General features: G+C 42.0%; 1 protein-coding gene across 1 annotated transcript; it reads left to right on the top strand.

Moving 5' to 3' along the window:
- Positions 1 to 23,875: 23,875 nt before the first annotated feature.
- Positions 23,876 to 62,251, top strand: Tes (testin LIM domain protein). The gene is made up of 7 exons (XM_021164774.2): positions 23,876 to 24,003; positions 43,816 to 43,901; positions 52,632 to 52,884; positions 53,788 to 54,117; positions 56,225 to 56,440; positions 56,790 to 56,948; positions 61,039 to 62,251. The coding sequence occupies exons 1-7, from the start codon at positions 23,977 to 23,979 to the stop codon at positions 61,225 to 61,227; spliced, it is 1,260 nt and encodes a 419-aa protein (XP_021020433.1). The 5' UTR covers positions 23,876 to 23,976; the 3' UTR covers positions 61,228 to 62,251.
- The last annotated feature ends 9,838 nt before the right edge of the window (positions 62,252 to 72,089 follow it).

Genomic DNA, 72,089 nt, shown 5'->3' with positions numbered 1-72,089 from the left:
TACCCTCATCAGTTAATATTGGATATTAAAATCATGTAAGTAACATTCTCACCATATTTTCTCACCACACTCATCCCTCCTTCATCCTCAGGCTTCAAATCCTGATTCAGTGAAGGTGGAGTGGTCCTAGCTTATGTATATTTGTTTAGAAAGCACCACACAGGATTCTGAAGAACAGCTGCCTCAACAATATGTTGATAGAATGCTATGTCAGCTAACAGAAGAGGTCCTGGGAACACAACAATAAATAGGCCACTTAAAACCACTCATTTCCTGGATTTGCAACTTATCATAATGTAAGAATTAACATCACTTTGTTCATAAGAGAATCAAATATGAAAATGTAGGAGATGGTAGAGAGGGAAAAGATGGATTAGTCCATCTTAAATATTAAGAAATTTACAGTCATTAAAGGGAATTAAATAGGAGGCTGGAAAGATGATTCAGTGGCTAAAAGACTACTTGGTGCTCTTGCAAAGGACCTGAGTTTGGTTTCCAGCGCCCACGTGGAGCCTGATAACCATTGTAACTGTTGTCCCAGAGGACCTGCCACTCTGTTCTGGCCTCTATCAGCACTGCACACATGTGGTCAGCAGACACAAATACCGGTGAAACACCCACACATAAAATAGAGATGTCAGTTTTTAAAGAACCAAAAAGGGTCATCTCAGACCCTTCCCTTGTTCCTTCTCTACACTCAGCACAGGACCCTCTTTGTATAAGATACTTGAAGTTGTATTAAAGTATATCTTGGCTATCTTGTGAAAATATGTTTGTGTGGTAGGAAAGTCAGGATTATCAAGTTTGGATACCCATTTTCATTTGAGCAAACTGAGTTCAAAAGCAGAGCATTGGAAATATTGGCAGAAGACACAAGAGAAAGCCATGGTGAAGAGTTGCTTTGGTGAATGGATACGAACATTTATAATGTGTATAATAAGAGTGCTTGCTGTGAAGAGAGGATAACCTTTAAGGAAATGTTACTGGAGAATTTGGGGTCCCCTGTCTGCACTCTCACTAGTATAAGAAGGAAGCTAGAGGAAAATTTTATTAGCTGTAAATCCTGGCAGCTGCCAGAAGGAGGGAGATGGAGAAAATAAGGAGAAAACTCCACAGCTCCGAGTTATGTATAGATGTTTGACAATCAGCCAGATGGCCAAAAAGATGCAGCTTCAGATAAAGATTGAAAAAGCCCGATGTACTAAAGAAAGCAGGCTTAGATTCTGCTAGCATCCAAAACAAGGAGACAGAAAAATGAAAAGTTATAGTTTTTTTTTTTTTTCTGTTTGGTTGGGATTTTTGTTTGTTTGGTTGGTTGGTTTGTTTTGTTCTATTTTGTTTTGTTTTGTTTTGGTTTTGTTTTTATGTCAGGATATTCCTATCTGATCTGATTTCCAGTGATCCTGGACCGACACAGGTCTCATGGCCAATTCTGTAAAGACTGACAGAGGGTTGGAAATCTGGGAAGGAAATGCACATTACCTTATTAAGGGAATAATCATTTTTCCCATCTCTCTAGCTGGCTTTAGGGAAATCAGCTTTTATGAGGCCCTTTGGCCAAGTGATTAGCAGGTCTTGCTGGGTTAACTCTTAATGATTTGAGTCGTTTGGAATACTAGGTCTCCACTGAAAGGTAGGGGTAAACTCCATTTTCGTGACCAGGAGAAAATTATGGGACTACATAGCCCTGATGAAATGTACTAAAACATTCCTCCTTTGAAAAGGTAGCTGTAACATCACTAAGGAGACGGGATGATAAACGGAGAGTTAACACAATCTGTTTCCATTGGAAAGACCCAGAAATCCAGTTCCAAGGCTGTTCACCAGAAGAGATTAGTGACTGGACCTCAAAATCTGATGCCACCTTGGAATGTTCATTTACGAGGGGGAAAAGACGCCAGAGCTCCCTCTGAACCTTTGGAACTGAGACAATCTGTATTCTTAGAACCGCTGAGCTCAGGGTCCTTACACTAGCTGCCCCTACAGTCTCTATCTCTTGTCCTCACCAGAAGGAAGATGTTTCCAAAGACAGAAAACAAACAAACAAACAAACAGAAAGAATTGTTGTGAACGGGCCTAGTGCTGTTTGTATGTTTGTATCCCTCTTGGGAGGGGTTTCAGACATGGAGGGAGTCACATTCAGGTGACTTCTGGTGAACCAATCCCCTAATAAAGAAAGGAACCAATCACTGGGAGAATAGGAGGGACTTCCGGGTTGGACAGCGGAAGAGAGGAGGCCGGAGAGAGTGAGGCCCTTTTGGACAGGGTTAGCTTGAGGAAAAGATGGAATAAAGAATATCTCCTAGTTTCAATGGTGGATCATTAGGGCTTGCCACCAGAGGATTTAGATTTAATAAGGCTTACAAGCTAGGATTTTAGTTGTTGTGCCTAGTGACTGAATTACTATTGTTTCTGAACTATATGTTGCATTTTCCTTCACACTGTGGCTGGTCTGGGTTCAAGAGAGAAAGGTATAGTGGGAAAGCCAGGGTTTGCCTGAGGTGCTCCACAAACACCGTGGGGGATTTGAAGCATGGGGCTGGTGTGGTAGTGACCCACAAGTCACTTAGCGAGCTGGGTGGAGAGATTTTGAAGCACTGAGTCAGAGTCTCCCTGAGATAAAAACAGGTCAGCTATTTCCCACCAGTGCATGGTCAACCAGTCCACCGGGGCATAACCCAGGAATGTGCCGTTCTTTTTCCCCCCCGAAACAAAGAATAGGATAGGAAGGTCAGAAGTGTAAGCAGAGGAGGGAGGATACTCTTCCATTTTCATCAGTGTGATGGTTGTCTTTCCATCACCTCTTCACCAGGGCTCTTCAACCACTACCCATTAGGCAGCACCCCTTTCCAGCTATGACATCTGTTGAGCACAAGAGAGACCAGGTACTGCATGACAGCAAACGTTAATTGTCTCTCTGAGAATGCATTGAGGTTTAGATAAGTGACATATATTTCAAGTAATTCATCTTGTGCCTTTTACTGACCTCCACGTAGTGTTCTCCTTTGGAAAAGCTAGCACAGGAAGAAATGCTTCCTTTTCAATTTAAGAAGTACCCATCTGTTTGGTTGTTTTCTGTTGTGGCCCGACCAGCAGTCCACAACGTGAACGGTTCAACTGAGGATGGCAGCTCGAGCTGAAAAGAGAGGAAGCTAGAAGAAACGAGGCCAAGGCAAGATCATCCGGTTCAAAGCCCAATTTTACTAGTTTCGACATCCAGTTATAAAGGAAGGGGGAGGGAACCCGATTTCCCACCAAACAATCTCGGGATCAAGTAACAGGGTGAACACGTGTGTGTATCTCCAAGCAGCGGCATGGTCCAGCAGTAGGCGTGGCAGAACAAATGAGCAGGAAGCTCCACCCCTGAGCAGACAGGTTCCAGGCTGGGTGAGGGGGAGGCTACATCTCCTCCCTTTTGTAAACAAAAATAAAATAAAATTAAAAAAAAAAGGAAAAGGGAAGGGCTGGCCTGAGGCAAAAAAAAAAAATTATCTATGCTTGATAGTTCTGCCTGAGTTCTTAGAGCTAAAGAAAAAAACCTGTTTCTGTGGGATTCCCTAACTTTTCATATGGTAAACTGTATCTGGCTAAGACTGTCCTTATTGTCCAAGTAAACCACTAACAGAATAGCGCTGAGCTGTAGGCTCTGACTTTATAATGCTAATTAGTGCTGAATAGGTAACTTCCTGGTTGCATTTTAAGTAGGGTGTTGGAACCCTGGCTAAGTTTGAACAAATTTGAAATATGCTTTATTAAGAATAACACTGAGTTGATATTCCTCCGCAATTTTGGATGACAGGCGGGGAAACAGGGAGAAGGGGTATGACGACCGGCTCCGTAGTACAAGGCCAATTGGCTTTTTTATTTGGGTGGGAGGCAGTGAAGGGCTTGCCCTTTCAACAGTACGGTCTAGTGCTGGAAATAAATCCAGGGACTTTCTCATGTTAAGCAAAGCCCTGTCTTAGTCAGGGTTTCTATTCCTGCACAAACATCATGACCAAAGAGCAAGTTGGGGAGGAAAGGGTTTATTCAGCTTACTCTTCCACACTGCTGTTCATCACCAAAGGAAGTCAGGACTGGAATTCAAGCAGGTAAGGAAACAGAAGCTGATGCAGAGGCCATGGAGGGATGTTCTTTACTGGCTTGATTCCCCTTGTTTGCTCAGCTTACTCTCTTATAGAACCTAAGACTACCAGCCCAGGGATGGCACCACCCACAAGGGGTCCTTCCCCTTTGATCACTAATTGAGAAAATGCCCCACAGCTATATCTCATGGAGGCACTTCCCCATCTGAAGCTCCTTTCTCTGTGATAACTCCAGCTTGTGTCAAGTTGACATACAAAACCAACCAGTACAGCCCCTTACATGGATCCTCACCTCTAATCTACCACACAACAATGAAAAGACAAACTTTTGTCTCAGGAATCGAACGGAGACAAACCATTTGAAATTAAACCATGCATTTGAGTCCCTAAAGGATTTACCTGCCTAGAGTCAAGCTAGCTGATCTTTTAGAGCACTTAGGTGAGCTTGACTCCTAGAACCAATACTGACCACAATCTAGGAAGAGCTGTTGTGCTAAAGTCTCAGGTACTTTAAAATCTATCCTTGTGTGCAGGCTGTTTTCCTTGTCAACTTGATGCAGGCTAGCGTTGTCTGGAAAAAGTGAACCTGAACTGAGAAACTGCCTCCATAAGATCAGATTAAAGTCAAGCCTGTGGAAGATTTTCTTGGTTGATGATTGATATGGGAGGACCCAGCTCACCATGACCACAGCCATTCCTGGGAAGGTGGTCCTGAGGTATTCAAGAAAGCAAATTTAGCAAGCCATGGAGAGCAAGCCAGTGTGCAGCACGCCTCCATAGTGGTTCCTGCCTCCAAGGCACGTCCAAATTGTTTTTCAAAAAGAATCTACTATTTTCTAATCTGATGGCTATAGTTGAAGAAAAAAATGTGAAAATCACCGTAGCTTAATTTGTAAATCTTTTGTTGTAAAGGATACCATGGCTGTACTACAAACCAGCTTTTCATGTCTTTGTGCATTGTTTTTCTTGGATTAATAATACTTTTAAAGATGGCCTCCGATGTAATTTGCTTGTCTTCTGACTTTCCTCATGCTAGTTTCATCACAAGGATTTTAAATGTGATCAATTTCGTCAGCTTGGGAATGACTCCTGCATTTTTGAAGGAAGTTAGAAGTTTCCCAATCTAATTTTAAAAGGAGATGCTCTTATTTTTTCTTCACCCGGTACTTAAAGGATTTCATTTAAATTGATGAGTTTAAATCGGTGTATGGTTGAAGAAGAAGATTGAATTGCATCATTTTCTAAATGGAGCTATCTGGCTACTCTACAGTATGTATGTGTGCTACTTTGCTTTTTGTTGTTGAGATAAACACCATAAACAAAAGGAACTGGGAGAGAAAAGGCTTTATGTCATCTACATTTCCAAGTCACCAAGCATCTTCGAGGGAAGCCAGAGCGGGAGTCTTAGGCAGGCTCCTGGGAGCAGGATCTGAAGCAGAGATCATGGAGAATCACTGCTTACTGGCTTGCTCTTCGTGGCCCTGCCCAGATGGGACCACCCTCAGAGCCTGGTCCTTTCCACATCAATAATTAAGAAAATGCCTTGCCCCGAGACTTTACTATGGGCCGCTCTGATGGAGGCCTTTCTCAAAGATTTCTACACAAGGATGTAGCCAATCATTTTAAATGAATTCTAATGTAAGAATCAACTATGTATTTATCCTCTTATAACAAGTAGAACTGGTATCCATATGCCTTCACATACTTTATTTTAATGGCCGTGGCACCTGCTGTTTACCACTTAATTGAGTAACCTAATTACTATTTAACTATTTCCTCCTTCTTACTTATTCTGTTCCCTGTAAGTCAGTGGTCTCAACCTTTCTAACACTGTAACCCTTTAATACAATTTCCTATGGTGTGGTGACTCCCAGCCATAAAATTATTTTCATTGCTACTTTATAACTGTAACTATGCTACAGTTATGAATTATAATGTAACTTTCTGCTATTCAGAATATCTGATATACAGCCCGTGTTTACAAATAGATTATGACCCTTTGGGTCATAGAACCAGTGTTCTAAGTCATCAGAGAAAGAAGACAATGTGGCATCTTTGGATCTTATGACATATTGACTTGCAAAGGAATAACCTCGCAGTAGAAAATGACATGATGTACATAAAAGTTAATTTTAAAGTGATTGGCATATTGCTATGGGCCAACAAATATAATATGAAATTAATGATGTATTTTTTATTAATCCAGCAAAAGTAGAACCAAGAAAATAAAATAAACTGAAGACATATTTTTTATTATCTGCCAAGTTTTTTTTGTTTTTAAGATCACAGAGACACCTAAACCTTAACCACCACCTCTCCCCACAAAAATCAGCCAAATCAATTAAACTCACTTGCCTTTGATATTTTGGAGTGTCAGGTATGTACAAACAGTGATACACTTCTGTAATAAATCAAAACATGCCATATGATGAGAAATTTGTGGGCCTTATTCAACTTATCTTTCACATCACTATTTTGACTAATCCATATGTTTAAATAACAGAGCCATACAAGTGGCTACATCCTTGTATGGTAGAGGCAACTGTTGTACCTTCCAAAGTGCATTCTCATCAATACTTTTATCCAAAGATTAAAAGCCTGAGCTGTAAGTGGATGGTGTGCATATCTCTTTCTGAACTATAATTAATTTTCCCTCTTTTCCAACTATAACATTAAGAACTACACTAAAATAGTCACCAGCAGGCTAGAGAAGTCCTTCTTTAGGGATGATGAAACTCAAGAAAAATAAATCGGCAACTTTTGCTCACACTGAGGCTTCCCAGAGACTCATATTTATATTAGCGTTAAGAGGCCATCCTAAAAGTATATTTCTGTTAACCATAACATACTGTGCTCTCAGGAAGTGGTATACTCATGGAAAGGCCGACATCTTTTTAAAGTAAGACAATTTATTACATAATAATTGCATAGATGGGAGAATATTCTGTCACAAAATAAAATTACTATTTTTGTATAAGTTGTACACACAGTTAAGGAAAGGTTTTGTGTTACAATTAATATAGTATTGAAATATTCATGAGTTTTGAGTCTTGAAGTAGCACAATCCAGCACGGATGTACTACATTCAAGCCAGATTTTATTTTTCTATGTTGACTCCCTGTACTTAATGTTTTCCTACAGGAAGAATTATAATTACATTATCCAGAAAATAAGTTTTTAGAGTAGTTAAGAGAATGTAAGACTTGGTGACATTTGTTTAAATTTGCATACTTTTTTATTCAGAATATTTCCACAGCTACTTTGATTACTGAATAAAACTTTCAGAAGCCCTCATTCCTTATTTATAAAAGACATCATTCCACCCAGGGAGCATGATGCTGTCGACAGTAATTTCACAAATGTTACTAGGCACGCACCCCACTTGCCCACAAGGAAATATTTGTTTTAAAAATAATGAGAACTTAAGGACACACAGGGATTTCCTAGCCAATTACTTCAGAAAGCCCCAAAGTATGTCTCATATTTTGTTTTATAATTGTATTTCTCACACTGTTTACTAAAAAAATGAGCACATACTTAGCATTGTTGTTAATATTTAATATTAACTTGCAAGAGAAAATAGACCTTATTCCCCTTTGCTTTTTTCTTTAATATCACTTTTAATCTAACCCAACAATTCAAAAGGAATTACTCCTTGCTCTAGGTTCATATTAAAAATATATCTTAGCATATTTGCGGGCAGTAGTATGGCATCTTACAATCAAAACAAACAGAAAAATTGTTGTTAGAGTAGAAAATAGGTACTCTATGCACCGTTTGCCTCAAGTTTATAAAGGACATAAATAACTCAGCACTGGTGGCCTCTCAGCATGCTGAGAAACCGTGGTGGATCTCAGGCCATAACACAGATGTGAACGTGTGACAACGCTTCTTCTATCTCCTTAGGGAAGACATGACCCAGAGCTGTCTGTAGCCATTTTTCTAGTGACATGGGGCTTCTGGGCTAAGAGAAGAGTGCTGGAGTGCAGGACATAGTAGGTAGGGATTGAGGGAATGACACTGTGAACTCTAATGGAGTTCAAGTCTCCTGGTATCTACAACTGCTTTCATGTGCAGCCAGTAGCACCTCTGCTAGTTTAAGTCAGTGCAAACTGTGTCCTTGCCACATACAGGGTGATAATGAGATCATCAGAAATTAAAGTGGAGACTGTGACATGGGGAAGAGGTGGGCTGCTTCCCTGAGATAATAACCTGTTGAAAAGATTATGATAGTGAGTTGAATCTCTTTCCAGGGTTCTTTTAGGACACAGGCCATGTGTCCAAAGCTGTGATTCACGAGCATTCTATGACTGGGGTCCAGGTATTAGAGTGTCTTGGGGACTTCTTACAGCCATGCACGCGTTACAGTAGCAAAAGAGCTATGATCCAAGCAGGCTTATTAGGAAGAAACGTCATTCAGGTGATCAACAGCTTCGTTAAGAGAAGTGTTCTCCACCTGTGGCCGTTTAAAGAATGAAGAGTCATGCATCCCGGTGAATGACAAAGGCTGAACACTGTGCTAACTCGGTGTGCGGGTTTGAATTGCTTCTTCAGTATGTGAGTCATTGAATCCTACCCAGTTCCTTTTCCAAAATCCTTATTTCCAAAAAACGATGATGGGTCAGCCAAGGGACATGGTGAAGCTTTCATTATCTCAGTCTGTGACAGTGACTTCAGCTTTGAAAGTATTTAAAGTGAAGGTAGAATAAGATCACAAACGTGCTCCTGTAAATCTGAGTTTAGTAATGCAAACATTCTACTTAACAAAAGTAGAATAAAATAGCTACCGGAATCTCTCCCATCTTGCATTTCTTTTACCTTATGATATGGATGCTTCTCCAGTTGCATACTGTGGTCTGTTCTCCCTTTGATTCTAAGTGGTGCTTTAAGAAGCCAGTTCAGAAAATGGTCTGTCCTTCTTCCTTGCTTTCTTGGAAGGTTGAATGTCTTGGGACCGAGGCACCATGATATCGGAATGTTTAAAGCATCTCAGGTAGAAAGAACCCACAGTAAGTATCATGCACCCGCAGACAATTCTTTCTCAACTGGCGAATGAGTGGCCTTTCTCTGTTAGGTTTCAAGCCATTCATCTAAAACTCACGATGCCATGGAACCAAAGATTCCCAATGGAATGAGATTCCCTTGAAATCCACAAGAGCCAAAGGATGATTCAGTAGTTGGAGTAACAACTCGCAGAAATGCTTCTACAGTCCTGGTTATGGCTTTTATATTGAAGGGCATGGGTTAAAAACAGCAAAGGAAAGTCCATACTGGAGTCAAGGAGAGAGCAGGCATGAGCATCCCACTGTCGGCCCTGATAGAGCTATGTACACAGCATTCAGTTCTCTCAGTCACAGTGTGCGGCAATCTGATAATATGTTGCTGATGAGAAAAGCCCCTGTGAGCATTGCTGGCCAGGATTCCCATTCATAAAGCCATAGAATGAAAGCCTCTATGACCAGTCTTATTCAGCTCTTCCTCCCACTCAGGATGCCAAGATATCTTATTTTCACACTATCAGTATACACTCTGGTATGGCATAAAGCTCTTGACAGCGAGAGTATCCTGAGAGTTTAGAGGCCTTCCAGAAGCCAGTCAAGAGGTTATGTTTTGTTTGCGATATACAGGGTTTAAATACCCAAAGACTGTATATTAACCTTCTGTGGCAAACAACCTTCCACAAACTTCCACCCTGCTCTCTAGAATTTGTACTCTTAAACCATCATCAGACACCATACTGCGAGGAGGTCCAAATGCGTTCGCAAAATCACAACAGGTATAGAGACCATAGTCATAGTTTCTTGCCAATAGTCCTGATCAATACCCATCATCAAGCAGATATGTAAAGCCATCTCTCGCTTATTTTAGCCAGCCGCCAGATGACTGAGCCATTCTCAGCCCTTAAGTCCTCCAGCTGAAGCTCCATGAGTCTGAGAACATTGCTTTCTATTGTGCTCTGCCCTAATTCCTGGCCCACACATTTCTAAGCCTTCTCACATGGCTGTTTTATACCACTGGTCTGAGGGCAGTTTGTCAGAAAGAATTAGACCAGCAGTTCTCCACCTGTGAGTCTTGACTCTTTTGAGAGTTTTTATATCAGATATCATGCATAGCCAATATTTACATTACAATTCACTTATGAAGTAGCCACAAAGTAGTTTTATGGTTGGGAGTCATGACAACCTGGGGAACTGTATTAAAGAGCCACAGCTCTAGGAATGTTGAGAACCACTGCATTAGAAGGCTAACTACATTTAGGGGACTAGAAGTAGTACCCTGCCAAGAAAACCAACACAGCAGCAACTGAGCAGAACCCCAGAGTGTCTCAAGAATGCTATAGAGAAGGCTAAACAATTTTTAGAGCAAAGGTGTCTGCAGAGAAAATCTCAAGAAGCTTGACAGTGGGAGTTTAAAGTCTGGAAAACATTACAAGGATCTGAGAAGTAAAAGACTGTAGGACAGTGGCACTTAATGTGCAGTGGTTGTTGTCTACAGTCATGGTAAACAATATACCTGGAATGGGGCTATCCCACATATCCACATGACGTGTCCCCTGTTTACTCTCACCACCTGTGATGAGATGAGAAAAGAGAGAAGTTAATGACTTGTTTAAAGTGGAGTACTGCTTTCTGTTTCTTTTGTTTAGTTGTTTGCTGTTGTTGTTGTTTTGTTTTGTTTTCCAGACAGGTTTTCCCTGTGTAGCCCTGTGTGCTCTAGAACTCGCTATGTAGACCAGGCTGGCCTCAAACTGTGACATCAGTCTGCCTCTGCCTCCTGAGTGCTGGGATTAAACAAGGCAAGCGCCACTGTTGGGTTTCAGACCTGTGACAAACAGCTGAGATGCATATTTTACATACAAAAGTGGACCTGGTCTCCAGGTCCTCCCAGTACCCTCAGTCCCTACCCTGCATTCCCTATCCTCTACCTTGAACTTTCCAGCCTGAGAGTTGCACTTCCTCTCCCCGTCAGAAACTCTTCCTGTATAATACAGACATCGAGGTTTCTTCTCCCCATATATGAGCTTGTTCTCTTTCTCTTCCCCTTCCCCCTGTTTCCCTCCCCAGGAGCATGCCCCTGGTCTCCTTCACTGGGACTAGTGAACTTGCCTGAGAGCAGCTTCCCAATAAACCTACTTTTATATATTCTAATCTGGCTTGAAGCCACTCATCTCACTGGAAGACAAATAAGTTATTAGCCACCACACTGAGTTTTTTGTTTGTTTGTTTGTCTGTTTGTTGTTTGCTGTTGTTTTAGACTTTGGTACTGTTTCTTATGCTCAGTAGTTCCTTATGGCAGATGCCTTTAAGTGTGGAATTAAACAAATGACTTCAGGCTCTGAATAGCAAGGCCGAGGGGAGAGGAGACTAGGGCGGTGGGACCCTTTCTGCCTCCTTCCGTCTTTTTGCCCCTCACAGAGCTTCCAGCAGTGCCATGATGAGCCAGAGTATGAGGAGGTTGGAGCCCTCTGTGCTCCTTCCCCGCAGGCACTGTGAGGACTGAGCAGGGAAGAGTTTGCCATTTTCAGGGGAAGATGAGTAATAGTTAGTGGCTGTGGTGACAGTGTGCTTTGGAGCTGGATTTGCTGCGCCTTCTTTTGTAGTAAGGGACCATCTACTTAAAGATGGGGATATTCAGCTCATGCCTTTAGCAGAATGGACAATGGTTAAGAAATGCAATCTGAAGATTGGATTAAACTCCAGAACTCTAGATAAAATTGTAAATAAACGAATGAGATTAAAACAAACAAACAAACAAAAAAAAAACCAATGACTTCAGAGAAAAACAAAATAAATTTAAGATGTTAGTTGAAGGCCGTCATTAAAAAGTGACTAAACCGGGCTGGTGAGATGGCTCAGTGGTTAAGAGCACTGGCAGCTCTTTCAGAGGTCCTGAGTTCAATTCCCAACAGCCATATGGTGGCTCACAACCATCTGTAATGGGATCTGATGCCCTCTTCTGGTGTGTGTGAAGACAGCTACAGTGTACTCACATATAATAAAAATAAATAAATAAATAAATGAATAAATAAATAGAAGTGACTAACCCAATATTGACACAATGTAACTCAGAGAGAAGGTATCCCAAGGATACTGAGTGTGCTTCACAGAGAATTTGTGTTGCAAAGAAAGGGTTTCTAAGAGTACTAAATGTGCTAGTTCACCAAAGCCTCACGCTGGACACACAGCTAGGAAAGAATAATCTAGAAAAGACTTGTGACTGTGACTTGGACGCAGTAGAATTATATGGGAACACACAGGAAGTTCACAAGGTTTCTGAAGTAATTATAACAGCAAGGACTGAAAGGGACTGAGTCACTATGAGAACACAGGGGACTTTGAACCCCTGACCATTCCCTGGTCAGGAAATAAGGGAATGACAATTGGAGTACTTTTGATAGACAAAGAATGACTCAGACAGGAGGTGGAGAGATTGCAAGAGCCGGAGGGAATGGACGGCACCAAGCAAACAGTGTCTTCCAGACACAGCAGGTCTGATGCACATTAGAGCTCGCAGAAACTGCGGCAGCCTGCACTGGGCCTACAACGGGTTAATCCAGACTGGACCCAGTGCTGACATGGGAAGCAGACAACAGTTCCCATCCCTAACCAAGGAGCTATCTCCAGTTGACAACTGCCTGCAAAGGAATGATTAGTTATCTCCACTGGACACCCATGCCCAGTAGTGAATGTCCAACACAAAGTAAGCTCAGTGCCACTTTTGCAGAGGTTGTTTTTGGCGTATTCCTTTGTCTGGACACTAGTATTGTTTTGTTTGTCAAACTGGTCTTTTGCTTGTATATTGCGATTTATGATGCTGGGTTTTATGGGTTTTATTTTATGTGTGCCTTTCTTGTGGCTTTTGGGTTTTGCCTGTTTTATGTTGTAGAGAAAGAGAAAAGTTCTGGAGTTGGGCAGGGGAAGAGGGGAGTATTGAGGAGGAGTTTGGGAAGGTGAAACCATGTTTAAGATATATTATATAATTTTTCCAATTAAAGAAAAATGCCCAGTAGGTTGAACCAATACCCTGAAGAACACTATCTAAATTGCAGAAGAGGTGCTAATTAAGAAAGAAGCATATTGCTTGCTGGATTTCAGAATTGTAGCAGAGCAGTGATTGCTGCATACACTTTTCCAAGCAAATTATGGAATAGTGTCGTGTGTGTGTGTGTGTGTGTGTGTGTGTGTGTGTGCGTGTGTGTGGGAGGGAGGGAGAGAGAGAGAGAGAGAGAGAGAGAGAGAGAGAGAGAGAGAGAGAGAGAGATGATTTTCCCTTTTAGTCTAGAGCCTATCAGATCAAGAATAACCATATTCCAATAGCCACAGCTAATTAGCCACACTGGAGAAGATCATCTATATCCAGACTTGACTTAGATGTTACATATTTAGAATTTGAGATATGGAAATGTAAGTAACTTAGAACATAAATGTCACTGTATTTGACATTCGGGACATTCGGGAACAATGGAAGCTCCTGTGTTTACAGTTGAGGTGGTAGAAGGTCACATCTCTCCCATTCCTCACAGTCTTCTCTCTTGTCCAGTCATCACACTGAGGCCGGGGACTTAGTCTTCTCCCTTTAGATGTGGGCAGTTCTTTATGATCATGTCAAACAATAAAGCATGAGAGATGAGGCAATATGGGGAGGGGGAAGCAGATCATAAGTATATCTTGAAGTCCATTTTGAAACCCAGCCAGCAAGATGTGAAGAAACCCCAGCAGCCCTCAGGAACCTCACTAGAGAGTCACAGACATTCAGGCATCCCTTGCCAGACAAGCAGAGTCCTTATGCAGGTTCTCAATAGAGCCATCATCAGCTAATGCTGCATACAGACAAGCCATTCTTTCCACTTACTGAAGGTCTGTGAACAAAACAGATGTTTTCGGCTGTTGGAATTTGCTGCTTGATGGTAATTGGTAACACAAAAGTAGAGACAAGATTTTGGTCTCCTGTAAAACAATGTTTCTCAAAAGGAAATTATTTTATGTCACAGAGGTATTTGGCAGTATCTGAAGACATATTTAGCTGTCATAATTAGGGTATGATGTTACTGGCATCTCGTAAGTTGACGTCAAATATTCTGTTACACATTCTTCTATACAAAGGACAGTCCTCTACAATAAATGTCAACTGTTTCAAAGCATACTGATTAATGTTTTCTCTGAAATAATACTACTAATAAAAAGACAGGTACTTATGTAGGCTTCGATTCCAGCCAAAGACAAAAATAAATCATTTCCTTATGGCATCCCAAATATTTCATCCTCCAAATAAATTGCTTTTTCCTAAAGAAAAACTCAAATGATTCCTCAAAGGAAGATTGTTATAGATAACAACGCATACAGAAAAACCAACCAACCAACCACTGACACAAAACTTCAGGGAAAGAGAATTCATTGTATCTGGAATGTAAGACCAAGAAATCAGCTCTCCTGGAGCTTAAATTAGCTCTGATGGGAAAAAAATGGGAATTCTTCCAGGGTGTAATTATGCTGTAGGACAAAAGCAAAACCGATCATTTTTGTTTTGTATATTGAGCTTTGTTTTGTCTGGCCTGCATATTGTTCTACCAAATAGCAGCCAGTTCATTTGCAGTAGGTCAAATAACAATCTCCAAAGTTCCTAACCAGCCAGAACTTCAGAATGTGACCTTATCTGGAAATAGCCTTCTCAGATAGACTTAGTTATGATGAGGTCATACACATGTGGGTGGGCCTTAAGGCTGATGACTCGTCTGTTTATAAAGAGAGGAAAAAAAGATTTGACCATGAGCATACACAAGGAGAAGATGACCACATGATGGGGGAGGGACAAACTGGAGGGAAGCCAGAGAACGACAGGGAATCCCAGCAGATAGCCATAACCAGGAAGCTTAAGGGACAGCTTCTTCCTGGAGCTATCAGAGAAAGGACAGTTCTCCTTACCACTTTGATATTTGCATTGCCAGTTGGTTTACAGAACTAGAAAAAATACATCTCTGTTGTTTTAAGCTACCTGATTTATAGTCATTTATTCTGGCAATCTTAGTATAAACGAACACAATCCATTCTGTATTATTTGAGTTTTGCATATATACTTAATCATTTAGTGAATTATTAGGCCCTAGAGAGATTGCTCATCGTGTGCTTGCCACCGAACCAGATGACCTGAGTTTAACCTCCAAAAGAGAACAGATTCCTGGAAATTGCCCTTTGGCCTCCACAAGCACACAGTGGCACACACACCCATACACCCCCTCCCCCCAAAAAAAACCCCAAAGCTCAAACATGTAATAAAAACAATGTTTTTGTTTTGTCTTGGTTAGTTGTCTGTTGTTTCTTGTTTTTTTGAGATGGTGTTTCTCTGTCTAGCTGGGGCTGTCCTACAACTCAATCTATGGACCAGGCTGGCCTTATACTCAGTGATCCACATGTCTCTGCCTTCTGAGTGCTAGGATTAAAGGTATGTGACATCAAAAGAATGAGTCACACATGGATCAAATGAATTTTATCACCTAGACAGCTTGGATTCAGAGTTAGATGCAGGAGTTTTACTTGATCATAAGATGGATACATTTTGAAAAAGTAGACTAGAGACACTTTAGAAATGTATGCATTGAATCATCAAGTGTGTGATGCATCAAGCAAAGGGTATATCAGGGTAAATCAGTGAATAGACATAACTGGCACTTGTTATTATTTTCTGTTTCAGTGGTTCCCCCTGCTCACCGCCATCTCTCTGGGAAGTACAGCAGGTACCAAAGGAATCCTATTGCTGTACTTGAACCCATTCCTCACCAACTCTTGCTCTCACAAACAACTGTGACCCTCTCTTCATGGCAATGGGAACATGCATTTTCTTTAGAGTTTCAGAGCTCACACGTGTGTTCCCACATAGTATAGCCATCTTAGGATAATCCATCACAAATAAGTGAAGTTCTGTCTTAAGTTTTTTAATCTATAGGTTCGCTCGTCTTTCTTTTTTTTTTTTTTCCCTTTGTAATTGTTTTCATTGTAACCTTGGGTTATCTGATCAAGATTTTGCTGGTTTGAGATTTGCTACTCAGGACAGTATCATCTTGTTCACAAGTTATTTACTACCAAATGGAAGCTGTAAAGGAAGGCTAGAGCAGATTTAGATTTAGGAGTTAGCCTTCTGGGAGCCCTTAGGGGATGTGTTTCTCTCTTTTGTGGTGATGGCCGTCAGTGATGACACACTGGACTAGCTACATCTTATGAGATGATGATGTGTTAGCTCAGATGCTTCGGATACACTTTTTAAGTTTTGTAGAAAGACTGGATAAATCTTGAACTTCTTGTCTTTACTTGTTTCTTTAAATGATTATTGGGTTCCCTAGCTTTCTCTTAAGGTAGTTCATCTAGATTTTATATATATATATATATATATACATGTGCGTGTGTGTGTAGAGTTGATCTCCTTCCGGATTTACACTGTCCTACGGATTGAACTCAGGTCACCAGGCTTATGAGGCACTTGCCTCTACGGCTGATTCACCACCCAGGTCTAGCTTCTTTATGCTAGAAAGTTCATAGCCATGCTGAACCCACATGATCTTGCTTGAATATCTTTGTATTTTCTTCTGCTCTCAAGGGTTGTTGCAGAATAGAGTGATCATAGTTTCCATTTGCCTATAAATCAAATGCTTTTTCAAACGATCCAGATATTCAAAAGATTTATTTTCCCCACGGTTCAAAGATACATTTCCATTGGATGGATCTTTGTGCTGGCTTTTCTGAGTTGATATTTTCAGTTATTTATTGCATTAGTCCAACATCTAGTTTCAAAATACATTATTTATTATTATTATTATTATTATTATTATTATTATTATTCAGTCAGGTTTTCTTGATTTGCAGTTTGGGGCATTTGTTCTTTAGGTTTGTGTTTCCTCTCCTGGGATTCGGATTACTACCAACCCGCTTTAGCTTGTCTTTTTTCAGTGTCTCTTACTTTCTCTAGAATACTCTAGCCTTTTAAAAATTTATTTTTTTTATATACATACGTATTTTTGGCCTGGGCTTGGTGCCACAGATCTGTAACTCCAACAATGTCAGCTTCCTGGGAGACAGGAGCAGGAGAATAACAAATCTGAGGATTTTCCAGCCTACAGAACAAGTTGAAGGACACCCTGAGCAAGATCCTGTCTCCTCGCAACAATAGAGAAAGAGCTGCGACCCCAGCTCAGAAGTGCAGTGCTTGCTTTAGATCTGAGTGTTCTGCATTCCAATGTCTCTTCACAGTTTTTAGATATGCTTTTTACATTATTGTAATCTTTTCACATTATCCTTCACTTATATAGCATTATTTATCTTTAACTCTTTCCTGAGTCTTATCACTCAGGCTTTATAATCATAATTCATATATATCATAATTATCAAGCTTTTAATTGCTTAGATCTTATTTACAACAACAGGTCACTGGCTGGGAAGATGGCTCGGCAGGAAATGACACCTACTGCCAAGCCTCATGGCCTAAGCTCAGTCCCAGGCACATAGGAGACTGACACCAAGAGGTCATCTTCTGACTCCACATTTATACGATGCATCATTATCCATCTTATCACCACAAGCTAAATACGCAAGTAAACGTAAAAACTCTTTTAAATTAAAACATACTGTCTTGTTCTAGCTCATGGACACAATTTTTTGATCTTCCCTCATTATCTGTAGGAATTTCCTGATCTCCTCTTCCTCTTCTTCCTCTTCTTCTTCCTTCTCTTCTTCCTCTTCCTGTGCTGATACGTCTGTATGGTTTCTGCCTTCTGAATTTACCGCCACTCATTTTCATGAATTACTCATTTTGTGCTTGCAATCAGGCAAGGTTTAGATCTTTCTCCGACTTCATAGAAGCTAGTTTTAGTTTTTATGAAGCCTTGAGAAGTTGAGCTGTGTTTGGGGGATTTCCCACATGCAGTATGATTGGTATTACCAAGAGGGTAAGATATAAATTCATTAACATTTTAAAAATATTTTAATTAAAAGTTAAATAGCCACATGCAGTTAGCAGCCACCAAACAGTGTTTTCTTCGTTTGTCACCTTTCTGTACTCATCGTTGACCTCTTAGGAAGCAATTTATTATGGATCTTTAAACAGAAAAAATAAGTAAAGAAAAGGAGTTCTGGGTCCTGGCCATCTGCTTTGAGACAGTGTATGGGCTAGATGCCTCCAATCCTTCAAATCTTCATTTGCCTGGAAAACAAACAAACCAAAACAAACTGGCTTGAAATTCTTCATAGTAATTAAGCAGAGAACCTTCCGGTTAGCCTGGCTACCAGCACTGCTCCACCATGCCCCTCCCTTCCCTACAGCAGACATGCTCACATGTGTTCTGTGCTTCCTGGTTCTTTGGCCTCATCTCTGGAGTTTTGTTGTTTATGAACTAATCTCTTCCCTGTTTTTCCTGTAGATTGCCCTGGACTTTTGTCAGCTAGTTCATCTGTTTTGACACTAGGTTTCAAATGGATTAACACTTCCCCCACTACTGGCTTGTCTTACTCAAATGCTTTAGATCATATATTATTAAGGCAAGGTTTTACATTAAGGAGTATATCATGAACATCCCGGACCATGTTTTTAAATGAAGAAAGAATCATCTTAGAGGCTCCAGCCAAAGACAAATCACGCTGGCACCTCCCATAGCTCTCTCAGGACCCTCTCAATGCAGGGTGATTTATTTTTCATGATTGTGACAATACTGGATGTACAGCTCCATGTTCTCTCTTTAACTATGATGTAACTGTTACAAAAATTGCTGAATATCATAGTTTTGCAGTTGTGCTAAACTCTAGATGTGGCTCGTTCATCCCTCACTAGTCAAGGTCAAGTGTTTGGGCAGTTTAAAAAGCAGTCTACATGATGCATACACTGGTGCCGGTTTTCTATTGGAGAATGTCTCCTATAGGACAGTCTGTAGTGTTATCCAGGCTTCTAATGAGTCATAATAGCCCCGTAAGCATTCCTGTGACAAGTGTTAAGAAATGATTATCTTCTCTGAGGAGACTTACAGAGTCCACATTAACAATTGAAGACAAAGATGTAGTCATATTTACCTTGAAATCTCACCTCATCTAATACAGAAAACTTTCCAATGATACCTTTTAATATTTATGGTGTGTTTGACACATAGTTTATTATATGTATACATGAACGGAGTAGTTGTGCACAGCTGTTGGATCCAAATCCAGGTCAAAAGCAGCAAGGGCTCTGAATCACTGTTCTGTCTCTCCAGCCCTATATGTATGTATTCATGTGCATGTAGGCCTGTGTACATATCTTTTGTATCTCCAGCCCCAGCCCTTCCCATTGGTTAATAGACCCAGATTCTATTTGCCTTGCAAATTCACTACAAATAAAACTGAACCGACTGCCTATGTCAAGCTCTGCCTTACCCTCTTTCATTTAGTACAGAAGGAAGGTAGAAGATCTATACAGCTGCAGTACAGCACAGTCCAACAATGCGAGTAGGAGTCCTAACAGATTCTAACAGATTTCTTTGATCCTCAGTCCAAATCACCTTCCCTTTAGCATCACTGGCAGGTCCTTCTAACACTCCAACCCCATCCCTGCCTCATTTGGCCCTCAATATAGTTCATGTGGATTCAGCTCAGGTGACTTATTCAACCTTCCCTTCCACTGGTTTGCCTTGGGAGGTGTTTGGAAGCTTCTCGGTCCTTCCTTTTTGTGATATCTGCTCTATCACTCCCTCTGAGCTTCAGTTTGTGTGTCCTGCAGAGGCCTTTGTGCTGGCATCAGCCCAAGTGGATTGGATCAGAGGTCCAAACTCCCCCAAGTTGAATCTTTCTATTACCTGGTTTGAAAGCCCATTTCTGGGTCTTTTGTTTGAACAGAGAAAATATCAACATACGGACTGGGAGTGCCTTCTGAGATGTCAGGAGGCGTAGAAGGCAGTTGTAGGAGGAAAAGCACCAAGTCTGGTGTAGGGAAAGCAGTGAAATGAGGGTCTCTGTGTCCCCAGAGAGGAGCAGCGCTTTTGATTTCTGGGGTTATGTAGTGCCTGTGTCTTCTCCCAGATACATTTTAGCTGTTGAGTTTTGCAGAACACTTGTCTCCTGATCATATATTGACATCTTGTTATTAATTTATCAAACTAGCCCACCTAGGTTTCTGTTACTTGCAATCAAAAGGGGCTTAATTACAACACCAGGTTTAGTTAGACGAAACCCCAGCATGGGAGGGTGGTAGGTGGGTATACATCCCACCACTAGCTGAGGAGCTGCTGGCATCCAACAGCTTCTGGGAGAGGGGCATTCAATTTTCTTTAAGGATGTTGATCCTTGGTCGGTTTACCACAGGCCAGAGCTCGATTCCGGAGACTAGCTGGAAAGCCCAAATCAGACTCTATGGAGAGGGCTGGCAGTGACAGTAATAGGAAGGGTCGAAGAAAGAAGCATGGATATTTAATATTTTTAATACATTACATGAGCGTTTTGAACTATTAACAAAAATATTGTTAAACAGCACTTATTAATCTTCAGCCAGGGAATATTCTTTTTTTTCTTTAAAAAAAATTATTTATTATATATAAGTACACTGTAGCTGTCTTCAGACACACCAGAAGAGGGCGCCAGATCTCATTATGGATGGTTGTGAGCCACCATGTGGTTGCTAGGATTTGAACTCAGGACCTTTGGGAGAGCAGTCAGTGCTCTTACCCGCTAAGCCATCTCTCCAGCCCAGGGAATATTCTTCTGAGAAGTTTTGGGAAACACTTATACTACCCCCTTCCCTGACCTTGCTTCTACTCCCTCTCTCTTTAGAATGTCATTGTTCCTGCAGGTCTACCTCTCTCTGTGTAAACAGCATCTATACACAACTTAAGAGCAAACAAAACTCCCTAGGCCTGTCTACATTGCTCAGTGTCCGTGACAGCCCAGAGGTCCAGGGAGGGCTCAATCACTTCACTGATCATAGATTGTAATTAGATTACCCACTGCCTATTTTTAAGTGCAAAAAATTACATATTATTATTGTAATACATATCGGTCTACATAAAGACCTTTTTAGTGTGTTTGTGTAAAATCTAGTATATTTGCTTATTTTTCTAAGAATAAAGACACTCAAAACAAAACACGTCTCTCTTTGATTGATTTCTCCTCTGCCAGAGAAGGTCATGTGTTTGGCTGATTTTCCACGAGTTTTGGGGTGGAGCCAAGTTAAACATTAACCACAGAACTCCAGTAGGCACAAAAGAAGCTCCAATTCTTAGGTAGTATGTGCCCCACAATTCACCAACCATGCACTCTCCAAAAGTATCAATGACTTCTGCTAAGTGCACCTCACACCCGATCCTTCTCTCTTATTTCAGGCTGTGGCTAACCGTTCCTCCCCAAAGTTCCTTTCTTTGATACATGGCTTTGATTCTTTCACCCTGGTCTTCTCTCCTCCTTTGACTGGCTTTTCAGTTCCCTTCTGTGCTGGTCCTGTTCAGCCTGGCTTACTGGTTGTCATTCAGATCTTCTAGTTTAACATCTAAGCTGTTCTTGATGCCACTCATGACTTTTGATTACTCCAGGTGGGAAGCTAACTTCCCCATGTCACCATTCCAACATAGGCCTAACCTCTAAATGTGTTTCAACATCCCAGTTTCAAGTCCAATATATTCAAAACCATACCTTTTACCTGTCCATGTCTGCAGTGACAAATGCACAGCTATATAAAACTCTGCCCTGTCCCATAGATTCCTTTTCCCCCTAAATCTACCAGAGATGATCACGCCAGAAATGCCTGCATCTGTCTACTCATCTACCATTGACTCCAGTCATCAAACCGGGCACGTTCTAGCTCCTGACACCTCTGCTGTCTAACACTTAACCACTTGATAAAAGATTTCGGTCCAGTTCTCCTAACATTGATCTACCCTGTTTCAATTTCTATAAATTATCCACAAATGGTTGGCAATAATCTATAATTGGCAAGATGGAAACTCCAGTTAGAAACCACTGAATTCCAATATTGGGAAGGCTTGCAAGGAAGAAAAGGAGGAAGACAAAATTTGATGGAAAAACAAAACAAAACACACAAAAACTCAAACACTAACACTTCCATATCATTTTTCTTGGTGTCATCTTTTCTCTTTCACAAACAAAGGGCCATGTCACAACATTTGCTTTGTGGCTATTTTAGACAGATTTCCTGGACATCTTTCTGTTAAGCTTTCTGGAAAAGCAGAAATGTTACCAGATCTCATCAGAGTGCATTAACACCTACACCAGGCAGACTCTGTAGACGCAAGTCTGTTGGGTGATTTGGGAAAATGCCTTAGAATACTTTATTCCAATTTAATGTAAAGCAAAAATTATAACAAGCTATTTTGATCATTGTTAACTGGATACTGAAAACATACATATGTTAAACCAATGCTCTGTTAAGCAGTATTAACAAGTTATCAAGTACAACAGTATATAAAGTGTTGGCTAAAGTGTATTTTGAAGTGATTTAGTTACCAAATTTCCAGGCGTAAAATGAAACAACATCTCAACCCAAGTATCTGCATTATATGGAGATTTTATTTTTAATATCACATGTATATAGAGAAAAACATATATACATATACATATGTAGATGCTGGACTAGGAGGTCACCAGATACCTAGCCATTAACATTTTCTGTGTAGTAGGAACTGAAGAAAATTACTTCGGGCTAGAGAGATGGTTCCGTTGTTAAAAGCTCGTGCTGCTCTTGCAGAGGACTTGATTTCAGTTCCCATCCCCCAAGGCAGGAGCCTCACAGCTGCCTGGAACTCCAACCTCAGAAGATTGTGAACCTCCTCTCAAAAGTAGGCATGCTCACACATAGATGCATAATTACCCCCCCCCCCCCCACGCTTACGTGCCTAAGTCAAAATGCTCAGTTCCACATCCCGGAAAATTTACTGGGACTCAAGCTCTGTTCCCAATATGTTGTATCTGAGAGGTGCCTGTACTTCGGGGCCTAGAGATCCTTGCAAGATGTGTGAAGTAAATTAATCCCTAGGGTCCTCCACGCCCCGACAATCCAAGATGAGGTACTTTACTGCAATAGCTATTGAAAGAAAAGATAGATTGGGTTCTCGGTGGCCCAGGCTTCTGTAAGACCGCAGTTTGAAACTAGACTTCATGAGAAGCAAGAGCAGCTCGCCTTTTCTCCACTTAGTAGGTCCAAAAAGGGAACCCTGTTTACCAAACAAGGACACCACTTACTTCTGCAGTAGTTGCTGTGAGCCTCACGTTGTTTTTTAGTGTTGAGTGCTCACACAACAAAGTAGTGGTAGTCTTGATGGGCATCAACGATGTGAGAGAAGCTTCCTTGGCAGTGCACAGGACTCTGGAGAAAGCATGGGAGAAATGGACATCTCCACCATTCAGTAGTAAAACCAGGGCCCGTGCTTATCTCTGGGATGCCCAAGGAGCTCCATGACTTCTTTTTGTCTCCGAAATCAGCCAAGAAGTTGGTACTGGGAGGATCACTCACTCCTCTTGGCCTGCTTGAAAAGTCCTCAGACACACATGGACAACCACCGAAATGTAAAGGTATGGGTCTGCTCTTCAGCTGGAGGAAAGGCTGGCCCCACAGTGGTCCAGTGGGTGCAAGGCTTTGAAGAAACTAAGTCGGTGCGCCCAGGGAACTCCGCAGGGCCCCGCCCCTCGCGGCCCCGCCCCTCACCTTGCTAGCCGCACGCTCTGGCTGCGAAGGTGCGTGCGGCGCGCGCTGATTGGCCGCTACCCGGCGCTGCCCCGCTGCCATTGGCTGCCAGGGCCTCTTTGTTCCAGGTCCCAGCCGCTGGCGAACCGGGCTGCGGAAGTTCGAGGGCGCAGGCTGAGTAGCAGCGGCAGCGGCGCCGGACTTCCCGCAGCGGAGATCGCGGACGCGGGACTGAGCCCCTCCGACGCCCAGTATGGACCTGGAAACCAAAATGAAGAAGGTGAGTGGGGCGGGCGACGGGCGTGGTCGCCTCACCTGAGTGCCGGAGCTGGTCCCGGTTCTGGGACCACGCCCGGTGGGTGCGGCTGGAGGATGACTCCCCGGACCCCGATCCCTTGGGTGACTGTCGCTGCGGAGCGGGACCCTGCGACTCGCTGTCTCCGCGCCTAAAACTTTTAGGAAAACCTTTCGGCCACGCTTTCCCCCAAGCCCCGGGTGAAGTCTTAGGCGAGGTGGTGACTGACACTGCTTCCTGCCTGGGGAAGCAGCGCTCTGGGGAGCCTGTGTGATTCAGTGATGTGGTTTTGACATCCTCCTCCCCTGCAGTCTGGCTGCCCCAGGCGCTCTAAAGTGGCTGCTGACTGGTGACACTTCCTTCACACCCGCGCCTGCTGATAACTTCTGAAGTGATGACTTTTCGGGGAGTGTGTGTGTTTCACTTATGGCTTGAGTGCCAAAACACTGTCTCCTCCTTGCGGAGTTAGTTCTCGAAAGAAAATGCCATTTGGCAGCCAGCCGCAAACAGCGGTCATTGCAGGTGCTCAGCCGCCCCGCCTGCGGAGCACCCTCATGGCTGCTCCTGGTGTCCAGGCTATAAAGGCCCTACCTGAGGAGCTCCGAGATTAGGTCTCTCAGGTCGCCTGGGAGAAAGAGGTGGGGACCAGACTATGACTCAAAAGAATGCTGACGTCACATTCTATTGTAACTTTCGACCTTAAAGGTCTTGTTCTCGGGAATTGCGCCTGTTTTCTTTCAAGTGAATTTAAGTTAGTTGGTCATTTATCAAATAAGGAAGGAAGTTGTGCACAACCAGAAAGACAAGTTGAGGAAACTTTCTTCTCGGCTTTGCACTTGCACGTTCATCTTCTAAAAGGGAATTTCTATTTTGTGCCAGAATTGAAGGTTTCAAATCGTATGCAAATATATGGTATGAGGTTTAGGAAGCTGTTGACAAATAAAAATTTGAACCTAGGAAACAGTTCCTTGGTCTCTTCTTATTGAAATCAACACTCAGAAGGGAAAGGAAGAACAGGAAATAGAAGATTCTTTCTAGTCTCTTCCTGTTTGATATTTATTCCTTTAACATGTTTTTTGGTTACCTGTGCTTGCCACTTAGAAAACAGCTGATGTGCTGTGTAGTCTTCTGTTGATGAACACACACTGAACTTACTGAGTTTTTATATAAGAACTTTTTTAGGCATTTGTCCCAAATGATAGGTTGTCTTTGCTTGGAAATGCTGTCCTTGAAGGGAGGGAGGGATGAATAAGCAAATGAGAGGATTGTTAAGATAATGACGCTATTATGCAGGATACTATCTTGGTGGATGTATCTTACTCGTACGGTTGTCTAACGGCACGGAATGTAGGATAACAAAAGTGAACTGTAATGTGGAATCTGAACTTGGGAAACAGGGATAAGCCGGTGTGTCTCCTAAATGACCGCCTCCGAACCATGGTGTTGTAGATCCTGAGGGGGCAGGCTGGGCATGTGTTGTCAAAGACCATGGGGGGAGCTTCATGCCTCTGCTCAGTTTTGCTGTGAACCATTTTTTTTTAAAAGTTCTCTAATCAAAATAAAACACAATCTTTGAGACAATAATTTCCAGAGAAAAGTCCAAACTTAAGAATTGGGCACTCGGGGGTGGGGGGGATAGGGGGTGCAGAGGCAGTCGGATTTCTGAGTTCGAGGCCAGCCTGGTCTACAAAGTGAGTTCCAGGACAGCCAGGGCTATACAGAGAAACCCTGTCTCGGAAAAAAACAAACAACAACAACAAAGAATTAAGTGGTTTTCAAGGGTTAAAAAATGTGCAGATATTTACAAGCAGTTTTCTGAAGTCTTGTTTATAATGAATAAATCCTTTCAAATGTGGCATAGCAATTCTCCTCCATTACACCTTTATTTTAAAAGGATATCTTTTTTAACCAAGTGCCTTTACCGTATCTGTAAGCTTATAGCTTTCCATCCCACCTCAAGAAAAAGATTTCAGAAATTTAAAGAACATGCAATACTGTTAATAAATCCTTATTTTATGACACTGTCACTTCTGGTGATTCTCAGAAGGGTCCTTTATCAGTAAATGGTTAAGAAACCCAACAGCGACACATCTGACACCAGTCATGTTCTTCATTTACCTTCCTAAGCTATTTTTTCAGTGAGTTGTATACAAAGTTCCCTAGTACAAGGTAGTGTGAAGACTCTGGGAGCACATTAAACCATAGTCTCAAAAGAAATACGTATTTAGGGATTGTTTTACTTATAAGTTGCTTTCTAACACACTTAAAGAAATATTCCAAGACTTTCTGACTCACCTCCAAGGCTTTTTCCCCTGGATTTCGAATCTAAATAGTTTCAGATCTTCTTAAGGACAAAGCCATGATTTGAATGTACAGTTGAAAGCAAAGGCAGTGTGGAGATGGAAATATAGATGCATTTAAATAAAAATCAGTTTGACTTGTAGCTTGGGATATGTGGTATTTCCCCCTTCCAAAGCCCTTACATTGTATTGTTGATTTCAGAAGAACTTTTTCCCAGGCAGATGGAAAATATTATTTATTTTTCATTAACATGTCCTGTGAAAAGAATTAAAGAGGGCAGTCTTTACCTTCCAGTGGCCTAGGTGGGCTTTACTATTGTAAGAGTTTTTGGTTGATAAAGGGAGAGATTTCTCCATGAACTTGCCCTTGGGTTGATTTGCAGTTACACGCCATTATCGCCATTATCACAGGCACACTGGGTTTCAGAATTGCTGTTTTTCTGTATTTTGTTTTGTTTGAGGTAAGTGAGCTGTTGCTAGGATGTGGAAGCTAGTTTGCCTACACAGAGTTTTGTTTCAACCATATTTTAGAGAAGAATTTGACTTTTATGTTCCTACCGGATCCTTTGAAGCACTCAGATGGACCCTGTCCCTGTATCTTGCACCCCTTTTACTTTGTGTAAGTAAAAAATCTGCATCTGATTGCAGAAATAAACAATGACTGAGAGGTAGAAGCAGCCTCATTTTTGTGGTGAGTGGGAAATCATGGCCCATCAACAGCTGTTTTCCCTCAGAGCTGCTCTCTCTGAGAAAATCAAATTTATTCTTCAAAATATACCGGGAGAAAGACTCCAGTGACTTCCATTGTACTGCTGCGAATTGCTGCAGGGCTTTCGTTTTAATGTATTAGTTTAAGAATCTATGCTAACATCTTACGTATTTTTCTTGAACTTCTTGGTTTCTTTAACTTTACTTAGGAAGAATGAGATGCATCTTAAACAGGTCCCTCTCTGCCATTCAGATTTGTTTAAAAACCCTAAATTATTACCCCAGAATGGATAGGAAGTCCAAGTGAGTGGCCTTGGAAAAGCTTCAAAACTACAGAGATTATTGCATTAGATAGAGAAAGAGCCTTTTCTTATAGGTAGTCCCTTAATTAAGTGGGGAAACAAAAACAAAACAAAGCCGGGCGTGGTGGCGCACGCCTTTAATCCCAGCACTCGGGAGGCAGAGGCAGGCGGATTTCTGAGTTCGAGGCCAGCCTGGTCTACAAAGTGAGTTCCAGGACAGCCAGGGCTATACAGAGAAACCCTGTCTTGAAAAACCAAAAAAAAAAAAAAAAAAAAAAAAAAAAAACAAAACAAAAAAACAAAGCAAGTAGATGAAAATCTGGATCCTCAAATCTAGTTAGGATCTCGGCATGAATCCTTCCTTGATGTAGAAATTGTTGATGCAAAAAAACTACAACTCTCATCTTGGAAAAAAAGAAAAAGAAAGGAAGAAGGAAGGGAGGGAGGGAGGGAGGGAGGGAGGGCTGGTGTATTCTGAAGCCATTTTGAGTGACCAGGACCCAGGAACACAGATTTAAGTTACCTTGCATTCCACGTTCTAACGTGGAGGCAATTTCATGACATCTTCTAATTTTATAGAACAAACAAGTCATAACTCAAGGCAAACTTAAAATACATCAGAGATGCAGTTGCATCAAGATGGGGGGAAGTTTTCTGTAGGCCCCAGATGCAAGATGCTATCTGATGACATTCTTAGCTTTTGAGGCTCTGTGAGATAATGGTCTTCTAAGTTGATAGATTCCAAAAGGCTTCAGTCTATAAGGTGTCAGATCACACTCAGATGGGCAGGGAATGGCTGTTGCAGAGGGCTAGGACTAGCCCAATATAAGGTAATTAACTCCTGGGCCTTCATTCTGCCTCTTCCAATCTTCCCATAGTACTAAAATTCCAATCAGTCAGTCACTCTGCAAACACAGCTTGTTTCCAGGAGTTTTGGTTCACAACACACTGGAAACACATTTTCTTCAAGAGTCACTGATACACACTGGAGGGAAGGGGGGCTTAGTTTTTGAGGTAGATGCTTTGATTCAGAAGAAAGGAAAGTAGCTCATAGCTAACTCCCAGTTTCTTTTCCTGCTGCTGTGGTAAACTACCCTGACAGAAATAACTGAAGAAGAAAGCTCCTAGCTCCAGAATAAAGTGCACCATGGTGGGGAAGACGAGATGTTCAGAGCTTGGTGGAACTGCTCATGGCAAATCTATGATGATGATGCACAGCCATGAGTATACACTGCTCTTCAGCTCCTTTTTTCCATTTCTACAGTCTAGGATACAAGCATAGGGAGATGGTGCTACCTTCCCTTCTTAATTAAACCAGATAAAGATGCTCAGAGGCCTATCTCCTAGGTGATTTTAAGATCCCGTCAAGCTGACAGTGAACAGGGATAGTCACAACTATGCACTCCATCCTAAATAACATTGTGTTGTGTTCGTGTTTCAAGTTCACTACTAAATCATATCACCTACAACTCTCTACACTACTAATCTTATAAACCCATTCTTCAAGGTCTGTCCTATTGTAACTTATGTACCCTCTTCTAGGAAATCTCCCATGTTCCTGCCTACAAGAAAAACAACTGATTCTAAATTCTCAAAGCATGTTTCTTTACCTCTTAAGATAGTCAATTTGTAGATAACAGATACATTTATAGCTTTACCATTTTACCCAGATATTAAGCTTGAGAGATAAATTCATATTTTATAATACTTGATAATTTTGGTTCTTGTTCAGAACTGTCCTCTGAGGGCCATAGTGTCGTTTTTTGATGAGGAAGAAACCCCAGTTCAGATTACTTAATCTGAAATTGAAGAGCCTTACGATGAACTTGAACCATCATCCTTAGAATTCATCTTCCTATTATCACACAGTCTACCTTTGGAGTCTTTTATCACCCAGCTTATTTATTATGCTGAAGTAACTATGTCATGCAAATAAAGTATGACACATTTGTACTTGATTATTTAAAGAAATTATATTTGAAGAAGTGGTTTCTCTACCAGTAAATTTCCCATCTTACCCTGCTGGGTTTGGTATGCTTTTTGTATGTCTACATTTAAAGTTGCCAGGTAGAAGTCTACAAAAGCAAAAGGCTCATGACAAGACATTCCTGGGAGACTTTTACAGGCAAAGAAACTCCAATAGCATCATCCCTCACCATATCTTCTAGGATTCCTTCAACTTCTCAGTTTGTGTTGGAAGCCGAAGAATAATTCTCTCTTGTCCGTATTCAATGTGGTCCTGAGCAATAGTGAATACGGACAATACGGTTGGGCTTTCTCCTCTAGGATGTCAGCCATAGCATCTGCAGAGGTCCCCATGAGCTTGGGAAGTTCTCTACCTTCTGAGCTTCATATTTACTAGAAGTCTTCCCATTTTGTGAGTAGGAAAAGCATTTTCCAATGGCAGATGCTCCAAGTGTTACTGGCATAGTAGACCAGACAGCTAACGCAGAGAAGAAAACAAAACAAAGGAAAACACGAGAGACCCTTCTGTTGAGGAAGCTATTACAGTTCATTTCCCTCCTGCTTACAACAGCTTTGGTTCAGAAGCAGTGAGAAACACCAAAATGATAGCTGTCTCTTGAGTTTGTTATGGAAATACTCAGAGTAGATTTAATATTAGGGGCCACCACTGTATGGAAAAGGGTTACTTAGTAGGGTTTTCTTGGGGCTACACTGTATGTTCTTTCTCTGAAAATTAGAATAGTGCTTGGCTCCCTGATGCAATTTGAATTCAAGTTCTTTGTACAAACCAAAGTATACACTGTGCTTAGAAAGCAGGAAAAGTCAATAAACATGCTGGACATGTCTATGTCTGGAAAGATTAACTATGTATGGGACTTTCTCCTTTATTTTTAATTAGCATATCTTTTACATCATACTAGGCATTAGTATATCTAAATCAATCTACTATTTTTTAAAATTATGTTGACCACCTTGGATCTCAATTTTGATGCTTGGATCTCAATTTGATAAGTTCAGAAAAACTCAATAGGTAAAAGAGATTATTATTTCTAAGGTTCAAAAGCCCACGGCCTGGCTATGAAAAGTCATTGCCAACAGTCTACCAAGTAGAGTACTCCATGGTAGTTAAAAATCACATATGCACGTGCACACAGGAAGTGGTATGGTGTGTAACTGTCCTATATATCAGTGAATTCCTCAAGGAAACTGACATGGGACAAATGAGCGTACATGGGAAGCCTTACTTTATTTGGTATATGGAGAAATGAGAAACAAGAACACTCACTGTTTTAAGCATCATGTCTCAAATAAGATTTCTCTCTTAAAATGTTTTTTTTTTAAATACATATGAAGGGTTGGTGCAGACTGTGGTACTATAGGACTGAACAAATAAGACACAGATTTTATACTCATGAAATGTAATAGAACAAGAATAAATAAAATTAAATGACAGATGACAACCAGTAGGGCTAGGGTTACAACCTCCTATGCAGCCTTTAAAAGTTAGCAGTGTCCTGGATCTCTAACACAGTGGGAAGTTTGGGTGTTGAGTCTTGGGCATCACTACTAATCTTGCCAACTTTGGACTTCTTGTTTTCTTTATCTTAACGATTGGCCACTGGGGGAGAACTTGGTAAAGCAGTTTTCTAGCCTGGAGTGTGGAAATACCCGTAGTGAAGTGAAGCAGTAGTCCTTACATCCTTTCACTTCTGAAGTAGCCACATTCAGTCTTCTTGATGGCAAATGCCCTGTGAGGAGAGTCAATCTTGGAATCCTGTTTGGTGTGCTCAGGAAGTTTTGTTTGTAAACTACTGCCACGGTAGCTAATACGATTTTTAAAAAGTCTATTAGATTATTAATGCGCAAGGCATATAGGAAACAATTTCTTTTTTATAAGATGGTGAAACAGTCAGAGAAATTATATGAATTGTGATTAAGGAAACTTAAAAAAAAAAAACCCCATAGAAATACTAAACAAGACTAATCAAATGAAAAACCAGTTGCAAATCAGCCTTTCCAAGATTTTAAAGAAAAGCCATGCCACTGTTCTTGGTGTAAGTAAACAGTGAAACCAACCGTATGCTAGAGACTGAAATGTAAAGATTAAGTTTGTCAGCAACCCAACTACAGCCTTTGGCTCACGTATAAAACAGCTACCTCTAATTTTTATTTTCTGAGTGTGCAATCCACTTAAGTTCCTGTTTAAATAACTGCCTAGAATAATAAAGGGCACATGAAATCATAATGCTTGCTGCTTTTATGTGGCTCCCAAGGTAAAAGAGATACTTCACCATCTTAAGTTTCTCTGATCCTACCCCAGTCTGAGTGAGGTTTGACCAGGCTTGGGCAAGGCTTCAGGGTGGGGAGGGTTTGCTGGGAAGCCAGCCCAGGGGGGGACTGGAGGGATCCTGGCTGCTCAGTGACAGAAAGGATGGATGAAGCACTTGACTCATCCTCAAGCCAGGAGTGATTCAGCTTTGTGTTTATCTTAAAAACTATAAAAAGGAGTTTCCAGGAGTTTATTGCATAGCTTCTTATCTGGACAGTGGCAAGCTGAGCCGGGAATACTGGGCTGGAAGCCCCACGTGCTTTCTTGGGTGGAGAGTCAGTAATAAGGCAAAGCCACAGGAACTTTTTTTGTTTTTTCTCTTTTCTTTGTCTGATGATAAAGTGATATTGTATTTCCCTGAGAATAAAGAGACTGTGTGTTCCATTGCAGAACGGTCAGGCAGATGTTAAGGTAGACTTTTGGTTTTATATGGACACATCATCATGATAGCCTGCTCGAATGAGTCACGGTGGTAGAGGGTGTGTGTTTTTCTTTTATATCGTTCTGGCCTCTAGTAAAAGTAACTGGGACTCCTCATAAAGTTATGCTCTGTTTTACATAGAGGATATTTAAAGTGGTTTACATTTAAGATGATAGACTCTAGACTGGGTTTTCATCCACATCCCTGTTGAGTTTATATAGTCTAGAATACTAAGGTGTAAGCACTGGGAAAGAAAAAAAAAAGGGGATCTGGAATGGGGGGAAGCAAGACAAACATGTAAATTTACCACAGTGCTGGCTAGGCTGGAATGAATATAATAATATTTCTTTGATCTGGTAAGGAACAATATTTTAAGAAAAGTCTATCATGGTCTGACTTTCTAAAAACAACAAAACTGAGTTACTAAAATAAAAACACACTTAGCTGTTTTAAAAACAACATTGTTAAAGACTGTCTAACCTCAATAGGAGAAGATCTGCCTAGTCCTACCAAAAGACATGCCAAGGTGGATTGATCCATGGGAGGCCTCCCCTGCTCTGGAAGAGAAAGGGAGAAGGGGTTGGGGGAGGACAGGAGGTAAGAGGGAGAGGAAGGAGGGCAGCTGTGGTTAGGATGTAAAGTAAATAAATTAATTAATGGGAAAAAGTTGTTAAAGGCAAAGATATAAGATTGTTTACGTGCTTAATGGCTCCTGTAGTTTGTGTCAGAATGGACTGGTGAGCCATGGTGTGCCAACTGCCTCATTTTGAAGAGCCCTGCAATCATGGGACTGCAAACAACCTTAATTGAGTCCCTGGACAAAAGTAATTAGCTTCCACTGGGTAGGCTGGGAGTATTCTATTGAGGAAACAAGTCCTAGACGACAAACAGAATTTCATTAGGTAAAGAAGGCATTTCATGGAAAGACTAAGTAGCATGGAGCAAAGGTGCCGGGCAGGAAAAGTCAGTAAGTGCGCCCTTGCTTGGAGTGCACACTGACCCTTCAAACATCACCTCGAGGGCGTGGAAGCTGCAGCAATTTGTGATTTTCCCAGGGTCAGGTTTTAATTGAGGGTATGTGAGGATGAGCTGCAGCATCCTAGCCCACTGCTGTGGGTCTCTTTGTCTCTTTGCTCTAACATTGATTCACATTTGGTAAGTTGTTTCCATCTGCTGGTTAAAAAAAAGAGGGCACTCCACATGGGTCTTGGCTGGACTTGGCTTACAGCTGTGGCTTGGGGTCACCCTGCCACTAAACTTTTGTCTTCATTATATCTCCAGTCAACTAAGGGTCCGTTTGCTCTTTAAAGGCTGATAGGCAACGTAGACTTAGATTTCAGCAGCTCTGAGCTGGGTTGTTAGGATCTACAACCTACAATCTTAATCTTCATTGTAAGAGCTCTGTCAGGGGTCATGCTATGCCACACACCAAACAGCTAGTAAGCCAGTAAAGAGCATACCAGTGGCTTTCTAGAACTTTCCTAGTGGCTAAGACCTGAAGCCCTTCTATTTGGCTTTTCACAACCCTTCATCTTTGTAGCCAAAGCTCTCTGCAGCTCTTCTTAGGCTAAGTTCTTCTCAGTTTTTGCCCCCTGCTTATTGTTAACTCTTGAGCCGAGCCGATCTCAAATTCTTGGATATGCCTAGGGCCAAAAGCTTGTCCAGTTGTCCATGTAGTGCTTTATACCTGTAGTGAAGACCATAGTAGACTACCAAGCACTCTCAATGAGGTTTTACTAAGGACTGGGCTGCAGCATTAGTGTATAATGTCAAGAGTTCTCCTGGATCATTCATGGACCACTGCAAGGGAAGGAAGAAGGGCGGGCAAATTCTGCACACACACTGTCATGGGTGGTCTAGTTGCTTCTCCCAGTAGAATGGATGGAAGATGTGTTCTGAGCAGGGTCATCTGAAGCTTTCACAACAGAATCAAAGACTCCTGAAGTGAAGGTGCAGTTGGAGAAGCAGGCGTGACAGTTGCCATAGTCCATGTAATTGAAACAACAGGTATCTTTGCATTGCTGGGTTTAATTTCTCTGTGCCATCAGATCAGTCTTAAAGAGAAGCCATGAGAGTGTGTGTTTGTATATGTGTCTAGGTTTGTTTGGTTTGGTTTGGTTTGGTTTGGTTTGTGTTTTGAGTCAGGGTGTCCCTCTACTAGGCTAAAACTCACTACACACCACAAACTGGCCTTGAATTCAGGGCAGTCCACATTTAGCCTTCTAAGTTCTAGGATTTCACATATGAACCACTTTGCTTAATATTTTTAAGATAGGATATTATGTAGCCCATGCTGGCCTTGACTTTTCTATGTCACCAATGATGACCCTGAACACCTATGATTCTCTTGCCTTTTCCTTGCATATATCAGGATCACAGATTACCTCTACCATGCCATGTTTAACTTTTAAAGAAGTTACACCTGTTATGACACTAGTTCAGGGAAACTCCCATGGGTCTGAATGAGAGTTGAGTAGCTAAACTATTGCCTGAACATGGTGGGGCTACCATTGTGGTTGCCCTACATAGCTCTGTAGGCTTCCTTCAGCATCAGTAAGCTTACTCACAGTACAGGCAGGCTCTGGAACAATGGAAAGCACAGTGCTACCTCCCAAGGTGGCCTTCACCTCTATCCCTCCTGGGTTACCTCCTTTCTGTACCCAGCATCACTGTGATCAGAGGTATGAAAATAGTCTGACAGCTGTCAGTCAAGTGCCCATTAAGCAACTGAACTGCCTGAGTCCAACAGCCTTACTCATAATGAGGAAGAATATCATGGCATACTTAACAAAGATCTTACATAAAATTAAATCTTCTTTTTCAGTGAACTTTATCTAACAATCTCTAACTTTTGGCTAAATTTCCTTAAAGAGGGCTGGCACCTTCTGATCTGCCACCCAGATCAGCCGGTACCTGTAGCAAATGGTTGGAACAATAAAGGCCAAGCAAGAACACCGTTAAGCCTTCCTTATGCGAAGGCAGCTGCATGTTCATGCTCCAAATGAAGGGAGAAAGAGGTGTAGGCAAGCAGTGGTAGGTGGTGGCAGTGACGCATCTTTAATTCAACATTGGAATGGCATTCTAATGTGTACCGTAGTGGGAGTACAGACTTGAGAGTTCATTTCTGAAAATGTTTCCTGTGTTGAGAATCTACACTGCAGTAGTATCCCAGGCAAGTACTGAGCACTGCTTCAAATCAGATAGTCTTTGGGTCTTCTAGAAGGCTGTGACCTTTGCAGTCTGTCTTTCTTGATTTTTCAGAGGTCCCGTTTTTAATCCAGTCAGTGTTCTGCTAATTTTGAGACATAGATCTTTCCAAATTCCTCTCAGCCAGTCTATGTTCCTTCCATGTTGCGTGAAGAAATGTAGAACTGCATGAGATTTTTTGAAGGTAGGCTACAAAGTGTGTCCTATTAAATATTACAACAAATTCAGAGTTTGTTACAGAAGTGTTCAGGCCATAGTGCAAGTGTTAAAATATGTCAGTGTTAATAGGATACAAGTGTCCAAAAAGAAATAAACTCAAATGTAAGGGAAGGGGAGACAAAACATATTTACTCCAACTCCACATTCTTTAGATGCCAAAAACAAGGCAATAGAATTGTTATTTCGTGTGATTCTAAGAACCAGATGAATTCAGTGAGAGGGCATTGACCACTGCCATACTCTTCTGTAACACAGAGGTTTAAGGGAAGCAATACAGAGCTTAGTGTTTCCACATGCACATTTCAATTCCAGCTTTGATACTTGCTTGTTGATTTGGACAGGTTTCCCCCCCCCCCCTTTGGTTTTGATAAACTAATCTGTGAGATGCCGATAGTGCTCTTGTAATTGCTGACTTTTTTTTTTTTTAATTCTCTGTTAAGGATGCTTAGGTGACTCTTAGCACTAATAAATACATGTCCAGAGACCCAGAATTGTATCAGGATTTTTAATGTATCTTGAAGTTTGTTCTTGGTGCTCACTTCCTCTAGGTGCATAACTGATAAAGTTACTGAACCCTTTAAAGTTTAGAGTCTAAACGTTACCATATCCCCATCCTCAACCGAGACTGCCAGTAGACAGAGAGTAAGAGTATAATTGAAACTAACGTTTTAACGCACCATGTCTGTAGCCTCCACATAGAAAACAAATAATTATCATCGATACCACCATCATCAAAAAATCAGTGTACAGGGAAGTAAACGATGCAGAGATCATCACACCATTTACTAAGCACCTGATGGCATCATCAAGAATTTCGCAACGACATACTTCAGCAAATTATTGCTAGCTGGTGCTTTGCTGGACACAAAGAAATACTTCTTTACAGCCTAGTAACCCAGAATGTGCTACATTCCTGGATTTAATTATTTTCCTTTTCAAAGCTGGGCTAGGTTCTCATCATGAACTACTGATTAGAGAGTGTCATGGATCAGGGTCGGGGATTGGTGTACGTCTCTTTACTGGTTAATTACAAGAATTCCATAACTCTTTGCAGTCCTTCCCAAGAAAAATGCAGTCCATTTTCCTCCCCTTTGTCTGTACTGCTGTTATTTCCTTGGTCCAATTTGAGGTATTGAATGGGCTAGTGTCAGCTCCAGGCTTGGGCTTCAACAGACCTTGCTTGTCTCTCTCTGCTTCCTTGGAGCTCTGATCCTATTTTGGGAAGTAGCCAGGCCAGCCTGGAGGGAAAGAGAGGCCACAGAAACAGATGAGAGATCTCAGCAGGAGCTCCCCTGAACCATTCACCCTGAAGTGAACAGAAGCATGGCTGGCTGCTGGTCCAGCTAGCTGACCCCAGTTCATACCATTGTTGAAGTATGAAAGGACAGAATAAACAACTGTCTTTACCGGTGGACTTGTAGGTTTTTAAGCACCAAATAATGGCTGGGATAGTCTTATCTCCCTCCTGTAGTCAGAGGTATGGAAGGAGTCATGGTGGTGACTTTCTTCAACTCTGAATTACGTATACAGTCTAATATTCTGTGAACAGGGAAGAGTCAAAAAGAGTGGAGCATAGCTTCCGGGCGTGGAAATGGCCCCTCTAATCACTTAACTTTAATTTCTTTTTTGTTCCAGCAAGGTAAAGAGAGATGGAATTAGCATGCAACTGAAATTTGATAGTAGCTATAAGTAGAGTGTATATGCATGCTTGGAAAGTGACCGGATGTTCCTGAACCATTAAGCAAATGTGAATGCTGGCCCTGTGTCTTCTTTCATGGAGAACTTCTCCTGTAATAGGAAGTCTGTAAATACAGAATACAGTGAACCAAACCCTCCTCTCCTTCCTTTTCCTCTCCAGCTTGGCTCCCTCCCCACCACCGAGCCATGCTCCTAAGGACTTCTCTAACCCAGCAAGTTAGATCTAAATCCGTTAAGGCACACCATATAAATGCATTTGGTTTTGATTTGTTTTGTTGTCCAGATCTCGGGGTGATGTGGGAAGTCGGGGTATTAGTAAATTTGCAAAAACAGGGACCCAGCTGGCAGTACTCTGCACTCCTGGTTAAGTTCTCTGACTGTGCCTTGGGAACTGATTTTTATTTTGCATGTCCCCCTCCCCCACCTTCTCCTTTGGGCCTTACCCCCAGGTTATCTTAAATTTCCCCGCTTCTTTCTCAGTTTCCTCTACAGCTATCTCAGCCATTACTGCAAGCCTCTCATTTTTCTTTTTGGTGAAAACATGCCTATACTTTGCTGCTTCCTACACACGCTCCAATTAGACAGGTGGGCAACAAGGGTCAGTCAATCACTGTGCAGTAACCTTCCCCTGCTCTCACTAACACAATATAACGAGGGCACTCCTGAGGAAAGGGTGCTCCAGACCTCGCAGATGTCAAGAACAATAGCACTATTCAAATCCTGGGGTACAGCATCTTCATAAGCTCTTCAGTGTGCTTCTGTCCAAGTGACCCCTCTTGTAGCCAGCCGTGGAGGAAGTGACAGACACAAGACCAAGTTAGGAGTGTTCGCTGCAATCCACATTCTTTCCAGGCACTCCCACAGATACCTTTTGGACTCCGGTTCTGAAAATCCCTTTTATAGCTAATAAAGAGGGGTTTGCAGGGCGTGTTGCCTAAAAGCATGTCATTGCAGAGTCCTTCCGTGGAACTAGCCTTAACTAAGACGTGATTTCAGCAACAATTATGTCCCTAATACTATCTGTGATTAAATTGGCTTTTGAATCCTGGATTAATACTCTGTGTGTGTGTGTGTGTGTGTGTGTGTGTGTGTGTGTGTGTGTGAGTGTGTGTATACACACACAATATTATATAATGTGAATATAAACAAAGAGTGCTTGGTCATTAGTACGCCCTAATTTTAGCCATGTAGTAACATGAGGTCCTGTGTCTATTTCTTCATTCTTGATCCCAGCTCCAGGTAGATTTCTGTAAGAAAGCTTATATGGACCCTTATACAAAACCTTTCCTACTTTGTGTGTGTTTTCGTAAATGAAAACCTGGTTTGTTATAGACTTCTAGAGATATTCTGATAAATATATCTCTGGAAATTTTCTGCCAATCAGGCCTGGCATTGTATATACTATTTTGTAAACTGGTTTGTAACTGTATATGTACATGTATGTATAATTCGGTATGCTCGATTATTTCTTGAGAAAGAGAATGGGGTTTGGGGGATTTAAAAGAAGGCATTCTCTATCCTGAGTTTGGGAAGACTTTCCTGGTCCTGAGAGAGTGAACAACCAACATATTGAGAAGGAAATTATTTACAGGGAAGGAACAAAGGTCTGCTTAAGTGTGGGATTTGAGGGAAGAGATTTGATAGAAAAGAAAAACATGAAAAATGAAAGCAAGGTGCCAGTAATCCCTGCTTGTGCCCATATTTACAGCACATCTCCTGCGTCACAAATCATTTTGTCATTTCAGTGGAACTATGGACACCAAACGAGGTGATTTATGGGAAACCTTTCGAGCTGTGCCTGGCAGTACAGATGCTTGCTGCTGTTCCCACTACAATCCCTTGTAGGCCCATTCCTGTGAAAGTAGTGGACGTTTTGGGGGACAGGATACTATGGTAAAGATCATTCGATCTTTATGTTAAATGTGTTAATCCTTGTAGTACCGCTAGGATTTCAGGTCAGCAGCTCACAGTCACTGTCAACAGTGCAGTTAAGCACAAAATAATGAGATTTCTACCAAGACTTGTGGGAATCATGGAAAAACTAGGGAATAAAGAAAGCTTATCAAAGTATTAGACAGTAGGATTGGGGCTGTAGACTGGGGAGAGAGAGAGAGATTTGGACAGATGGGGAAAAGGAATGCAGACTCAGGCAAGGGCAGAGCTCTTGGAGGACACAGCTCCAGGAGGAGGAAAGGGAGAAATGAGGCAGTGGCAGGTTTTAAAGTAACTTCTCTGACATTGGAGAAAAGAGGACTTCATTTTCTCACTGAAAACATCCGATGCAAGGAACACTGCAATTGCCTGGAGGGTGAATTAATTTTTGAAATAGCAAGGTCACATATGGAGGGAGCTATCAGAATGTTACTACGTTACCATGAGGAGAGATTTAGCAAAGACACTGGATGCCGATGAGCGAGCAACCTGGAGTGTTTAGAACTTGGCACACGGTAAGCATACTACCACCCAAATCGAGAAGACTTCAGGCCCTCAGTGAGGTAACTAGGCAAATAGGCCCATCCATCTTGTTAGTCTTTCTCTCATGTATTTTGATGCGTGAGAAAGGAAAATTTGATATTCTGAAAAAGTCAAACTAGAGATTTTATTAATCATAAATCCTAATAACAATTAGTTATTTCGTTCCCTCACCTGAGAAAGGTGGCAAGGTATATAAAAGGTGAAGGATGTCTCTCTTCCTGTTTTAGGTCAGTATCTGCCTTAACTTACCCTCTCCCTGTTTGGGGGAAGCATATGTATTTTGGTAGAGATCTGGAAGCAGGCAGTGTTCCAAACGATTGCAGCACCTTAAGACCTTGTGTCCGAGACGGGTCAAGATTTAGTGATTGGAAGGGGGTGGGGCTTCACAGAAAGTACTCAGTTTCTCCAAGATCTAATCCCTGAGAAGCATTGTTTAGGAATGTGATTCATTTGTATATGTATATGTATATGAATATGTATATGTATATATACACACATACATATATATAACATCTGTATATACTACAATATATTTGTTTGTATATGTACCTTTATATCCAATATGTGTGTAAATATATGCACATACAGGAGAGAATACAGCATATTTTGTATCTCCTATCCCAGGACGCTTCATTCCATGGTGATTAACAGTCTGAATAACACTTGCTTATTTAGAAACCGAGTACCAGTCTTGCTCCACAGGGAAACTTGGTTATAAGGCTCGCATGATCTCACCCTGAACATTTTATAATATCTTCCAGATCCAAATTGTCTCCAGATCAACCCAGAGCATGTTTGAAATACCAGATGTTTTATACCCCTTCCTCTTTCCCCCCTTTTCTCTTTCAAGTGTATAACACGCAATCTCTCTGCTCTGGATCAAGAGGGTCACCTGAAATGTTGCCAACATATCTGGTTTCTTGACGTGATTATGGAGAAATTGGTGCCACTTTCATTTCTAACTCTAAAATAAATAGAGAGAAGCAGGGGGTTGGAGACTCGGGTCATGGAAATGTAAGCTAAGTTTCTGGAGCCTATAGTTATGGTTATTTAATGTCTTGTGTGTGTCTAGTATTTCAAGATAACTATTGTGGAGGAGCTTTTATTCTTTCAGAGAACCTTGATAGGTATTCAAAGCCTAGCTATGATTTCTCCGAATATAGTCAATCCCGAGACCTGTTGTTTTCTTGGACAATAAAGGAGAAAAAAATCAATCTGTCCTATCCTTCTATTGACACTGGCCAGAATGTGTTGCTAAAATTATATAAAGGAGGCAGCTTCAGAGCTTGTGAGCTTATGAAAACCATGTGTTTTTAAGGCTCCACTGTTGATTCTGCAGAGAATATGATCACACAGTGCTGGTGAGATAGAGATGCATGACAGAACTGAGCTGTGCCAGTCACAGCTGGACTTGCTCATGTCCTATACATACTTTTCAGACTGAGGTGATGGTGGCTTGCAGGAGCTGAGCATACACTGCCTTTCTCAGATGATCATTTCATGCCTAGCAGTTTAGCTTGGACATGTTGCTAAGTGGCTAACTGAAGATAAAGTTACCCAGCATATGATTTGCAATCATAATTTTAGAATTTCAAAAAAGTTGGAGTCAATCCGATTCAATTCTTTCCTTATCTAGACAAAACTCAGAGGACAAAAATGACTTCAATAATCATTGGATGTGGCTGGTGACACTGTGGGTCCAGACCACAGTTTTCTTGACTCTTCTTCAATGGTCTTTCTTTGTTTGCACAGTTCTCAGTTTTGTTATTTCTTTAATAACAATACAATTCTCATCATTTTCTTACATTGCTATTACACATAAGCACACAAATGGAAGTGGTCATGAATCCAAGGGTCTGGATTTCATTGTCTAACCAGCCAGGTTGCCTTAGCTGTCAAGGACCTAACAGCTAGGCATCCCTCTTCACTCTTCCACCCCATCCTACATAGCCTGGAAGGCATCCTGAGTATCACTATCTAACATCATCTCTAGTTCTCCTCACAGAGAGCTGGGCACAAACTAGCCTGTGAGACCTGGGTGACCAAACATAGGACTCATCTCTTTTGTTAAAAAGAAGACTGTGCTCAATTGGCAGTTGTCTGTGCTGAGGGCAAAGAAAGGGAAGACATGTGGAGAGGATTCTGGGTCTCATATATTCCAGGGACTCCTGAACGTGGCATAAACTGGAGAGAGACATTGCTGCAACTATTAGAACAAATGGGGCTCATGAATTGAAATTCAAAAGACTTGGGGCAGCCCACGTCCTCTGGCACTGAGCCTTTAAAAGTCTGGAATGGACCTTAAACAGCTCAGGGGTGGGTGGTTTGGGCTCTACAAAATAGAATTGGTAAATTATCCTTCATTCAACTTCTGAGAGGGAGGCTGACACTCCCAGAAGCCTCAGGAGGAACAAATCAGAAGAAAGTTGATTTATTCTTGTAGAGCTATGTCCTTTCTAGACAATGTTATTATATCAAGTTTAGAATTGCATTCCAGATTGTAACTCAGTCTGGATGCAGGTACATCTGCAGAACAAGGAATGAGAGTGTGGATCACAAAGCTCTTAGAGATTTGTGTTTGTAGTAATTGAGGTTGCAAATTCTTACCCAATCATGGGGCATAAGATAAGAAATCCTTACTTGGGTGTCAGTGATGCTTAAGAATCGTAGACCAACATGTAGATAAAAATCATTTCTGTCATAGTCAGACTAATTCATTGCCAGCCGGAATCTGCCTCATGGCTTCGGTTGCTAGCAATGATTCTGAAAACTAGGTGTTGTTTTTCTGGGTATTGTTTTTGATTAAGACTTCTTCAGGGCATAGTGTATACTGCTGTGACCTCTCTCTCCCTTATACCTCCCTCTCCCATTAGGGACATTGTTGCTGCCTTCTCTAAGTCTGGGCACCCAGAAAAGATGAAATTATGTGTGTTTGGACAAACCCAGACAAACCCAGATATGTGAGCACACGTATCTTAATGTTCACGTTTGTCTGAAGATCTGTCTTGTGTTGGTGACCACATTGTTGTGAGTTCATGCGTGCAGCTTCCCTGTTACATCTAGAAGGTACTATCTAGCAGCAGGCATCTGGTCCTCTGGCTTTTACAATTCCACCCCTGCCATATTGTAGGTGTGTCATTGGGCTTGAGTATACCATAGCCAGCTGTTCTATGCATTTTGTCCAGATGTGGGTTCCAATAATAGTTTCCATCTACTGCAAAGAGACACTTCTCAGCTGAGGAGTAAGAGACACTCTTCTTATAGATGGGTGTAAGAACATGTATTTAGACTGCATGTATTTAGTCTACTGCTTTAGGAACATGGCAGCAGTTAAGTTCTCCTTTAGTGTCTATGACCTCTTAGCTGTAGATAATTGTTTGGTTTTCAGTACTAGGCTGAAATCTCTATGGGGTGGGTCTAAAGTCCAAGTAGACTGAGGTTGGTTACCCCTCAAATAAAAGTACCAATCTTGCACCATCGTGAGTATCTTGCCAGGGTAGTCAGTGTAACATCTAGATTTACAGCTGAAGAAGCCCGCCGATTGCTTTTCTCCCTTGTCAGCCCTCATAACCCATCTGGGTACCATGAAGCTAGCCCTCAGGAAGGAAGCTTCCAGCTAAGTTCCAGAATGTACTGACATTTTTATACTGAGCAAATTCTGAAAACTGTCTGGGTTTCATTAAGTCGTAAAGAACAGAGGGAAAGAGCGCCGCTTCCTTAGTGTTTTCTGAGGTTTTGTACGATTTAAATGGTATGATACTTTTCCTGGTATTCAACAAATACTGTCATTCCTAAACTCTGTCATACATTTGTTTGCGTCTCAGTCTCTGCCCTCTGTGTCTCCCCTGTACTTGCATTAACAGCACATAAGGGGCAAAGCCATGAATCCATGAATTTTGTGACTTTCAGTATTTGTAGTCTTCTATAAAGTTGTATTTTGCTTCTCTTCCTTTCATGATAAAAGCAATGAGAATATAAAGAATGCTATATTTGTTCTCAAAGCTTCTGTTTACATGCCTGGGTCAGAGTTGGCTAAACAATGTGAAACTCATAAAAGATTTGTTTGAGAGTTACATCAACAAGAGCGTTAAGTGGAATTCAAGGTGTGATTTATTGAATTTTTAAAAATTTAAAAAATTTATAATAGATTCCCTTTGTTCTTCCCATTAACAGATGGGCTTAGGTCATGAGCAAGGATTTGGAGCCCCCTGTCTAAAATGCAAAGAGAACTGTGAAGGATTTGAACTACACTTCTGGAGGTGAGCTCTTGAAACCTAATGAGGCCTTCCCCGCTCGGGCAGGGCCCCTGGGCAGTGTCCTCGCCCTCTCTGACAAGTTCTTGGGCACAGCTCCTTAGCCAGGGAATGAAAAGCGAGCTGTTCTGTGTTCACATCATGAAGTGGGTTTACTGATAACCATATGCAGAGTTGGTTGACTTCTTTGCTGTCTTCCAGATTTCCTGGGATGCCCCAAATACAGAATATGCCTTTCTGAATGGCAGAGGAGTTTATGGTAACCCTTCCGCACTGTCAATTAGCTTGTTATTAACAATGCACTCCTCGTGGCTCACACCTAGTATTGCAGTGCAGTCAGCACGCACGCTCCGTTGCGCGTCCATATCCTCGGTGCCAAGAAACGATACGATGTTTAATTATTAAAAAAAAATCTCAGAAGGATTTTTATCACTGAGAAGCTTTGAGGACCTTTGTTGCTAATCTTTGAATGAAATGCATGTATCTGAAAGACAGAAGATAATGAACCCTAAAAATCTAAAAAAGCAAACCAACTCTTTCAAATAACATAAACGTTCTTCCACATGTCTACTGGAAGGTATAGTCAGGATAGTATTGTTAAAATAAAAAATAGGCCGGGCGTGGTGGCGCACGCCTTTAATCCCAGCACTCGGAAAGCAGAAGCAGGTGGATTTCTGAGTTCGAGGCCAGCCTGGTCTACAACGTGAGTTTCAGGACAGCCAGGGCTGCACAGAGAAACCCTGTCTCCTCCTCCTCCTCTTCTCCTCCTCTTCCTCCTCTCCTCTTCTTCCTCCTCTTCTTCCTCTTCCTCCTCCTCTCCCTCCTCCTCCTCCTCCTCCTCCTCCTCCTCCTCCTCCTCCTCCAGACTGTATATAGTGTCTAATACATGATAAATTCTGTGACCCGTTGGTATGTTGCATTGTTTGGGGAAGGAGGACAGAGGTTTGCTTTACATTCTCTGTTTATTGAGTGCATGAATGAGGAACCCAAAGATACCAGGGTGACCATTTCACCTCTTCCCTTCACCACTTTTCCTTTGTGGCTACCAGATGACTTTTCAGAGGGCCACACCGCCCCCTGCTGGGCATAGTGTTTTCAAGCTTAAAATAATCCTTACAGCTATGTAATTTCCCAAACTGCTCAGGAGATTTTTTTAAAAACTCACTCCTAAGAGAGGTGCTTTCGCTGTGAACCAGGTGAGTTTAGAGTGACTTGTTGGTCTGCAGATTGTTCCGCTATCGTCTGATCGTCTCAAATTTTTGAACGGTTGTCAAGGCTTGAAAACCCTTTCTTAGTTTTATCAAACAGGCTGTTTTGATAAACTGGTCATAGTCTTAGGGTCCAAGAGTTATAAATACTAGAGGTTGGCATCCAGCCTAGCTGGGGTTTGTATGGTCTCTCCATATATTTTTTAGAAATGTTGTAATCTTCCTGGCAGGGGTCCAAACACATTTCTCCAGTACAGTTTCTTGTCATTCTCCAACTTCCATAACTGGAAGACCAGAGGCAGGTGTCTTTGACCTCTGAATACAGTTAGTTTTTCAGGAGTTTTTAAAACACATTAGGGCTGGAGAGATGGCTCAGTGGTTAAGAGCACCGATTGCTCTTCTGAAGGTTGTGAGTTCAAATCCCAGCAACCATATAATGGCTCACAACTATCTGTAATGAGATCTGATGCCCTTCTCTGGGGTGTCTGAAGACAGCCTCAGTGTACGTGCAATAAATAAATCTTTTTAAAAACACGTTAAAAGTATTTATTTATTCATTTTTATTTTATGTGTGTGTTGCCCGCATGGATGCCTGCAGACCACATGTGTCGCTGGCACCCTCAGAAGTCAGAAGAGGAGTAGGGTCCCGTGGAACGGAGGTTACAACAATTGCTAACATCCATGTGGATGCCGGGAACTGAACCTTCATCCTTTGGAAGAGCAGCAACTGCGCTTAACCGCGTAGCCACTGAACTGTCTCTCTAGCCTCCTTTTGTAGTAGTCATAGAAACAAATTCTAGATCAGTGGTCCCCGAGTGCAAACAGATGTCATCTGCAAACCAGAGCCATGGGGTCCCCACTCCATCTTCACAGTGAACCTGGACATTTAAGGACCCAGTCCATACCATCCTCACAGTCACAGAGGGTGTTTTGAAGTGGTTTGATAGGTGCTGTTGTGTGCACCGTGGACCTATTCCTTTCATGACATTCTTTAGCCTCTGTTGGCAGACCTCACTATGTGGCCTCTGCCTGTTTATCCAGCCTTTCTCACTCCCCTGAGCATCATTTACTCCCAACTACATGTTCCATGTTAATTCTCCCAAATCCTGTGAATGCTTTGCCGAGTATGTGCATGCTTGGAGAGATATGGTCAGCCAGACTGCTGTGGGTAGAGGAGTATGGATGCAGAGAGGTGAATGTGGAGGCTCAGACCTTGTCACAACAGCTCTGGGAAACTAAAAATAAATCTTTGCACTTGTCGAGGTTTGGAGCGAAACTCCCAGCTCTGCTCAGCAAACCTCATTCAAATAGCAAAACTTGAAAAATGTTATAATGACTTGTTTGTGCCAGTGGATTTCTATTAAGTATAATTTATGAACCACTTCCATCGGCCGCACATGTGGTGGGGTTTCTGTTTCTGGGTAACCACTTACAACAAACTCAGTGGGTGAAAAGACCACATGTTCATGACCTGAGCCTCCATTCTTTCACTTTACAAGGTGGGGAGGGAGAAGGACAGTATGACCAATTCTCTTCTTGGCATCTCCAAAGGCCACTATCACAGTGTTGCTGTGTGTTTTACCTAATTGCTCCTTCCTGCTGTTTGTAGAATCTGATTTTTGTTGTTGTTGGGCAGCTGAGATCCCTGGTTCCGAGATGCTTTTCGGATGAAGTTGCTGTCATCTTTGGAAGCCACACACATACCTTGACACACGAACCCTTCCAGCTTTAAGTCAACGCTAGTTAGAACCCTTTCTGTGTCTTCAATCTCTCTGATTTTTTTTTTTATTCCTTTTTAAGGGCTTCAGAGATTAGAGTAGGTTTGCCTGGACACCCCTCCTCCTATTTATCAAACAAAAACCATATTTATGGGAATAACATCAGAGTTGAAAGTCTTAGCGTGGGACTTAGATTATGCTTATCACAGCATTTTCTGTTCCCGATTCTTCCTAACTTTCCTCACACGCATTGTTTTATGTGAGGAAGCAGGCTTAGGAAAGTAAATAAGTACTGTATGGAGACAGAGCGGGACCAGAACCCAACCAAAGCTTGGCAAAGCCTTCCTAAGTGTCCTTCTTCCTGCCACGTTTGAAAGGGGAACACATTTTCACTCATAACCAGGCAGCTCTGAGCTTCACCAGCTGTCTGCTCTGATGTGTGATTTTGGTGGCACAGACATCCTTGTGATCAGTGGCATCCTTTATCTGTGAGGGCTTCCGTTCGCTGTGCTTGAGATTCCAACACTAGAAGAAAACTAGAGATTAGGGAAGCTGCCATCGATCCAGCAGGAACTATCTACGGGACAGACTTCAGGCAATACGCAGATGTAGGTACTTAGGAAATGTCTAGCACAGTCTCAAGATTTTAAGGCATTTATAGCCAACTTGGTTTTTTATACTGATTATGTAGTAAGATCTTTACAACCATAGGTCGTTCATCATATGAGGAACAAAATTATTATTTTGTCTGCTGTATGTTAAAATAGTTGCATTTTACAAAAGACAAAATTACTCCGATTGCAGTGTACCTACTGCAGAATTCCTAATTGATTTTAGCCTGGCAGAAAACTGAAGACTCCTGACCGTACATGGAGTAACCTCTGTGTTGAATTCTGTAACAGAGGCCCATGTTCCTGCCCATATATGTATGTCCCTGTTACAAAAGGGCAGCTTCCAGCCTTTTAAATTATGGTTTGTAGCAGTGCCCCTAGCCTTGTTCTTAGATCACTGGGACAGCTGGCAATGTGTGGGAGCTCTCCAGGTCCTGCTACTTGCAATGGAAAACATAATAATTTTTATGTATCTTTGCTGCAAAAAAAAAAAAAAAATCATGTCTCTCTAAGGTGAATTGGAGTTTCTTGACTGCCTTCAGCTTGAAACTGTAAATTTCAGTGTTTTCCTGTTAAAGACTTCAGAAATTCCATTCTCTTCCTTGGATTGAACTCAAGGACTCTTAAGTTGTCACAGTCTAGAGCTAGAATCTGGATTTGTTCTCTCTCTCTCTCTCTCTCTCTCTCTCTCTCTCTCTCTGTTTGTGTGTGTGTGTGTGTGTGTGTGATTGCTTGGTGCTAAATTAAAAAAAAATTATTTCAAACAAGAGTCCCTCTTCCCTCACATACCTACCTTAGACCTTCAAAATCTACTTCTGTCCTTTTTAAAGTTAAAAAAAAAAAGGATGATTTTAACCTAGCTTAATTCTGAATTCAGTTGGCTCTTCCCCCATGTACCTGATGATGAAGGCTAAGAAGAATTGTTAGGAAATGATTTAAGAGCAGTTTCTGACTCAGATAACACAGATTTCCACGCTGTCCGGATTGAAGCACCTGCCCCAGGTTTTATAGGTGTCTTGATGGTGTGCTGGCTTGTGCAGGTTCTCTGTAGGCGCGGAGCTGCGGCGGGGTAGCTGGGAGAATGTGCTCACTCCAGCTGTAGCAGTGGTGGCAGCCTGGCTGAGAAAGGCGACAGCCTGCCCTTTCTGGGTCATCATGTGTTCAGTCCCACATTTATCGCTGTGAGAGTGGGAATACAGAAGAGCTAGACAGCAGTCCCAATTTTAAAACTGTTCATTAATCGATAATGGGTTTTCTCTACTTAGAAAACTGAGCACCGGGATAATGTGGCACTATATATATATATATATATATATATATATATTTATGTTTGTTTGTTTGTTTATTGTTCACGGTTAGCGTGTTCTTTAACTTGAGATGATTTGCCTGGTAAAGTGTGGTTAAGTAGGTAAAGGGGTAGATAGGAAAAAGAGGCTTCATCCAAAAATGAAGCCTCCGAAGGATAAGCAAGCCATGTGATAGAACAATAGAGGGGTCTGGTATCACTGATTGTTGCCCCCTTTTTACTTAGTACCTTCACAGTAAATGCAACTGTACCTCCAGTTTGCTAAAACGCATGTTTACCCACCAGCAAGTTTCATTTGTCTTTTATTGCTCATTAAAAAGCCCCAAGCTCCTTATTTCATGGTACACATATTTACTGATGAAACGTGGGTCACCAGATCCAAGCCCAGTCACCTCATATCCCTATAAACAGTCGGTTTGCTGATTAGTAGAATGCACACCAGAGTCCACAGCCTCCTAAAGCTCTGTTCTCCTGCTCTGAGAATTGAATTCCTCGCCCCCCTCATTCCCTTTCCAGAATACCTTCTGGTGTAGTTTCAATCTTGATCTAACGACCCTGGGATGGTTTTATAGATAATTCCATTGTTTTGGGTAACTGCAGGCAAATAAAGACCACACTGTAGAGGGTGATGTGATCCTTTCCGCTAGATGGGTGTATGCGATAACCAGACGCAAGAAAGGATCTTTTATAGCTATAATAAAATGCATTAATTCTCCACAGATTTTTACCAAATAAAGTTTCCTGACCAATAGGTGTACAAGAAAAGCGATGAGGTCGTTCATCCCCCGTGTCTGCCCCTCTACCTCACGCCCCTTCCCGCTTTCTCCTGCCCCTTCTCGTTTTCTTCTGCCTCTCTTGCTGTCTTCTTTCTGATGAATCCTTATCACTTGTATTTCATTGATTTTTTTTTTCCTCACTGCTCTGAATAGTACACACTGGACCATATAATAAAATTAAAGGTCAGATTAGTCTCTTGTCTCAAATTTTATTATTAATATACTAACTGTAAATATATGCTCAGTGTTGGGTGGGCTACTCAGTGTGGGGATGGGTGTTTAATTTTTTTTCCCAGAGAGGCTTTTTTGTGAGCTTCCCGATTCGTATCATGAGATCCAAAAACCTATTGTGATCTTGAGAGATGTTAAATGCTTTTAGTAACCTTTCACATGATTAGTGTCCCCTAATATTATTAATTTTATCCCTCGTGGTATAGAGCTCTATGACCCCTTTTCATAGTTGCGTTGATACTCCATAGTAATTGTCCTTTCGTCCTTTCTGGTAGGCGCATGTACACTCTCACGTCCTTTTGTTAGTGATCTATGTAATTTGGCACACACACTTAACAGTGTCTCACAGTAATCTGCATCTGTAGTGACCTCCTGAGCAATCTGAAGTTATACAATGCTTGGTGAACTGCTCAGCTCCATGGCCCTGTATTTCCCTTCCAAGCTTAAAACTTTAATGCTTCAGAGTTCCCCTGCCGTTCTTCCTCCGCTGTCTGTCATCTTTTGCAATTTGGTCTTTTGCCAGACATCAGTCTGTGTCCTCCTCAGCCTTTCCTGCTGTGCTTTTCCCAGGAGACAAAGGTGTTGACACCATTTGTGTTTTGTACTGCTTCCTGAATATCCAGAGTGGAGGGGTTGGTTTTGTTTTGCTGTGTTTTACCAGAATACACTAGACTGTTTCGTCTTGCAGTCTACTTGATATCATTACTCCACATCCCAGGCAGTCTGAATCTCACAGTAGTTTAGTGCTGAAGATATCCAGCCCCTCAGCCTTCCCCATCCCTTACCTCACATCTGTTTCTCTTTGGGGTTTTTTAATCTTGATAAATTAAACGTTCCTTTTACCATCTTTTTTGTCACCCAGATCCTTGTTGTCTTTTTGGGAATCTTACATATTACATTATGTAATCTATAAGTTACATTATGAAGCAGCCACAGTGCTGCTGTTGTTGAAAACCACAGCACAGCTGACTCTATGCACATTTCTTATTTTTATTTTTATTAATCATTTTATTCATTTACATTTCAAATGATATCCTCTTTCCCGGTTACCCCTCCACAACCCTTCCCATCCCATCTTCTCCCCCGCCCTTGCCCCTATGAGGGTGCTCCTTCACCCACTCACCCACTTCCACCTCACCACTCTAGCATCCTCCTATGCTGGAACATCAAACCTCCACAGGACCAAGGGCTTCCCCTCCCATTGATGTCAGACAAGGCCGTCCTCTGCTACGCATGTATCTGGAGCCATGGGTCCCTCCTTGTGTACTCTTTGGTGGGTGGTTTGGTCCCTGGGAGCTCTGGGGGCTCTGGTTGGTTGTCATTGTTGTTCTTTCTATGGGGTCACAAACCCCTTCAGCTCCGTCAGTCCTTCCTCTAGCTCTTCTGTTGGGATCCCTGAGCTCAGTCCGATGGTTGGCTCTGAGTATCTGCATCCGTATTGGTCAGGTGCTGGTAGAGCCTCTCAGGGATCAGCCATTGCGGTTCCTGCCAGCAAGCGCTTCTTGGCAACATGCACAATTTCATGCTATGTAGGCTTCAAAATATGTTTTATCTGTAATGCAGTCTCTGCACGGGAGTTTCTGTAATATTTGAGATAATAGGTCTGTTCGTGTTACTAATTATCAATGATTCAGTGCCTCATAATTGCTATTATAATGAAGGTCACACTCTGCGTGATGTGCCCGAGGGTGTCTTATGCCTGCCTCGCTCTCCAGCTTCATCAACTTCACACTCACTTGCTACCAGCCTTCTCTGGTATGAAACCTATCAAATAGCTCTTTCCTAATTTAGGGCCACTGCAATACTCTTTCTATTCAAGCCTTGGGGCCTTTCCTTAGCCACAGACACACACTTGCATACCCCCACACTTATGGTTTAACACACCTTTTCAGCTCTCAACTTAAATATCACTTTCTTTTGGAATCCTTTCCTTACCAGGTTGAAGTTAAAATTCTACTGTGGAGGTAGCCCTATTTGACATTCCTAACACAAATGCAACTAAAATGTCTGTGTGTATCTGTGTCATCTTCTTACCAGGAAGTAGATTTGAGAAGATCAAAGGCTGGACCAGTGCTTTTCATTGGGTCCGGTCTTGAGCATACTGTTTGACACATGGGCATACGTGTAGCTTGCTTGTGAGAACGTTGGATGCTAGAGAGATTAGTGGAAATGGGTTGTGTTGTTCAACTTGAATAAACACCATGAGAGGGTCATTAATTCATTTGTCTTATTTTGGAGTCGGGATGTCAATATGTAGCCCTAACTGGCCTGAGACTAACATCAGCCCATTTTTCTTTGATACATAATGGAAGATATGATAGTAGGTGCATAAGAGTTTGAAAAAATAAGGGAAAGGAAAGAAGGAAGGAACCAAGAAAGGAAATATGAAAATGGGAAAGGAAAGGAAATTGAAACAGGCTATAGGACAAAATGTAGGATTGTGATGTTTTATGGGGGAATGTATATGAATGTCCCACTCACTTAAAAGAATAACTTGGGGAAGGACAATGAAGCGGGTGATGAATAAAACATGAAATTTCCTGCTATGAGGTGGTATTTACTTAGGTGTGAGATTGAGGAGTCCGGGACAAAGACCACATGGGTTATAGTCACACTGGCTGGGCCTTTTGGACATGTACTTCTTACCTATAACCTAATTTTTCAAAGTCATATAAAGTAAGGGTGTTGTTCTCCTGTGTATCTCTTGCTTAAGTTTATGAATTCTCATCCCTTCCCTAGGAAAGAAACAACTTGGTTTTGTGTGTGTATGTGTGTTCTCTGTAATACACTTTAAAAGTGTTTCAGGAACCACCAAGGACTGTACATGCATCACTGGTTAGGTGCACTTGGTCATTTTCTGCTCCCCGCTCACCCCCCAAATTATAGGAAAATCTGTCGTAACTGCAAATGTGGTCAAGAAGAGCATGACGTCCTCCTGAGCAATGAGGAGGACCGGAAAGTGGGGAGACTCTTTGAGGACACTAAGTACACCACCCTGATCGCCAAGCTGAAGTCAGATGGCATTCCCATGTACAAACGCAACGTTATGATCTTGACCAATCCAGTGGCTGCCAAGAAGAACGTCTCCATCAACACAGTTACCTATGAGTGGGCTCCCCCGGTTCAAAACCAGGCTCTGGTAAGTGCTGGGAGGGATGAAGAGAGAGAGCCTATTATTATTTTTTAAATTATTATTATTATTATTATTATTATTATTATTATTTAATGCTACTAGATTATTTAGGGCAGCTCCTTTTGTGACATGGCCACCCGCCGCCACACATCAGTTGATTTTCTTGAATCCTCATTTTTTTGAATTTCGGTACCTATTTCTACTTTTTAAAGCATGAGTCTACTACATTGCCCCACAGACTTTTTTCTAAGTATCTAATTTATCCTATCTTTTAGAGAATGTTCTAAAAATTTTAGTAGTTATGTGAAAAATCAGAAAAAAAAAACCCAATCAGGTGTTTTATATCCATCTAGCTGGTTTTCTTGTAGACTCTTAAGATTTTTCTTACAATGACAAAGGATAAATAATGAATTTCTTGTCTGCATTTAGAACTGAACAAAAAAAAAATTCCAGCATTATATTTCTTTTACTATAAAAGGCAAAAAGTGTGATTTGCATCAAGCTCTTTCCATTATTATGACTAGCCAAAGCATTGGAAGGTCAGTTATGTATGGCATTTCAATAAATCTTGACAATGATGTTCGCATGTGATGAACAAGCCCCTGATCCACACTGAACTCATAGTGATGCACCCAAACTGTTTCATATAGCCACAGATCTGCTGACTTAGCGCACATGAACTGTAGTAATCTAAAGACTCTTTAAAACTGGATGCAGGGAGCTAATTTCCTGGCCAAAAAAATAAAATGTGTACATTATACTCATTAAAACCTGTTTTGTTATGTGTTAATATCTTTAGATGTTTATAGCAAAAGGATGAAAGTCCCTTCTTCCTAAGTAAACTTGTTTCTTGTGTGTGTTGTAAAAGATGGAATAATCCCATTCAACACTGGTCCTCCTGCCCTCCAGGCCAGGCAGTACATGCAGATGCTGCCTAAGGAGAAGCAGCCAGTGGCAGGTTCAGAGGGGGCACAGTACCGGAAGAAGCAGCTGGCGAAACAGCTCCCTGCGCATGACCAGGACCCTTCGAAGTGCCATGAGTTGTCCCCCAAAGAGGTGAAGGAGATGGAGCAGTTTGTGAAGAAATACAAGAGTGAGGCCCTGGGAGTGGGTGACGTGAAGTTTCCCTCTGAGATGAATGCTCAGGGTGACAAGGTGCACAATCCTGCCGGGGACAGACACGCCCCAGCAGCAGTGGGTTCCAAGGACAAGTCCGCAGAATCCAAGAAGACCCAATATGTGAGTAGTCACCGTGTTGACTTGCTTTGTCTTCTGTGGATCTTTTCCTTTCTTAGAGCTTTTTGTGTGTGTGTGTTGGAGGGGAGCCATCTCTCTATTTCTAAAAGGATTAGGTAAGGAGAAAAAAAAATTTTAATGAGAGTTCAGTTTGATTTACCTTAGAGAGTTACTGTGTTTGAACGTTTGGGGCATCTATCTGCAGCCAAACTTTCTGATTATTACAAAGATTAGTTTTGAGTTTTATGTATTCACAGTAGTTAGCCTGAGAATTTTAGCTTCTCACTTGAATATAACACACCAATCTGGCATCTGTTTATTTGAAAAGCTTTTTGAACACTTTGTTATTTTTCTGTGTACGGATTTTATTTTTGCTGGCATTTGTGTCTGTGCACCTTATGCATGCAGTGCTCATGGAGGCCAGAAGAGGGCGCTGGATTCCCTAGGATTGGAGACACGCAGTTTTGAGCTACCATAGGAGTTCTGGGAATCAAACACAGGTCCTCTGGAAGAGCTGCCAGGTCCTCTTAACTGCTGAGCCACATCTCTGGTCCCAGCATCTTTTTCGAATCATAATCCTTGTGTTAGTTGGTTATTTTTTTTATGCATCGAATACCTCTCTAGTTTTAACTACATTGACTATCATTGGCTCATACCACGATGTAATATCTGAGTAGCGATGACATCAGTAAACATCTCCTTTCACTCACTGTAGCAAGGACTGCACCGAGTCTGTGCACCTTACTGTGGTAGCTGTTCTCGAAACAAGGAAGCCTCTGTCGGTTTCTGTTGAACGTTTTATAACCTCTCCACATTAATGAAGCTGATTTAGGTTTTTCAGGTTTGGTTCAATATGAGCTTTGACAGTTTCACACATGTATATAGTACCTTCGGATTACTCCATCACTCTGTTATCTTACCCTCATTCCCACTAACCCCTCCCCACCCCCACCCGCCCGCTCTCCCCGGGTCCCTTTCTTGGGTTCATGTAGCGTTGTATTGTGATCTGCTTTGTTTAACTAAGACTGTGGCCAAGAGATTGGAGCTCGGCATTGGAACTTATTGGGCTCACCAATGAGCACACAGATAAAAACGACTGCCCCGCCCCCAGAATCTGTCAGTAACCAATAGCTAAGCAAGGAGGGACACGGCCCTGTGAGGCCCTCCCCAATTCCTGATGAACTGTTGATTGACCCAGTCTGTGCAGGCCCAGTGCAGTCTTTTGCACTGCGGGATCCTGGTTACAATGGTGGAGTCAAGACCAGAAGACCACAGCTCACAGTCCTTCACTCCCTATCTGCCAGTTCTTACAGTCTTCCTACCCTCTCTTCCATGATGTCTGTCCCCCGAGTGGTACACATGTCCTCTTTAGAGCTGACCGCTCACCCATCGTTTATCCTCGGCACTCCCTGAGCAGTCTGAGTGTCTGCATTCAGCATGATTAAGGCTGAAGGTAGCCTTTGTTTATGAGCATAAACAGGAACATTTAGAAGGCGGTTTGTTGCTCTATCAATACAGCGGAACAACAAGAGTAAGTTCCCCCTAGGACCCGAGACCTCCGCAGCCATGGGTTCTGACTGCGTTTATAGTAGTAAGCATGAATTCCCTCTTAGGAAGCAGGTTTCAAATTCAATCAGAGAGCTTATTTTTCCATATACATAGGAATAATATATGCTGAAGGTAATCTAGTTTTGCTTGAGAGATCATGGCTACCATCCAGACTTCTGTCTGGACAGCTGTATCGGCAAGGGTATTTAAAAGTCTCCTTCAGAGAGTGTTTTGTTGCATGCCTTAAAGGTAAAGGAGAATCATGATGCAGATAAAGCGTCAGGCCTGAGCTGACTATAACATTTCTCATAGGGGCAATTAGCACATCAGTTACCGAGGTGTGATTCTCCAGACACTCACTCACAGATCTTCCATAATCGTTTTTGAGAGAACTGACCTGAAAATTGAGGTAAAAGCTACTATGAACCTCTTCCCAATGAACGACTTCCATTTGTGAAACAGTGCAATGTCATGTCTGTAGGAACGGTTGCTTGGTGTCCCGCAGTTCGGGGCCTGAGGACGCCAGTGCTCTGACAGCTGTTGTCTGGCTTCTTTCCCGTAGTCCTGTTACTGCTGCAAACACACCATGAACGAAGGCGAGCCAGCCATCTATGCTGAAAGGGCTGGCTACGATAAGCTCTGGCACCCGGCGTGTTTTATCTGCAGCACCTGTGGTGAACTCCTGGTCGACATGATTTACTTCTGGAAGAATGGGAAGCTGTACTGTGGCAGACATTACTGTGACAGTGAGAAGCCCCGCTGTGCTGGCTGTGATGAGGTCTGTTCTCCAGGGACTCCCCACTTCTAGCCCCTCCCTTGCGCCCCACAGGTCTCCGCTGTCCCGGAGACAACAAGCATCGTGTTGAGCAACTTGGTTATTTCTCATTCAGGGTGCCCTGATTAAACCAATGAAAAATGACCGGAAACAAGAGCTTGATTTTGATAACAAACCCAAAATGTTACCATTTTCAAATCTTAAGTGCCCCCCCCCAAGAAGGCATCTGCTCTTGTAGATTTAAATGTCCATCTAAAGGACCTGGGTTTGTCACTGTGGTGTAAAGAGAAAAAAAAAAAAAAGGAAAAAAAAAACCCTGATGGGTTTTGTTTTGTTTGTCTCCTCTTGCCAGCTGATATTCAGCAATGAATACACCCAGGCAGAAAACCAGAACTGGCATCTGAAACACTTCTGCTGCTTTGACTGTGACCACATCCTAGCAGGGAAAATCTACGTGATGGTCACTGACAAGCCTGTGTGCAAGCCCTGCTATGTGAAGAACCATGCTGTGGTAAGGACCACGGGGCCATCCTCACCTCAGCCCCTGCACTGACTTCCGTCTTGGCCTCTCCTTGCATCACCTAAGAGTGGGAAGCCAAGAGCCAGCCTGTGCTTGCTTCATAGGCTATTTGAATCCAGGCAGTTCAGAAGCCACCTGACTACTTCAAGATGGCTCATTCTGCCTGTGCATTTGCCATACAGATGATCTATGATGCTTGGTAATAATTTCCTAACTTAAAAAAATGTCCTTAGGAGGATTGGATTTATTCTTATGATCACAGATCAGATTCCATTTAAAATGGTATCTGGGAGCCTTACAGTCGGCTCAGCAGTTAAGAGAGCTTATTGCACTTCCTGAGGACCTGGGTGTTATTCTAAGCCCCCACATGGCATCTCACAATCACCTGAACCTCCAGCCCTACGGGATCCTGTGGCCTCTTCAGGCACCAGGTACACACATGTTACATGGACATATATGCAGGCCAAACACCCATACACATAGATACTCAAATAAATAAATCTAGAAAGAAATGCTTTCAGTACATGTTCCTAATCCACCCACCAGGACCTTGACTTGCCACCGGGAGATTATTCAGCGACTGTTTCCTAGACGTTTGTGGAACTGATCTAGTACAGCAGAAATTGGCCCGTGTATTTAGGTTATTGTGGGGGACATTCAGGTGCTTAATGTGGGAGCATGTGTTTATGGCATCCATTGTGTTACACAGCTACTGCTGCTGCTGCAAGCTGGTCAAGAGATGGTAATGAAGAGATGACCATATCTAGTCAGCTTATAAGCCAGCAATAGCAGGATAGGCTCCAACACTTTCTTAGTTTAAAGTCCCTCTAAGCTATTACATAGGGGAAACTCCTAGGGGAGGGGAAAGAAGTACCTGTGTGTAGTTCTGAAAGTCCAGTGCTTCGACGAAAAAGCAAGCTTAGATGCCTGCCCGTCTGCTGTCTTAACTCACTGCCTCACATTATCAGTTCACCTCAGATTCTGACCACTGCTCTGCTGCAGACTTCCATGTCTGTGACTTTTGTTACTGTCCACACAAACCTGCACAAAGATGCTCCAACAGTCATCTTGCTTTTAAAAGCCACCTTTGTTGACCATGGCAGAGGAGCCTCCCAAAATGTGGCCATGATCCTAAGCCTTTGCTGACTTGCCTGTCACCCGCTGCAGCTCCCTAACTGAGATGGCACATCTCCCAGGCGTGTTACCATCTGGGCCTAGCTCCTGCCTTATTTTCCTTTTACTCACTGTCACCTAGGCCTTGTTTTATAGAAGGACCCATGTGCTGTCGCTCCAGACTCGCTTTTCACAAAGGCTTTGCTGACTCCCTCAACTGCATCCTGTTCTCTCTGGCTGGCCTCTCCTTGGTGTGTGTGTGTGTGTGTGTGTGTGTGTGTGTGTGTGTATGTGTGTGGCAGCAGCCTTTCCCTCTATCTTCAGGATCTACACTTGGGAAATTCGTGAACAACTCACTTGTTTTGCTCTTATTTCTCATTTGTTTGTGGTTCACTTTAGACTTCCCTCCTCTGAGGAACATGATAGTAAGTAGCTATATGTAGTAATATTGTATAACCCTAAATGCTGGTAACTTACCTACAGAAGTTACAGTTTTTGTAGCAGGTATGATCTTAGTTTTAAGAAGGAAATATAAATCCATGAGGACCAAGATATTTTTTTTCCTCTCCTCCCAACATAAAACAGAATCCCAGGTACCCATAAATATTTCCTTAGTCAAGGTATAAACAAATGAAACTGTTTTATTCAGTGTTTGTAACCTCCTCGCCATATTGTGGTGTCAAATCAGTGGACAGAAGTAAATCTATTTTTAAAAGAAACAGTTTTGAAAAAGAATATGTGATCATTTCAATCATGTAATCAGTAAAGGAAACCATTGGCTTTGCCTGATATTAAAGCGAGCTGTCTTTCTCTCACCCGGGCAGGAACAGTGAGCTGCACATCTTTGGAGATTACTTATCTCACTGTATTAATCTGTGCAGAGATTTTGATATTTATAAAAGAAGTGGAAGAGAAAACATTTTTAGACCTGAAGAAATGTCCTCAGTCTAAACAGGGCATTTCTGAGGTAATAATTACCCGGAAGGAGGGGTGAGATGGGAAGATAGCTGGTTTGTCTCCGTGTGCTCACCACACTTCACTGGCCACCCAGGATTCACATCTGCAGGGCTTCCAGGGTTCTCCAGCCAGAGAACCCATGGTGACACATCATTAGGTGGGATGGAAGGACATAGCTCTTTGAACTGCGTGAGAATTGCATCACAGGAAATGCACGCCAGGCACCCTGGTGAATGGGTATAGGCCCCATGCAGGGTCTCCATGCACATAGAGCTTTGAGCTTTTGGGAGAAGCAAGGATCTGCTGGTATTACCTGGAGTCGTATCTAAGATTCTAAGGTGCATGGTGATCGACTGCATTTGAGAAGCTAAGCTGTATGGAACCATAAGCCTAAATTCAGCATGCCGTTTGTATATCCATTTGATGCTCTTTGAATCCCCTTAACTTCACATATAATTGAATAGTTTTGTCTTCCTTTGTATACTGAAAATGAAAAAGCTATGTCTTATCTAATAATGAAATGATCCACAATTAATGTGACCAAACAGAAAGGAAAAAAGGAAGTAAATCATAAGGAAATAGAATATTCCATGTGAGCTGGGTCCTCTGTCACACAGTTTTAAAGTGTTAAAAGACGAATATGAAGCACAGAAAACCAGAACACTCTACATGCGCTGTTACGCTACAGAAATTCCACGAAGAGCAACTGTTTTGCCTGGTGCGGCTGTAGATTCAGGGGGAACGTACTGCTTTAACATTGGATATCATCTGCATTCAGGACTCCTATCTGCAGCATGCAAAGAAAGTGTGTCCACTTCCCAGCCAGGAGGCAGTTGTTTGACCTGTAGATACAGTCTCTGTAGTAAGAAGCTATGTAGCTGTAAAGTATTCAAAAAGTATACTTCAGGTCTGGAGGGGCTGTGTACTATGTATCATCTCAATGCCCAACAGTGGCCGTCCTCATTGCAGTAACTCCCAACCAAGAGACAAGATCAGTGCCATATGGTCTGCCCTCAGTTCTTAGAAAACAAAGAGTTTAGATGGTTCACAGTTTTATTCAGATCACATATAAGCAATGCAAATGACTCTAGTGCTTTGGAGCTTTCCACGAGGTTGTTTTCTGCTAGAACACAAACGCTTGTTTCTTGTTCTCTCTATGTGTATGTTCAGTTAAGAAGGGTATTATGCATATGTTTACCTCACTTGTATATTGGAGTATAATATACACAGGATTGACTGGTGGGCTGGGAATATATCTCCGTTAGAACAGTACTCGCCTAGTATCCATGATGCCCTGGATTTGATCCCCAGCGCTACCCAAACCACCCAGCACCACAGCACGTGGGAGGTGCGGGGAAGAGTATGAGGTCCAGCCTAATATCTTTTCCAAGACAAAACAAGACAAAGAGTGCTGCAGGGAGGGAAAGTTCATGGCAGAGATCAGAGATAAGCAATGACTAAACTGATGGCAGAGCAGAAGCTCATTAACTGCAAGTCATATCTATGACGTGAACGTGTCATTCTTTCTTAAGTACTGTTTGTAGTTTTCATCGAATCCGTAATTATTTTGCGCAGGATTTTAGTTTAGTGGGCGTTAATAACCATGTGCATCAGTGTCGTAAGCATGATGCGTCCATGTCGTGGATAGGATGTTACCACTCCAAAGCATTAATGAGTGAGGGAAAATAATCTTATAGACTTTCCTGCTAATTATTTTGGTGAAATCTACTACAATTAGACTGGAAAAAAAATGCACTGCTTTGGAATTTGCCATCAGAATTTACTATTTACAACACCCCAGGGACATCCTACCTGCTATTTCTCAACACACTCAGTCTATAGGTCCCTGATGGCTACAATGTTTCACAAAGATGTCACTGTCACCTGTACATCTTTTATAGCCTCTTAAAACTTAACCATCTACAGACTCAGGTTCAGCCTGCCCTCAGGTGCAGGTGCAGCTGGCATGGCCCGTCTCTAACCCTCTTCTCTCTGCTTTATTCCTGAGCAGGTGTGTCAAGGATGCCACAATGCCATCGACCCGGAAGTGCAGCGAGTAACGTACAACAACTTCAGCTGGCACGCGTCCACAGAGTGCTTCCTGTGCTCTTGCTGCAGCAAGTGTCTTATCAGGCAGAAGTTCATTCCCGTAGAAGGGATGGTTTTCTGTTCCGTGGAGTGTAAGAGGATGATGTCCTAAGAGGAGTGTACCAAGCCGTATGGAGCCATAGCTGTCCACAGTGGCCTGCATTTCATGATAAACTGCAGTTTGAAAAAAATAAAAGGAAAAAACCCTACATAACAAACCAGAATATTTTGTCCAATATTTTTTTCTTTTTAACCTTATGAATTTTGTCTGTCTTCATTTTAAATGACTTTTCATGTTTTTAAAAAAAAAACAGTAAAGAATTGTTGCTTTTATTTCTATACATTAATTAAATCTTTGAATTGGAAGCTTGAATTTAATCAATCCTTATAACTGCATACTCCTAGTGCCAAATTTATATAAAGTGATAGATATGAAATCACTTAAAATTAGTCTCCTGGGAGAGATGACCATTTTAACTTCTATGCTTATTTCACATGGGAAATGTAAAGGAAATTGCATGTTGCCTGACATGACGCTGTGCACATAGCCTGCCTCGTTGATGGGTTTGATGATGAGGTGGCATCAGCTCGGTGAATTCCTTCTGGCAGACAGCGTGGTGCACGATGGGCCTAAGCCTTTGCATCCCCTGGCAAGGCAGAGGGGCGCCTCTCACTGCATCTCTCTCTCTCTGTTTACCTTACCTCCCCATGCTCGCTTTTGCATCAGTGACCTCCATCTGTGGCCTTGAATATTTTATATGTATGTGGCTGGAACAATATGTACACTTTGCTCTGAGAGGTTATTGTTTTTTGCCCAGAACATAAAAGTAGGCCATTCATTTAGTTAATTTTTCTGAAACCCAAAGAATATGTATAGGTTTTGGTACCCAGGGAAGTATAACTTGTGCTGACATCACCTTTCTGCCATGCCTTGACTCAATTTTGCATGATTTACGGTGTTACCAGATGGATCCTCTCTTGTGCTACCTCTGAGCTTGCTGTAAACACAAAGGCTGTTTTCTTTGCCTGTGCACTCCCATCCTTGGGTGTTTTTAATGTTTTCCCTTGTATGCTTTCATACATAACTATGCACTATAAATATTAAATGGAATGACTTATGTTATTGAAAATAAAGTCTCTTTCACTTTAATAATTGTCTTTCTATGTCCTTTTTGTGAGTGGGAAAATCCTTCTGCAGTTGAGTGTCATGTACAGCAGGGGGCACTGTCTCCAAGAGTAAAAATATTCCCGACAAAAGTAAAGGCAGCTGCAGCTAGGGCTAGCAGATTGGATTTGTCTTTGCAGATAAAGAATGGGTTTCATAAAGACTGAAACCAGGACTTTTTGGTAATTCTTAAGTCATGCAGGAGTCTGTTACTCTTTTAGTTAAACTTTAAAAGGAGTCAAGTGTTGCATTTTTAGTTGTTTTGGGAAGATATTTTTTTTTTTTTTTTTTGAGATGGTGTCTCACTAGGTAGCCAGACTAGCCTACCTCAAACTCTCAGTTCTGTGTCAGCCTTCCAAATGTTAAGATTTCAAGTGGTGTGCCCCATTATGCCTAGCTATAAATAGAATCTTATAAAATTTCCTAAGTACTTTTGGGTCTGGATTCTAGATTACTAGCAGACTTTGTATGTGTGGGTTTTTTCTTCAGTTTGAAACTGGGTTGGTTGTTTTGTTTTGAGATAGGGTCCCATGTATCTTAGGATGGCCTCAGAATCACTACATAGACAAAGATGACCTTGCACTTCTGATCATCTTTGTCTCTTTCTCCAAGTGATTTCACCACTGTACCCTGGACCTGTTTTATGTTGTTTCTTGGTCAAATTCAGAGTTTTGTGCTCGCTGAGCACACAGCCTGCACATTGTCCTTGCCCCCAGTCTGAATGTTTGTGTCTTAGTAATCTTAGTTTTTCTGACCCATGATCAGGGTGTTTGGTTTGGTGTTTTGTTTGTTTGTTTTCAGTTACTGTTGAGTACTGCTGCTCTGTGTGTGAGAAGCACACTCATGGAATAGATCTGTAAGTACTTACTTAACAAGCACACTGAATCCCATCTGCATTCTGGCTCCTCTGATGGTGAAAAGTACCGTTTGGAGTTTGAACACACAGAACGGTGTTGAAAGTTGTCATCCAATTCAGCATACAATGCCCTGGTGAAATACACACCACTTTACTCTTATCTTTGCCTTGGTTTGCCTTAAATAGTAGAGATATTTTCCAGTCCATTTTTGACTATACTGTTTAAGGCTCCCCCCACCCCCAGACATTGGCAAAGTGAGGCTAAAGCCGAATAGACTCTTCCCAAGTCCTCCGCCTGGCTGTCCCTATACCTCTGACTGAGACAGAATGAGGGTGACATTAAGTGTCATTCACTAAGAATAATTACATGTATCTATCATGGAACAAATGAAAAGGGGGTATGGTGTAGATCCACCAGGCCTGGATCTCCCCTCAGTAGTTAGTTCGCCCTTGCAGTATAAGATTGTGGCCTCCTTGTCTAAGAGGTGCTCAAGATACCTGGACATATTGTTAGTTGATGCCCTTGTTTGCCTCTGTTGCTATGATAAACACCATTACCATAAACAGTTTCAGAGGGCATTCGGCTTATAGATTAGAATCCCTTATTCAGGGAAACTCAGGCAGGATCCTAGAGCCTGAGACTGAAACAGGCTTTGGAGAAATGTTTCTACCAACTTGTTCCTTTTGCCTTTCTTACACAGCTCAGGCACATTTGCCTAGGAATGATACCGCCCACAGTGGGCTGGGCCCGCCTACATCAATTAGCAATTAAGAAAATGCCTCATACACACACCTCTTTTCAAGAGTCTACAACACTGGTTCTCAACCTGTGTGTTGCAGCCCTTTCACTGGGGTCTCTTAAGGCCATCTGAAAACAGGTAATTACATTACGTTTTCATTGTAGTAGCAATGAAAATACTCCTATGGTTGGGGCTTACCCACAACCTGAGGAACTGTACTAAGAGGTCACAGGCTTAGGAAGGCTGAGGACCACTACTGAAGAAGCAGGAGGCAAATGCTAGACGAGAAAACTGACCAGTAAAGCAACAGAGAGACCTTCCCAGGCTGTGGGGGCAATAGAACCCTGACTGAGCTCTCTTACCACAAAATCCAACACTAAGCCCTTCCCTGGAAGTTGAAAATGGAAGTTTTAAATCTAGATTTGTGTGTTTCTTTTACCAAATGTGAACCATGTAGAACATTTTCTTAAATTCTAATTACCTGGTATTGATAGATTAATAATATTCTTTTTCTCATTAGAGCCTCATTCTAGATCAGTTCTCAGAGGCAGGTCTTACAGGTTTTTTTGTTTTTTGTTTTTTTGTTTGTGTTTTATGTCTGGTATGGCATGAATTTGACAACCACATCATTACAGTTCACAGTAGCAAAAGGCTCACTAAGAGAGAGCGTAGAACAATTGCTGGTACTTAGGCAATACCAGAGGTGTCCTCTTTCTCCACAAAAGCCACCATCTTGGATATTAAAAGACATGACAGTGATCTCTGCTTTTCCTGTCCCCCAAACAGCAGTGGGAACTCAAGAGCAGGGGGTTCAGTGAGGAAGGAGAAGGGGGAAATGACTTGGGGTCCAGGAAATTCAAAGGAAGATGCAGACTCAGCATCAGCTTCTACACAGTGGTCCATGAGAGATGCTTAATACCCTCCCTGGATGCTCATTGATTGTGAACTACTTCAGGGAGGCTGCACATACACTGTTTATCTCTAAATAGAACAATCTTGGATACAAATAGGATTTTGAGAAAGTGATGTTTTGCATATATATATATATATATATAATATCCACTGATGGAATCCCAGTTGCTCAGGTGTCCTGTTGGCCTTCACATTTGGGACATTTTTAACAATTTGTTTTTGTTTTTAACTTTTTATTGTTTATGAATTTCATACCATGCACCCCCAATCCCACTCATCTCTTCACCCCTTTACAGCATCTGTACCTCAAGTCCTGGGGTGTCTTCTCCATCCTTGCAACCTCCCCTCAAAAAATAGAAATAAAATAAAAATAAAAAATAAAAAAAATATTAAAACAAAACAAACAAAAACAAACAACAACAAAAATCTTACTGTGGAAGCTGCAGTGTGTCACAATGTGTCACACAGGTATCCCTTTGGCCAAACCTCTTTACTTCCAAATGTTCATTGCAATGAATCTGGTTCGAGGCCTCTGGCTTCTGCTACACCATCAATACTGGAATCTCACTGGGGTTTCTCTCAGATATCCTGTTGTCGCCTGTGTCATGGAAACTCTGCAGCTTTGGATCTGCAGGACTGGCCCCTTCCCACACTCCAGCATTTCACAGATGGAGCAGATGTTGGGGTGGGCATACTCAAAGCCCTGGATCTGGGCCTGGGTTGGAGTTGCTGAACCCATCAGCTTTCCTGTACCTGAGCCACCAGGCTAGGTCTACTGTGCTGCCCAGGTGAGGCGCGGGGGCTTCCTGCTTATTTTAAACACGATATTACAGATTGTCTCTTTTTAGTAAGTCCTGACCATACTGCAGTGTCTGGTCTTTAAGCATAGATTTCCACATTGACTCAAGTGTTTCACACGAGTTTCACCAAAGGCAAGAGATTCAGGGTTGAGTCATTCTTAAGCAATTTGTAACACGTAGTGTTTAAGCTCTTCCAACTTTGCTATGGTAACCAAAGAGACACCAACCACCCAAGAACAGTTTTAAGTCCTTGTCTGAAAATGACCTGGCATATCTGAACTTGTCTTCTGAGTTTGTCTGTAACTCTTTAGAACACTTAAGACTGTCCCTAACTGTATCGCTTGGTAGACATTTCTTACCTGCTACTCTCTGCCTTTCCTGACCCCTGGTAACTGTTCAATGTTAACTCTTGGCTTTACTGAGTGCTTCCCTGTGTGAAAAGGCCTGCTTCCTTGTGTTGTGTAGATGGAAGTTTTAGCACACAACCTGACAGGCATTGTGGTTTGATTAATAGGGTGTGTTGTTTTGGCTTTTCATATATTTACCGGTGCTTAAATAACTGTGGCTAATTATTCTGTCCTTTCATGGAAAGCATGTCATCGTAGCTTCTATTTAATCTGATAATATATTTTGAAACAATCAAAACAAAATGCCATTAACCTTTATGGTTGTTTTGAATGGCATTTTAAATGACATTTATAAAGGCTGTTATTGATCTTTCTTCAATGTGCATTTCCACAGGATGTCTTGCCCTTCACCCAATAACAAAAGCACCTTCTACCCAGTTACCATTGCTAGTCAACCGCTATTGCATGTAGACACGTTGGAGTCAATTCTCCATAAATAACATCTGACTGAGTACTGGGATACCATGGTAGAATTCAAAAGAAATCTGGGCTTAGGTGTCAAAACAGACACATGGGGAGATCCCATGGAATCTCCTCTCCAGTTACAGCTGGATAGGAAGGAAGGCGAGGGGACTGGATTTTAGGAAGATGGAAAAATCGGCACAAGTGTTGTACGAACATCCATGTGTTTGTTGAGGTCATCACACAACAAAGAACAAAGGGAAGAAAGCATGAGCCAGGGACTGACATTATCAAAGAATGTGGAGAAAATTTCTGAAGTGTAACAGAAAATGGAGACTTACATGTACTCAAAGATCCCACATCCTTGGATTATGTGGGGATTTAATCACACAATCCAGCAGACACTCTAGCTTGAAGTGCCCTTTTGCCCTCTCACATGTACTTAATCGAATGCTCAAGTAGCTTTGTCTAACTAGTTTGCCCTTTCACTGGGAGCATGCCATTGGAGTTGCTAGTTAACACAATAATTAATTTTTAAACATTCACAACAAAAATAGAATAGAATGATTGGAAAAGAAATAGGGGGTAAAGTCTAAGGCGGCTATATCATGCTTAAAGAAAACTGTGACTCTCAAAAATCAAAAGAAACTAGTACAAATAAGAGAGACTGCACAAGGAAAGCGACTACCTACTTCTCAGGCACTGCAACCAACCTGCCTGGGAGGGGCACCAGAGACTTTGAGATAGATCTAGGAGTTCAATTCAGCCATGAAATGAAGAGGCGTTGGTTATAGGGGAGTCTCCAGTCCACAGCAGTTAGATTCCGGAGTATAAAGAGGAATTCAGGAACAGAGGAGGTCAGATGAGGAGAGTAACGAAGCTGAATGGGTGTCTGGTTTCCAAATGAGCCTGACAAGTCTGGATGCCTGGGCTAAAAGGGGCTGGCAGGCCTGCTGAAGTTCAGCCCCAGCAGTTTCCTAGAAAAAGGTGAGCAATCAGGAATGCCTGAGCAATAATTGAAAACAAGTGAGTCTCTGTAGATGTAAACGGGACTGCCATCCAACCAGAGTCGTCTCCCATGAATTTCTGTCATTCTGTCCACTCTGCTGTCTTCCATTGAGCCTCCATCCTAGGCCTTGTCACTTCCTTGGCACCCCTCCCTAACACCAGCATAAGTGATAAGAAAGAAAGGAAAATGAATGTCTTACACTCTAGACTGGAGGAAAAATTGCTTCCAGAATTCCCCAACCAACTTACCTATGATTCTATTTCACTGGTTACAAATAAGTCATGTGTTTATCCCATCAAAGGTAAAAATAAATAGAGTGTCTCATAATTTATACCCAGAGGGCTAGGTCTGTACTCAACCAACACAGTTTTATGAACCAGGGGGAAAAAGCTGTTGCATTTACAACCAACCAAGATGGCTGCAGTAGCTGTTTAGATTGATTCTCCATCCAGATGTGCTCTGCTCTCATGAGTGTTTCTGAAGTTTGGGGATAGTGTTAGCACAAATGATGACACAACATCATTTGTGAACACAACCCTTAGGCAGGAATTCACTTAAATGGACAGGAAGTATATGTCCCTTCAGAATAAGGGACAATGGGACATGTTCAAGGTGGCTGGTTACTGGGCTTGGCTTGCTCTTCCCACAGTCTTATCCCTTTTCTTCTTCCTCCTCCTCCCCATCTCCCACCTTCCTCTTCTTCCTCTTCTTCCTTCTTCTCCTCCTGCCTCTTCTCCTTCCTCATCTCCTCCTCCTCCTCCTTCTTCTTCCTCCTTCTCCTTCTTCTCCTCCTTCTCCTCCTCCTCCTTCTCCTTCTTCTCCTCCTTCTCTTTCTTCTTCATCTTTCTTCTCCTCCCCCCCTCCCCCCTCCTCTCCCCCTCCCCTCCCCCTCTCCTCCCCCTCCCCCCTCCTCCTTCTTCTTCTTTCTCTTCTTCTTTCATTTCTAAGCCACAGGCCATTGCTATTTTGCCATAGCATACCACCCCTAGATCAGTACTAGCTAATCCCATGCATTCTTACCATTCAGATTATCTTGCTATCTGAAACACTTATTTGCCTAGTCTGTTCCTACTGTCTCTATCACTATACCCAGAATTTCATTTCAGAACTAGAAACCATCTTGAGGTTGACTGTGATTTTGTCTTTGGACTTCCTGCCTATGCTCTCACTCTTGATATAAATCATTGGTTCTCTGATTGGAGCATGCTTCAGAGTCTCCTGGGGGACTTCTGAAATAACTGGAACCCATTTCTCACACTCTCTGATTCAGCCAATCTTGGGTATGGCACAAGGATTTACATTCTCACAAGTTTCTGAGGGAAGCTGGTGCCAATGATCCACAGTTTAGGAGCTCTTGTTCCGATCTACTCTTTACTCTTTTGCCAGCGTCCAGGATGGAAATAGCATTTCTAGGCCACTACTTAGAGCATCAAGTACTAATCCAGCCTCCTCTCCTACCCTTTTGTGAGACACACATTGTCTTCTACATTTGGAAATGCTGCCCTTACATCTTCATTGCTTTTTTTTTTTTTTTTTGAACTCGGTACTATTGGAAACCTGCTCCATTACACTACTTCATCCACCAAGTTTGAGACTTCTCTTATGTGCTCACAAAGATCCTGATCTACACCAAGAGTTGGTTTTTTGTTTTGCTTTATTTGTTTGGATTTGATTTGATTTTTGTTTTAATATCATAGACCTGCTTGAGCAAAGAGATATGAATCACATATTCAAACAAACGAACCATCAATTCTAATCCTCAATAGAGATAAGGGCATAGTGACTGACATTGAAGTTTGTCAATACTTAGCATGTGAGGGCATTCACAATCAGAAATTTACATCATGTCTTACATGTTTAAGTCAAATTTTAAAAATGAACTACTTCCATTTAATTGCAAGTGATAAGCTATAAGGGTGAAACTTTTAAAATTGTCATTCTAAGAAACTTAGTGAGTCCTGCCAGTTCTGTCTGGCAAATATATACAGCGTGGTTTTACACACACACACACACACACACACACACACACACACACACACACACACACACACCTCTTTTCGCTCTACATTCTGCTACTGAGTTTGAATTGGGGACAGAGGAGAGTTGGCAGACGGTGCAGCGCTGCTGCAGAACATGGGACGTCATTCTGAACGTGGCTTCCGTGCTGTGTTCTATGTTCACCAGCAGGCCAGGCACCCAGCATTTGCCCTCATCACAAACACTCTTTCCACTGTGGAGTACTCTCTTCATTTCTTGTTATTATGATATTTTCATATGCGTGCATTATTTGTACTTTGCTCATTTGTGTCCCATGCCACCATCCCCCTTCTGTCTTCTCTCACTGGTTCCCTCCCTCTGTTATCCACCTTCCCATCTTATATATGTATATCTACATGTAGATGTTACTAAATGTAGATTCCCCATATGCTAGAAAACATGGGCTATTTTGTCATTCTTTCCCCCATTATCTTCTTTTGTCCTCTTCTTCCTCCCTTTAGTTCCTTTCCTTCTCTGCCTCACCTTTCTCTTCCATAACCTTCCCTCACCCCCTGCCTCCCACTCACATACACAAGGATTTTTTTGGATAGCTCTCCAAGCCTTGTTAGACTTTGACAAAGGATGAGTTACTAGTATTAAAATGACCTATGTGTGTGTGCATGTGCGTGTGTTTGCTCATGACCTATGTGTGTGCATGTGTGTGTGTTTGCTCATGTGTGTGGTTTGTATGGATATAGGTAGATGCACATGACTGTACTTGTTTATGTGTGTCTGCATGTATGTGTATGCTCATGCATGTGAGTGACTGTATGTATACACATATGTATATGTGCTTGTGCACGTATATTTGTGTATGTGCTTGTGCTAGTGTGTGCAAGTGTGTGCATGTTTATGTTGGCACAGGTGAGTTGTATGTGTGTATGTGTTTATGAGAGAGAGAGGGAGGGAGAGAGAGAGAGAGAGATTTGGAGCAATTTTTTTTCTAGTGAAAGCAAATTAGACTGACTTTTTTAATACTAAGCTCACATTAAGTCTTTCTTTGCTTTCTAAAACTGCTGTAATGTTTATTTGAGCAGAATCTTTAGTCCAGTGACTCTAAGCCTACCTAGTGATGCGACCCCTTTACTATAGCTCTTAATATTGTGGGGACCCCCAACCATAAAATTATTTCATTGTTACTTCATTACTGTAATTTTGCTACTGTTATGAACTGTAATGAAAATATATGATATGTGGGGATATCTGATATGTGACCTCTGTGACAGTGTCCTGAAAATCCACTCGAGGGTTGCAACCCACGGGTTGAAAACAACTGCTCTGGACTCCATCAGCTTATCACTTAATCCTCACAGCAAGGCCTTGAGGTAAGTCGTTTTGTCATATAAAAAGTAACCGAGGATCAATGCCATTCGGCCATCATTTGGCCACAGTCATGCCTGTAGGCAAAAGAGCTAGAATTGGGACTGTGGCAACTGGGCCCCAGAATCGGAACCCTGCTCACAACCCCGCACTGGCTGGCTGAGCATCCATACCTTCCTTCTTTCCTTTCATGGCCACCATGGCAGATCACCATGTCTGCACCACATAAAAGTAGTGGCCTTGGCTCATTCACTCTCTCAGTGATTTCATCTTGCAAGAACCACATCCTTCACAGGAAGGGTGCTCCTTAAAGAATTGCTCCATGGGGATTCCTACCTGACAAGGAGGCTGGCGGCAGCAGCATCACCACCACCACTTGCTACAGACAGAAATCTTTTTGTTCCTAACAAAACTCCTCCGGTTCTGAGCTGAAAGCAAGATCCTCTCAGCCGAGGTGCCAAGGGAAACAAACTCACATTATGAAGTGTTTCTAACAAATGTTTTGGAGATTGTAAATGGGTAGCTTTCTAAATATGCAAAGAATCTGCAAGCAGCCAGTCCAGAAAATAAGCTAGCTCTGTAGCCACAAGCACTACTTCAGACTTTTCTGTTTTCTTCTGAAAGTCAGCAATGTCCATTTATCAGTTGCGCAATGATACTAACATTCTTTTTCTTTGTAGGACTGAATGATCCAAATGGCTTTATAGGTCTTTGATTTTGAAATATATGCAATTTTGTTGTAATTTTGGCACACTGCAGCAGAATTTCAAAGTGGAATCAAAGGTTTATCTTTATAAAGTTTATAATCATTCCACAAAGCTCAAGATGTTTGGCAGTGCTTGGAGACTTAAAAACAGTAATAAAAGGCTACCATGAGGAATTCAAAGCTGCCTTGTATGGCCATGCTGACTCAAGCCATCACATACTTCAGCATCCCAAATCCAACTGTGATTGGAGTGTTGGATCTGTACTATGGTCCTGCAGTGAATTTAACTGGCTTGATACTTAACAATGGGAAAAGAGATTCAGAACAGTTACAGTGCCTCAAATTTTATAGAAAGAGAACAGCAGAAAAATGAAAGAAGGGAAATAGGAAAGAAAGAGACAGAGAAACAGACAGACATACAGACACACACACACACATGCACACACACTGCTGCACCCTATCTTACAACTGTAAACTGTGCTTCTTCCCCTCCCCCAACCTGGAATGAACAGTGTGTTCCTGCCAGGTCCAAACACACTCAAAATCTGTGATCCTTCAGGCCTTGGTATCTCAAGCTCTTGAGTTGTTGGCAGTCAGTAAAAGGGGTTTCTTATGAATCA

The sequence above is a fragment of the Mus caroli genome, unplaced genomic scaffold (genome assembly GCF_978045245.1).
Source record: "Mus caroli unplaced genomic scaffold, Mus_caroli_1 scaffold_7, whole genome shotgun sequence".
NCBI classification, from domain to species: Eukaryota; Metazoa; Chordata; class Mammalia; order Rodentia; family Muridae; genus Mus; species Mus caroli.
This window is presented reverse-complemented; position numbering and strand designations above follow the sequence as displayed.

Excerpts from the sequence above, each read along its gene's own strand:
- Tes (XM_021164774.2), top strand. The coding sequence starts at position 23,977 with ATGGACCTGGAAACCAAAATGAAGAAG. Across the intron at positions 52,885-53,787 it reads CGGTTCAAAACCAGGCTCTG|GCCAGGCAGTACATGCAGAT; the intron begins GTAAGTGCTGGG and ends CCTGCCCTCCAG. Across the intron at positions 54,118-56,224 it reads AATCCAAGAAGACCCAATAT|TCCTGTTACTGCTGCAAACA; the intron begins GTGAGTAGTCAC and ends TCTTTCCCGTAG.